Raw genomic sequence first — 72089 nt, forward strand, 5'->3', positions numbered from 1 at the left:
CCAAGGTGCAGTACCTCACATTTATCAGGGTAAAACTCCACCTTGCATTTCTCAGCCCAACTGATCATCAGTATATCGCGCGGTATGCTTTGCCAGTCTCATACGCTATCCATCACTCCACCAACAGAACATAGAAAATCTAGCATTTTACAGGCCCTTCGGCCCACAATGCTGTGCTGTCCATGTAACCTGCTCTAGAAGCTGCCTAGAACTACCCTACCGCAGAGTCCTCTATTTTGCTAAGCTCCAAGTCCCTTAAAAGACCGAATTGTATCCAACTCTACCACTGGAACGACACCCACACAATTGTCACCCTCAGGTTCAGCCAGCTGTGTTAGTCTGGGGAAGACAGTCTCTGGCTCCACCAAGTATGTGGAATGGAGGTGCAAAAATCTCTAGTTTGTGTGGATGCTGGGTGACTGGATCTCCCGTTACAAACCAGTACCACGAAATAACAGAAATAACAGTACCATGAAAGAACAGGCATTGCACCATATGGGAATTAAACCATTAAGCTTCATAATTCTTAATTTGACGAAAGGGTCAGTAAAGAAAACAAAAGGAAAACGGCCCATTGTAATGAAACTGACTAATGTGGACAAGTTGGAGCTCACGGTTTTCCTGCTGTTGGTCCTCCATCAATCTCCCCGGGCTTTCTCAACTCCACTCCATCCTGCTGGCTACAACTTCTCCTTTCAGGCAAATTCTCTCTTCATCTCTCACCGAACAAAAGACTCAGATCACCTTGTTCTCAGGCACACAACAAGAAAAAACACTCCCTCCATTGGATGGTGCATATTCGAAAGCCCCCGTTATCTCTATCTCATGACCCAAACACTGCTGCTACAGAACAACCTCTACATTAGCAGTGAAACCTTTCCCAGGGTATTACATATAGATGTAACATTACCTTATGGCTGTTGATCTTAATTCCACAGTTGATAAAGGCCAACACACCATACGCCTTCTTAACAACATTGTCAGCAGCAGCTTTCAGTGTCCTAGGGACATGGACCCCAAGATCTCACTGATCCTCCGCACTGCCAAGAGTCTTACCATTCATATTATGTTCTGTCTTTAAATTTGACCTACTGATATGAATCATTTCACACTTGTCTGGGCTGAACTCCATTTGCCACTTCTCAGCCCAGATCTGCATCCTGTTGATGTCGAGCTGTAACCTCTGTCAACCCTCCGGACTATCCACAACACCCCCAACCTTTGTGTCATCAACGATCTTACTAACCCATTCTTCCTCTTCCTCATCCAGGTTATTTATAAAAATCACCAAGAGGAGGGGTCCCAGAACAGATCCCTGAAGAACACCACTGGCCACCGTCCTCCATGCAGAATACGAACCATCCACAGCCACCCTTTGCCTACTTTGGTCAAACCAATTCTGGATCCACAAAGCAAGGCCTCTTTGGATCCCATGCTTCATTACTTCGAGTGAGCCTCACATGGGGAACCTGATCAAATGCCTCACTGAAATCCATATACACTACATCGACTGCTCTACCTTCATCAATGTGTTTTGTTACATCTCAAAGAAGTTAATCAGGTTTGTAAGGCTTCACCTGCCCTTGATAAAGCCATGCTGACTATCCCAGATTAGATAATGTCTCCCCAAATGCTCATAAATCCTGCCTCTCAATCTTCTCCAACAACTTGCCCACCACTGAAGTAAGACTTCCTTGTCTATAACTTCCTGGGTTATGTCTACTTCCTTTCTGAACAAGGGAACAATGTTTGCAAGCTTCCAATCCTCCGGTACTTCTTCTGTCCCTATTGATGATGCAAAGATCACCGCCAGAGGCTCAGCAATTTCCTCCCTTGCTTCCCACAGTTGACGTGGGAATATCCCGACTGGTCCTGGTGACTTAACTAACATAATACCTTTCAAAAGCTCCAGCACATCCTCTTTCTTGATGTCTACACACTCAAGCGTTTCAGTCCACTTTAAGTCATTGCCACAGTTGCCAAGGTCCTTTTTACTGGTGAATACTGAAGCAAAGTATTCATTAAGTAGCTCGGCTACCTCCTCTGACTCCATGCAAGTGTTTCCACTCTCACTCCTTATTGGTCCTATTCTCACACGGCTCATCCTCTTGCTCTTCACATGCTTGTAGAAAGCCTTGGAGTTTTCCTCAGTCCTGCTCAGCAAGGCCTTCTGATGGCCCCTTCTAGTTCTCCTAATTTCATTCTTGAGCTCCTTCCCAGCACCCTTGTAATTTTCTAGAGCTCTAACAGTACCTAGTTTCTTGAACCTTTTGTAAGCTTTTCATTTCTTCTCAACTAGTTTTTCCATATTCTTTGTACACCTTGAGTGTTTTACCCTATCATCCTTTCCCCACCTGAATGGAACAAACCTATGCAGAATGCCATGTAAATGTTCCCTGAACATTTGCCACATTTCTACTGTGCATTTCCCTGAGAACATCTGCTCCCAATTTATGTTCCCAAGTTCCTGCATCATATTCCCCCTACCCCAATTAAATCTTTACTGCTCTTATCCCTCTCCGGCGCCATGGTAAAGGAGATGGAGTTGTGATCACGACCTCCAAAATGCTCCCCACTGAGAGATCTGCCACCTGACCAGGTTCATTTCCCAATACTAGATCAAGTGCAGCCTCTCCTCTCGTTGGCATATCTACATATTGCATCAGAAAAAACCTTCCTGTACACACCTAACAAACTCTACCTCATCGAAACCCCTTGCTCTAAGGAGATGCCAGTCAATATTAGGAAAACTGAAATCACACATCACAAAAACCCTATTATTATTGCACCATTACAGGATCTGCTTCCCTATCTGTTCCTGAATGTCTCTGTTACTATTGGATGGTTTATAAAACACACCCGGTAGAGTTATTGTCCTTTTCTTGTTTCTGAGTTCCACCCACACTGAGTTCCACTCAGTGGAGAATCCCTCCATGACTTCCCCCTTTTCTGCAACCATGAAACTATCCCTGATTAGCAGTGCGACTCCCCCAGCTCCCAGCTCTCCCCCAACACCTAAAGCCTGGCACACTCAGAGTCATTGCTGCCCCTGAGACATCCAAGTCTCTGTAATGGCCACAACATCGTAGTTCCACGTACTGATCCACGCTCTAAGTTCATCCCTCTTGGAATCTTGGTATCATCTGCAAATTTACTAAACCAGTACATTTTCATCCATTTCAAACAGCCGAGGTCCCAGCACGGATCTCTGTGTTCCTGCAGAACACTGCTAGTTACAGACCTCCAGCTCAAATAAGTTCCTTCAGCCGCTACCCTCTGTCTTCGACGCGCAGGCGGGTTCTGAATCGAAGCAGGCAATTCGCCTGCATCCTAATCTTCAGGATGCGCCTCCCAGGAGTGACTTTGTCAAACACCTGACCGAAATCCGTGTAGACAACATCCACTGCACTACCCCAATCAACCTCTCTCATCACCTTGTCAAAAATCTCCATCAAGTTTGTAAGGCCTGATCTGCCCCACACAAATCCATGCCGGCTCTCCCTAATTAGGCCATGGGTTTCCAAATGCTCATATATCCTGTCCCTAAGAACTTTCTCCAGCAATTCTCCTACACCTGACCTGAGACTCACCAGTCTACAGTTCCCTTGTGCACTTCTGAAATACAGGTAGACCATTAGCCCCTCACCAGTCCTCCAGGACCTTACCTGTGCCCGGAGAGCTCGCAAAGATACTGGTGAAGGTCCCAGCAATCTCATCTCAATACCCTGGGGTAAATCCCATCTGGCCCAGGGCAACGATCCACCTTAATATTAGGAGGCCCAACACTTCCTCCTCCTTGACTTCTATAAGCCCTAACATATAAATATACACTCAGCACTGGTCTCCTGGTCCTCCATATCCTTTCCTCGGTAAATACAGAAGCAAAGTCCTCATGGGGAACCTCACTAGGTTGTCTGCATCCAGGTAAATGTTCCTTTCTTTACCTCGAGTGGTCCCACCTTCTCCCCAGTTATCCTCCTGCTCTCGATGAATGTATAGAATGCCTTGGGATTCACCTCAATCCTACTTGGCCAGGGCCCCTCCCGGGTTTCCTCATTCCCTTCCTGAGGTCTCTTTCGGCTTGTGTTAAAGGGGGTGTACGGCACACTTGCCTTTATCAGTTGTGGTGTTGAATATAAAAGTGAAAATTGGTGATGCAGCTACGTAAAGCTTTGCTTCATTCACATTTGGAGAGCTCATGGGATTCTGGGAAGGGTTTGGAGAGAGTTAAGAAATTCACCAGGATGCTGCCTTGGATCTGAGGGATTTAGCTGCAGGGAGAGTTGTCCAAGGTTGATTGTTTGTCTTAGAAAATGACGGAGTAAGCTGAGACCAGGAACAGAACAGAGAACGTTAGAAAAGGACAGCAGAGCAACAGGCCCTCGACGTGGTTCCAAACTGATTAATTCAGTAATTAATTAAACTCCGAGTTAAACTGGTTGCTGGGGTGTATGGGAGAGCTGGGACCTCTGGGGAAGGGGCTTGTTGTGTCCCGTCTGGGGCAGCTCACTGACTTTTGTTTCAACCCAGTTAAACGAGGCAACCCAGACAGTGTCTGACGAGATTCCAGATCGCCTCTTTGGTAGGGCTGGCATTTTACATTCTCATCTGAGGATGCTCTCAGATTTTCCTGAAGCTTCTTGTGTCCACATTCAATTGCTCTGATTAGATTGTCCAAGAGTAAGATTCAGTTCAGAGTCCACAAAATGGGAGGAAACTGAGACAACTGGTCCGTCTGCTTCCCCTGTCCTTGATGAGACTGTAGTGTCTTCCGACCAACTTCCCCCTCCTCTTCATCCAAAGATAAATACCCTAGGATCACTATCCTCCTCTCATTCAGTTGACTGCCCATAGGACTTCCATGGAAACCAGTTGTGAGGGTGGGGGGAGTTAGGGAGTGGTTGAGGAAGTGGAGGGAAAGGGAAGTGCAGGGATGGAGGGGAGTGGGAGGGATGGAGTGGAAGTGGAGGGAAGGGGAGGGAGGGAGACAAGAAGAGAGAGGGAGAGGTGGCGGGAGAGGGAAAGAGGGAGGGAGTCAGGGAGAGGAAAGGAGGGGAAGAGGAAGTGAGAGGAAGTGGAGGTGGAGGGAGGGAGTGTAAAGGGGAGGGAGGGAGAGAAGAAGGGGTAGAAGGAGGAGACAGGGTAAGAGGGAAAGAGGGAGAGATGGAAAGAGGGCGAGAGGGAGGGAGATGCGAGAGAGTTGAGTGGGAGGGAGGGGGAAGCGAATATGAGAGTTAGCAGTTTAATTTGGTTATTATAAATTGTCCCGTGATTAGGCTGGGTTAAAACGGGGGACTGCTGGGCAGCGCGGCTCGAAGGACTGGAACGGACTGTTCTGTGACTAAGCTCAGTAAAAAAATAAATAAAATCAAAAATATCTATACATGTGCACATACACACAGAGAGGTTGTCCATTGTGTCCACTATGGGAAGGTTTTTAAAGTGGAAAACCCATGCACTGTGGTATAATATGCAATATAGACAGAGATGTACATACACACACACACACACACACACACACACACACACACACACACACACACACACACACACACACACATATATATAATGTACTGTATGTACAAAACAAATATGCACTGTTACGATACGCATCTGGCAGCAATGAATATAGAATTGAGTCAAGTTTTGTAAACAAATAAACTATTTATTAAACTCTGCTGAACAAAAATGAAAAGTAAAGCAATGACTAACTTAACCGGAAGTGAACTGCTATACAGCAACTTTGGAACAGTTCTTAAAGTGGTAAATGTGAACACAGTCTTAAAGTGGTAAATGCGAAAACAGTCTTAAAAGTGGCAACTACGAAAGTCCAGTGATTTATACAGTCAATTAGGAGAGACTTTCCTGACATAACAAATTCCTCGACCACGTGACATTACTGCTAATCCCAGCCGAATTAAGCCTTGTCTGAAGGATTCATGACGAAGGAAGTAAAAACGGCTGAAAGGAACTGACCTTTATCTTGGTGAATTAACACTGCACAACCCTTTCTACTCTTACAGGCAGGGTCTATCTCAGATGCAGGTCCCTATTTCCTGAACGAAGACTCAATAAGGTCGATCCTGTATTAAACTGCCGAACTTTACTCGAGTTCCTGTACTTTTGTAAAGTCTTCACTCTCCAATACTTAGGCTTTAAAATTAAATCAAAGACACATCAAACAACTGGAAGCAATTGGCAAAAACTGCCGGCACAACGATTCAGTACCTTACAGTAGGAAGTAAATCTCCAGTTTGAAACAAAACTGCGCCTTGAGACAAATATTCAGCATAACAGAGTAACTGACGAATTGCACAATGACTGAACTCAAAAGTCCCCTGTCACAGCAGGCTTTCTCATTTTATATCTGTTGAAACATGTCATCATGTGACCTCACACTGGTGGGAAATTAGATCACCACTCCAACACCAGACCATTACACCGTGCTCACCAGATACTCAATTACATCATGGTCATAAGACAGTCACAGGATACCCACGGGGTATGTAACAACTCACAATTATGGACAAAACAAATGTATATCCTGTGATGTTTCCTCCTGTCTCTGTGGTGCTGAGGGTGATAGATCGCCCCTCGCTGCTGTGCTTCATGTCTGTGAACTTTTCGGCAATTTGTCCTGCTGAAATGATGAACTGATCTGGAGGGTTCCGGGTCATCCGGGTGCTCCGGGGATTTGAATCCAAGGATTCAATCTGTTTTGGAATGCTCGCTTCCATTGTTTGCAAGATACCACCACCCCCCCACCCCCTCTCTCTGTGCCCGTTGGGGGTTGGTCTTTATATTTTAATTGGGTTCTTTCGGGTTCCTTCCTTTGCAGCTTCCTGGAAGCAAACAAATCTCCAGGTTTTATAATTTATACAGCCTTTGATAATAAATGTACTTTGAATCTTTTGAATATATATTTTATTTATGTCATTTTTATCCTATATCCTAATATAAACATTGTGTTATGGACATTGTTTGCCACAAACACTGTACCAGTAAAATTAAAGCAGACGTCGGGAATGCTTTGTAGGCAAAAAAGAGAAACGATCGCTTTGAAAACAAGCCCACGGCCCAGGAAAGGGGAGATGGATTGTGGGGAGTGGGAGCAAAGACAGTGACGCTCTCCCGTGTGGGTCCAGAGTTTGGGAGAAGATCTCCTCACAGAGGTCGACTGCGGGCTGCACAGACTTTTAAAGTAAAATGTCCAAGGTATTGCCTGTCTTCACAAGGGAACTGGGAAGGGGAGGGATTTCAGCAAGTGTTCATGATGGGACTGTCACAGTCTTTGCTCCTTTGTGCCTCACAGTTCCACAGACACCTCTTGCCACCTACAGCAGGAGTTCCTCTGCTCCCAGAGGGACAGAACTCTTTCCCAACAACCAAAGTTCTTGTGCACAACCTCTTCTCCCAACGGTGGACCCCAGCTCAGTCAAACAGGCAAAATCTCGTGACTGATGATTGTCAATATCTACCACACCACCGACCCCCCTCCCACCCCACCCCACTGACTTAATCTTCCCGCTCCACACCGGGACTGTGGGATCAGATGTGTAGAGGGAAATTCTCTCTGTGTCTGACCCTGAGAGTGAGTGGTGAGATGGTGAGCAGGGAGATTAACACTGTATCTGACCCCGGGAGTGTGTGATGGGATGGTGTGGAGGGAGCTTCACTCTGTGTCTGATCCCGGGAGTGAGTGATGGGATGGTGTGGAGGGAGCTTCACTCTGTTTCTGACCCCAGGAGCATGTGATGAGATGGTGCGTAAGGAGCATCACCCTGTGCCTCACCGCAGGAGTGTGTGATGGGACGTCTACTCTTTTCTCTCTCATTCAGAAACTCCTGTGGTTTCTCTTCAATGCTTTGCCGTTGAGTTCAGTTTGAGGAACTGAGCTGATAAACTGGACACCAGGGATTAAAAAGAAGTGATAAAGTAACACTGATGTGATTTTCAGCCTCAGACGGGACCAACTCCACTCTCTGGACTGCTCCCGGACCAGCGTCCTATTCTCCCTTCCCTGCTCTACCGGGGCTGCGGACAGCCCTTCCGTTCGTTTCTGCACAGTTCATCTTCAGGATTGGTTGCTGTGGTCGCAGCAGTTTGGGATCTGAGTCCAACTCTCCCGAGCTGCCCGGGGGGACGGAGTGAGCCAGAGATTCCGGGGAGGCTGAACTTCATCGAGAGGGAGAGCAGACTCCAAGGTGAGTCGGTGGGGGCCCAGGAAGGAATGCTGGAGCTGGGGTCCCTAGGGGCCGGCAGCAGATGATGAATGGTGGGGAGGGAGAGGGTGGGGTGATTTGGGGGAGGTGAGGATGGTGGAGCGCACTGCGTTCATTTCAGTGAGGAGGGAGTGCCGTGCTGAGGGTGAGGAGGTGAGGAGGGAGTGTCACACTGAAGGCCACTTTCTTCCCCTTCCCTGTCCATTTCCCGTCTCTGCTGTGGGGCTGGAGGGGCTGTCAGGGAGGAGAACCAATGCGGTGTGTGAGGGCTGGTGAGGAGTGAGCACCGTGGTGCAGGAGGGGCAGTGAGGGGGGAGATGGGTGTTACTTCCAACCTCTCTCTCTTTTCCCTCCAACCCACCTCTCTCCATCTAGGCCCCTCTCCTTCCCACCCCCTTCAAACCTTCACCCCACCCTTTGTTTTTCCCTCCTCTCCATCTCTTCCCCTGCCCCCTCCACCTTTTGCCACTCACCTTCCCCTCTTTCCCTCCTTATTCTTTCCATCGTTCCTGCATTCAACCCTCCCCCCACTTCACCTCACTTCCTCCATCCCCCTTTCTCTTTGCTTGTCCCTGCCACGTACTGCAACCTCCCTTCCCCACACCCCATTTCTACCCCCTCCCTCCTTCCCTTCACCCTTCCGTCTCCTACGCAATGCTTCCAACTTTCCTCCTCCCCCTCACCATCCCTTCACTCCTCCTCCCCTCCCTTCTCCTCCTGCTCCTCCTCCCATTCCCTCCTCCCCTCCCCTTCCCTCCTCCTCACCCCTTCTCTCCTCCTCCTCTTCTCTCTTCCTTCCCCTCCCTCCTTTTCATCCCCTTCTCTACTATTCCACCCCCTCTTTCTTCCTCCCCCTCCTTCCCTTCCCTATAACTGCCCACCCTATTCACCCTCCCCTTCCCTCCTGTTCACCTACCCTCCCTCCTCCTCATCTTCCATTCCCATCCAATCCTTCTCTTTCCTCCCCTGCTCTTCCTCCCCTCTTTCTTCCTTCACTTCCTCCCTTTCAACCCTGCTTCCTGTACCTCCTCCACTTCCTTGTATCCCCTCCTTCTCCCCTTCCTTTCCCCTCCTTCCCCTCGCTCTTCCTTCTTCTCGTCCCTTCTCTTCTTCCCTCCTCCTCACCCTCCCTCCTCCACACCCTCCCTCCTCCACCCCTTCCCTCCTCCTACCCCAACCTCCTCTTCCCACCTTCTTCTCCCCTCCCCTTTCCTCCTCAACCACTTCCTCTCATGTCTGCCCCATCCCCTCCCCTTTCTCCTCTTACTAATCCTCCTCTTCCTTTCCCCTCCTCCTCCTCATCCCCTCTCCTTCACTCTCCCCTTTCCTCATCCTTCTGTACATCCCATACCCCTCCACTTCCCTCTTCCCCCTCCCCTTCCCACCCCCCCTCAGTCTTCCCTTTCCCTCCCCTCCTCCCGTCACCTTCTCTACTCCCTCCCTCTCCCATTTCTCTTCCCTTCCCTCATCTGTCCTCATTCCTCATCCCCCACCATCTTCTCCATCAAATCTTCTCCTGTCCTCCCTTCTCTGTCTCCTCTGCCCCTCCTTCCACCTTTCAGCACCCAGCATCCTCCCTTTACCCATCCATTTCTCTTCCCTTTGCACCTCCTCACCCCCCGTTTCAGTTCCTCCTCTTCCCCTCCCTTCACACCTTTTTTGCCCTCCATCATCTTCACCAACCTCTCCTCTCTCATGCACCTCTACTTTTGACCCCATCTTCCCTTTTTCCCCCCATCTCACCCTGCCTCACCCATCTCCCTCCTTCCTTCTCCTTGTCCCCTCCCTCCATTCCCAACCTCTCTCACCTCCACAATATCTTCCCCTCCAGGCTCAGCATGATGTATTCTGGAGATGATTACTTCAGCAACATGTCTTCCTTTGGAAACTACTCTGATGAGAACTTACCTGAGGATTCTGGGACCCAACTGCCAGCAGCCTCCACCTTGTCCATCCTTGTCTACGCCCTCACTTTCCTGTTGGGTGTCACTGGCAACGGGGCCGTCATCTGGGTGACAGGCTTCAAGATGAAGCGGAGCGTCAACACGGTGTGGTTCCTGAACCTGGCTGTGGCAGACCTGACCTACTGCCTCAGCCTCCCCTTCCAGATGGCTAACATTGCCATGGGAAAATCCTCGCCTAGAGCCAATGTCCTCTGTAAGCTCCTTCCCTCGGCCATCATCCTCAACATGTACGCCAGCGTCTTCCTATTGACCATGATCAGCATCGACCGCTGTCTGGCCGTCACTAGGCCCGTTTGGTCCCAGACTCACCGGTCCCTGCCTTGGGTTCGTGCGGCCTGCCTTGCGGCCTGGGGCCTCGCCTTCCTCATGTGCCTGCCCACTCTGCTGACACGGAAGATGTACTTCGACCCTGAGTTCAACTTGACTTCCTGCACCTTGAACTACACCGGGACTTATTTTGGAGACCGGACCAGGGAGGTGGTGGAGGTGACACGGGCCCTCTTTGCCTTCATCATCCCCTTCCTCATCATGGCATTCTGCTACCTCCTGATCGGCCAGAAGCTGCAGAGGGGCAAGTTCGCCAAGTCCAGCAAGACCAGGAAGCCTGTCCGCCTCATTGCAGTTGTAGTTGCCGCTTTTTTCCTCTGCTGGCTCCCATACAACATCTGCGGCCTAGCTCAGGCTTTCTCCAAACATCATGTGGCCTGGGTCTGGGATAACTTGTCCATGGGCCTAGTCTCCCTCAACAGTGCCCTGAACCCCATCCTCTATGTCTTTGCCGGCCGCGACTTCCGCCAGGTTTTCCGGCGTTCCCTGTGCACCTCGCTCCGCTTGGCCTTTGCTGAGGAACGGACGGAGTCAATCTGGAGGATGCGCATCAAGACTAGCTCCAGTACGGATGCCAGAGTGTGAGAGCTCTCCCTCTGCCAATGCTGGCTCCTCGCTCCGTCCTGCCATTGATACTCCTTTATCCATCTTCACCTCTGTCACCTACCGCCATTATCACACACATTACCCCTCCACTGTTCTGCCTACCATTGTCCCAATCCTACAAGGCCCACTGTTCAAGGCCTGGTGAACCAAAATCCTCGGCTGATAGCCAACCACTGACCCCCGCCCCCCACCACCGATTTGCCTGTGATCTGTTCAACCCCTGAGCAACTAACTGAATATTTCCCCGCAGTCGCCAGATAGCGTCCTATCATAAAAACTTGCCCCGGCTCAAAGGACCCTCTGTGTGAGTTCAGGCCAAGTTGGTTCACTGCCTGCTGGGCCCGGCTTCTTCATTGCCATGGCGACCAGATACATTATCTCCATCGCGCGGTATTTTTTCACCCTCCACAGGTCACCCCTCAACATTCCCCACTCCAGGGAGAACAGACGCTGCCTCTCTAGTCTCTCCTCATAATCGAAACACTCCATCCTGGGAAACGTCCTGGGGAATCTCCTCTGCACCCTCTCCAGTGCAGGCACCTCCTTCCTGTAGTGTGGAGACCAGAACTGGACACTGTACTCCAGCTGTGAGCTGGACAAAGTTTTGGGCCACGACCCTTCACCAGGACTGTTTATTTGTTAAAAATAAAATTATGAAATAAAATTCTTAATAAAATGAGTAAAAGACATGTTTATTCATCTATGGAAATGAATAAACATGACTGCTTATCTATTTCCATAGTTCCTAGGGTGGTGGGGTGGAGATACATCTCTACGGTTCCCCTTTCCTCCACCAGCCTGCAGGTCACCCTTGGGAAGTTGTAGACCCTCCAGTCAGGGTCACGTGAAACCGTGGGAGCAGGTGGTGGGTGGTCATATGAACAGCCGGTGCAGAACACAAGTCCTGGTTATGTGACCACTGACACAAGTCAGACAATCTCTGAAGAGTATTGAAAATGACCTGGGTCACCCGTCTTGTAAAGACACTGCCCAGAAGAAGGCAATGGCAAACCCCTTCTGTAGGAAAATTGCCAAGAACAATGTTGATCTCAGACCGCGATCGCCTACGCCATACGACGTTGCGCAAAATGTGCAAACAATCGCTCCTCTGAGTCCCTCCAGCGTTTTGTGCGTGTTGCTCTGGAAGAGTTAGCAAGAGCTGCAGAATCTCTTGTGTTTACAACAGCGGTCCCCACCCTGGGGTCCGGGGAGACCCCTTGCATGATTGGACCATGGCACAGAAAAGTGTGGGATCCCCTGGTTTACAAAGACAAACTTGCACAACACCAGGGGAGGGTAGAGATCGATCCGTATGGGGAGGGTGGACCAAACTGGATCGTCTTCTCCAGGGGCTAAGGGGAGACCTGCTGGAAGTTTATAAAATCATGGGGGCATGGATGGGATGGACAGTGATGATTAATTTCTCTTCCTGCCCCCGGAAAGAGGGCTTCATTTCAAGGGGAGAGGAAGGAAAGTTTAAAGGAGACGTGCTGGGTGCCAGAAGTGGGCTGCCATGGGGGGAGGTGGTAGTGGAAGCACCGCCCTGTTTAATTAATGAATTTATTGAGTTACAGCGCAGATTAGACTCTTCCAGTCCTTCGTGCCACAGCGCCCAGCAATCGCCTGATCTAAATCTGCCTAATCCCAGGATAGTTTATAATAGCCAATTATCCTACCAACCGGTATGTCATTGGACTGTGGGATGAAACCGGACCACCTGGAGGAAACACACACGGTCACTGGGTGAATGTACAAACTCCTTACTGGCAGTGGCCGCAATTGAACCCGGGTCTCCCATACTGTGCTAACCGCGACACTAGAGACTTCTACACACTGTGGACTCTTCGTTAGTGCAAGTATCTAATCAGCCAATCATGAGGAAGCAACCCAGCGCATAAAAGCACGCAGACATGGTCAAGAGCTTCAGACCAAACACGGGAATGGGGGAGGAAATGTGATCGAAGTGACTTTGACTGTAGAATGCATTATTGGTGCCAGATGGGGTGGTCTGAGTATCACAGAAACTGCTGATTTCCTGGGATTTTCAGACACAGGGGTCTGTAGAGTTTACAGAGAATGGTGCAAAAACAAATGAAAAACACCCATTGAGTTGTGTGGGCGAAAAAGCCTTGTTAATGAGAGAGATCAGAGGAGAATGGCCAGACTGGCTCAAGCTGTCAGGAAGGTGGCAGTATCTCCAATATCCACTCGTTACAACAGAGACCACAACACGTCAAACCTTGAAGTGGACGGGATAGAGCAGCAGATCACAAGCATACACTCAGTGGCCGGTTTATTCAGTACAGGAGGGACCGAATAAAGTGGCCATTGAGTGCATGTAGACACATGATCGTGCAGGGAATGGTGGGATACGGGTCACGTACAGAAAGGATTCAGCTGAATTCAGCAGTTTGCTCGGCACAGATATCCCTCTACGATGCCTCCCCCTGTTGCCCAAAACCGGTTCTGCAACAGCAGATGTTTAAACTGAAGGTATCTCCACACAGGCTTAACTGTGGATCCCCTGGTCCAATCCTGCAGCCGCTGTGGAGAGAACGACCCTTCAGTGAGGATGAGAGACAAATGTATGCAGGAAAGAACTCAAGCTGGGGTTGAAGGTGGCCAAAAGTCTCCTTGGTGAGCGGGATAAAAGAGAATCCCCAGGTATTGTATTGAACCAGGATCAGAATCAGTGGCAGATGTTGAGAAATTTATTGACTGTGTACAATGCATTGCACTACATAACAATAGAGAAAAAAACTCAATTACAGTAAGTATGTATATATATATATATATATATATATATATATATGGGCCATGTGGCCCATTGAGTCTGTTGTACCTTTACATCGATTATGATCCCTCTCAACACCAGTCTCCTGCTTTCTCCCCATTAACCAATAATTCTCTGATGAATCCAGGATCTATCCACCTCCACTTTAAATATATCCAATGACATGGCCTCCACAGCTGTCTGTGGCAAAGAATTCCAGAGATTCACCACCATCTGGCTAAAGAAATTAATCCTCACCTCCGTTCTAAAGGGATTTCCCTCTATTCTGAGGCTGTGCCCTCTGGTCCCAGACTCCGGCACTATAGGAAACACCCTCGACATGTCCATTCTCTCTAGGCCTTCCAATATTCAAAAGGATTCATTTAAATCACATTTCAACCATCCAGATAAAAATGTTGGCAATATGGGCAGAGAAATGGCAGATGAAGTTTAATCCAGATGAACATGAGGCATTTAAAAAAAAGGATCTAGTGATTTCCCAGTGCATACGATGAATAAACTCTCCTCAGGCTTCCAGCCGGGTTCAGGAATTGGTTTTAACTGATGTTTGGATTGCAAACTCTGGATGAAGACAGGCGTTTAACTTTGCAGGATGAAAAGTTCAGGGAAAGTATCCAGTAAATGGCAGGAATGTAAGGAGCACCGATGAACAATAGGAGGATGTTGTGGTCAAGTTCACAGCTCCCTGAAAGTGGTCACACGAGTAGATAGACTGATAACAGAGAACAGTAGCGCACAGGAATGGGCCATTCGGCCCACAATGTTGTGCTGAACCAGCTAAATCAAACCCCTCCAAATAAACTAATCCCTTTTACCTTCTCCATGTCTATATCCCTCTCTCTCCTCACATCCACGTGCTTATCCAAACGTTTCTTAAAAGCCTCTAATGCATTTGCCATGACCACCATAACAGGCAGCACATTCCGGGCATCAACCACTCCCTGAGTTAAAAAACTTACCCCTCACATCCCCTTTGATCCTACCCCCTCTCACTTTCAATGCATGCCCTCTGGTAGACATTTCTACCCTGGGAAAAAGATACTCCCTGTCTATTCTATCTATGAGTCTCATAATCTTATAAACCTCAATCAAATCTTCCCTGAGCCTCTGCCGCTCCAATGAAAACACTCCACGTTTGTCCAGCTTCTCCCGATAGCACATGCCCTCTAAACCAGGCAGCATCCTGGTAAAGCTCTTCTGCTCCCTCTCCAAAGCTCAACATCCTTTGCCGGGTGACCAGGACTGCATGCATTACTCCAGATGTGGCCTAACCTGACTTTTATAAACTTGTATCACAACCTCTTGAACTCAGTCTGCTGTGAACTAAAAGCAAGCATCCCATAAGCCTTTTTAACCACCCTATTGATCTGTGTGGCCGGTGTCATGGATCTGTGAACCTGGACCCCAAGTTCTCTCTGTTCAGCAAAACGATTAAGAATCTTGCCCTGAATAGTGCACTGTCTTTCTAAATTTGCCCTGCCAAGGTGCAGCACCTCACATTTATCAGGGTAAAACTCCACCTTGCATTTCTCAGCCCAACTGATCATCAGTATATCGCGCGGTATGCTTTGCCAGTCTCATACGCTATCCATCACTCCACCAATAGAACATAGAAAATCTAGCATTTTACAGGCCCTTTGGCCCACAATGCTGTGCTGTCCATGTAACCTGCTCTAGAAGCTGCCTAGAACTTCCCTACCGCAGAGTCCTCTATTTTGCTAAGCTCCAAGTCCCTTAAAAGACCGAATTGTATCCAACTCTACCACTGGAACGACACCCACACAATTGTCACCCTCAGGTTCAGCCGGCTGTGTTAGTCTAGGGAAGACAGTCTCTGGCTCCACCAAGTATGTGGAATGGAGGTGCAAAAATCTCTAGTTTGTGTGGATGCTGGGTGACTGGATCTCCCGTTACAAACCAGTACCACGAAATAACAGAAATAACAGTACCATGAAAGAACAGGCATTGCACCATATGGGAATTAAACCATTAAGCTTCATAATTCTTAATTTGACGAAAGGGTCAGTAAAGAAAACAAAAGGAAAACGGCCCATTTTAATGAAACGGTCTAATGTGGACAAGTTGGAGCTCACGGTTTTCCTGCCGTTGGTCCTCCATCAATTTCCCCGGCCTTTCTTAACTCCAAGTCCACTCCATCCTGCTGGCTACAACTTCTCCTTTCAGGCAAATTCTCTCTTCATCTCTCACCGAACAAAAGACTTGGATCACCTTGTTCTTAGGCGCACAACAAGAAAAAACACTCCCTCCATTGGATGGTGCATATTTGAAAGCCCCCGTTATCTCTATCTCATGACCCAAACACTGCTGCTACAGAAAAACCACTACATTAGCAGTGAAACCTTTCCCAGGGTATTACATATAGATGTAACATTACCTTATGGCTGTTGATCTTAATTCCACAGTTGATGAAGGCCAACACACCATACGCCTTCTTAACAACATTGTCAGCAGCAGCTTTCAGTGTCCTAGGGACATGGACCCCTAGATCTCACTGATCCTCCACACTGCCAAGAGTCTTACCATTCATATTATGTTCTGTCTTTAAATTTGACCTACTGATATGAATCATTTCACACTTGTCTGGGCTGAACTCCATTTGCCACTTCTCAGCCCAGTTCTGCATCCTGTTGATGTCGAGCTGTAACCTCTGTCAACCCTCCGGACTATCCACAACACCCCCAACCTTTGTGTCATCAACAATCTGACTAACCCACGCTTCCTCTTCCTCATCCAGGTCATTTATAAAAATCACCAAGAGGAGGGGTCCCAGAACAGATCCCTGAAGAACACCACTGGCCACCGTCCTCCATGCAGAAGACAAACCATCCACAGCCACCCTTTGCCTACTTTGGTCAAACCAATTCTGGATCCACAAAGCGAGGCCTCTTTGGATCCCATGCTTCATTACTTCCTGAGTGAGCCTCACATGGGGAACCTGATCAAATGCCTCACTGAAATCCATATACACTACATCGACTGCTCTACCTTCATCAATGTGTTTTGTTACATCTCAAAGAAGTTAATCAGGTTTGTAAGGCTTCACCTGCCCTTGATAAAGCCATGCTGACTATCCCAGATGAGATAATGTCTCTCCGAATGCTCATAATTCCTGCCTCTCAATCTTCTCCAACAACTTGCCCACCACTGAAGTAAGACTTCCTTGTCTATAATTTCCTGGGTTATGTCTACTTCCTTTCTGAACAAGGGAACAATGTTTGCAAGCTTCCAATCCTCCGGTACTTCTTCTGTCCCTATTGATGATGCAAAGATCATCGCCAGAGGCTCAGCAATTTCCTCCCTTGCTTCCCACAGTTGACGTGGGAATATCCCGACTGGTCCTGGCCACTTAACTAACATAACACTTTTCAAAAGCTCCAGCACATCCTCTTTCTTGATGTCTACACACTCAAGCGTTTCAGTCCACTTTAAGTCATTGCCACAATTGCCAAGGTCCTTTTTACTGGTGAATACTGAAGCAAAGTATTCATTAAGTAGCTCGGCTACCTCCTCTGACTCCATGCATGTGTTTCCACTCTCACTCCTTATTGGTCCTATTCTCACACGGCTCATCCTCTTGCTCTTCACATGCTTGTAGAAACCCTTGGAGTTTTCCTCAATCCTGCTCAGCAAGGCCTTCTGATGGCCCCTCTAGTTCTCCTAATTTCATTCTTGAGCTCCTTCCCAGCACCCTTGTAATTTTCTAGAGCTCTAACAGTACCTAGTTTCTTGAACCTTTTGTAAGCTTTTCGTTTCTTCTCAACTAGTTTTTCCATATCCTTTGTACACCTTGAGTGTTTTACTCATCATCCTTTCCCCGCCTGAATGGAACAAACCTATGCAGAACGCCATGTAAATGTTCCCTGAACATTTGCCACATTTCTACTGTGCATTTCCCTGAGAACATCTGCTCCCAATTTATGTTCCCAAGTTTCATATTTCCCCCTACCCCAATTAAATCTTTACTGCTCTTATCCCTCTCCGGCGCCATGGTAAAGGAGATGGAGTTGTGATCACGACCTCCAAAATGCTCTCCCACTGAGAGACCTGCCACCTGACCAGGTTCATTTCCCAATACCAGATCAAGTGCAGCCTCTCCTCTCGTTGGCATATCTACATATTGCATCAGAAAAAACCTTCCTGTACATACCTAACAAACTCTACCTCATCGAAACCCCTTGCTCTAAGGAGATGCCAGTCAATATTAGGAAAACTGAAATCACACATCACAACAACCCTATTATTATTGCACCATTACAGAATTTGCTTCCCTATCTGTTCCTGGATGTCTCTGTTACTATTGGACGGTTTATAAAAAACATCCAGCAGAGTTATTGTCCTTTTCTTGTTTCTGAGTTCCACCCACATTGACTCAGTGGAGAATCCCTCCATGACTTCCCCCTTTTCTGCAACCATGAAACTATCCCTGATTAGCAGTGCCACTCCCCCAGCTCCCAGCTCTCCCCCAACATCTAAAGCCTGGCACACTCAGAGTCATTGCTGCCCCTGAGACATCCAAGTCTCTGTAATGGCCGCAACATCGTAGTTCCACGTACTGATCCACACTCTAAGTACATCCTCCTTGGTATCTTGGTATCATCTGCAAATTTACTAACCCAGTACATTTTCATCCAGGTCAAACAGCCGAGGTCCCAGCACGGATCCCTGTGTTCCAACAGAACACTGCTAGTTACAGACCTCCAGCTCAAATAAGTTCCTTCAGCCGCTACCCTCTGTCTTCGATGCGCAGGCGGGTTCTGAATCGAAGCAGGCAATTCGCCTGCATCCTAATCTTCAGGATGCGCCTACCAGGAGTGACTTTGTCAAACACCTGACCAAAATCCGTGTAGACAACATCCACTGCACTACCCCAATCAACCTCTCTCATCACCTTGTCAAAAAACTCTGTCAAGTTGGTAAGGCCTGATCTGCCCCACACAAATCCATGCCGGCTCTCCCTAATTAGGCCATGGGTTTCCAAATGCTCATATATCCTGTCCCTAAGAACTTTCTCCAGCAATTCTCCTACACCCGACCTGAGACTCACCAGTCTACAGTTCCCTTGTGCACTTCTGAAATACAGGTAGACCATTAGCCCCTCGCCAGTCCTCCAGGACCTTACCTGTGCCCGGAGAGCTCGCAAAGATACTGGTGAAGGTCCCAGCAATCTCATCTCAATACCCTGGGGTAAATCCCATCTGGCCCAGGGCAACGATCCACCTTAATATTAGGAGGCCCAACGCTTCCTCCTCCTTGACCTCTATAAGCCCTAACATATAAATATACACTCAGCACTGGTCTCCTGGTCCTCCATATCCTTTCCTCGGTAAATACAGAAGCAAAGTCCTCATGGGGAACCTCACTAGGTTGTCTGCATCCAGGTAAATGTTCCTTTCTTTACCTCGAGTGGTTCCACCTTCTCCCCAGTTATCCTCCTGCTCTCGATGAATGTATAGAATGCCTTGGGATTCACCTCAATCCTACTTGGCCAGGGCCCCTCCCAGGTTTCCTCATTCCCTTCCTGAGGTCTCTTTCGGCTTGTGTTAAAGGGGGTGTACGGCACACTTGCCTTTATCAGTTGTGGTGTTGAATATAAAAGTGAAAATTGGTGATGTGGCTACGTAAAGCTTTGCTTCATTCACATTTGGAGAGCTCACGGGATTCTGGGAAGGGTTTGGAAAGAGTTAAGAAATTCACCAGGATGCTGCCTTGGATCTGAGGGATTTAGCTGCAGGGAGAGTTGTCCAAGGTTGATTGTTTGTCTTAGAAAATGACGGAGTAAGCTGAGACCAGGAACAGAACAGAGAACGTTAGAAAAGGACAGCAGAGCAACAGGCCCTCGACGTGGTTCCAAACTGATTAATACAGTAATTAATTAAACTCCGAGTTAAACTGGTTGCTGGGGTGTATGGGAGAGCTGGGACCTCTGGGGAAGGGGCTTGTTGTGTCCCGTCTGGGGCAGCTCACTGACTTTTGTTCCAACCCAGTTAAACGAGGCAACCCAGACAGTGTCTGACGAGATTCCAGATCGCTTCACCCGAATTGTAAAGTCACTGCCGAGAAGAAGGCAATGGCAAACCATTTCTGTAGAAAAATTTAAGAACAATCAGTCATTGTAACCACAATCGTCCCCGTCATAGGACATGTCACATGATGATGATGATGATGAATCCGCCTCCTCCCTTCTAGGAATAGCTCCACTGGGCTGAGTAGCTATGCAATACTGGAAGGCAAGGAACGGTAAGATCTAAATCAGCTGATTTAATTCCGTGGCCACTTTCAAGGAACTATGTCTTCGGACTCTGTAGAACTCGGTAGGTCAGTCCTGCCCTTAACTGTGCACATACCCCTTACATTTGAGGTTCCAAAAGGCAACAGCTCCTACTTTTTCAGTTTAAACTGCATCTGCCATTGCTCCGCCCATTTTTGGATCAAGCCTTCACTCAGGGAACACTTTATTAGGTAGGTACACCTGTACACTTGCTCATTAATGGAATGGTGAAGCAGGCTTGGTGGCCCTAATGGCCTAATTATAATTCCATGTCTTATGGTATCATGGCCTTATCGAGTCTGTAGATGTCAAAGATTGTACTTTCCAGGACAGCCCAATTCTGTCCCTATGTCTCCTGTTCTAAGTATATCGTTGACAGAGAACAGCCTACAAAATGGACCATCCCCCCATGGAAAAACACTGGTTACAAACCTCCCTCCAGAGAAACCCCTTCACCACTACCCCATGTCGTCAGTGGGCAAGCCAATTCACCAAAGATCCTAGGCACCCTGACAATTGAATGTAACATAGAACAATTTGGAGCAGTGTAACATTGGGGGAAGGTTCTTTCGTAAGTAAAATCGAATGAGTTAGCGCCTTTTACACTGTCCTACCAGACAGTGCCAGTGTCAGACGTAGAGGCCCATCACACACTCCCAAAATCAGGGGTGGAGCGAAGCTCCCTCCGCACCGCCCCATCAGACACGGAGTGAAACTCCCATGAGACCATCCCATCACACACTCCCGGGGTCAGACACAGGGAGAAGCTCCCTCCGCATTGACCCATTGCACACTCCCAGGGTTAGACACAGAGGGAAGCTCCCTCCACACCTTCCCATCACACACTCCCGGGGTCAGACACAGAGTGAAGCTCCCTCCACACCGTCCCATCACACACTCCCGGGGTCAGACACAGAGTGAAGCTCCCTCCACACCGTCCCATCACACACTCCCAGGGTTAGACACAGAGTGAAGCTCCCTCCACACCGACCCATCACACACTCCCGGGGTCAGACACAGAGTGAAGCTCCCTCCACACCGTCCCATCACACACTCCCAGGGTTAGACACAGAGTGAAGCTCCCTCCACACCGTCCCATCACACACTCCCGGGGTCAGACACAGAGTGTTTTCTCTTGGTATCATAACCTAACTTCCTCGAAATGGGTTTTGTCATCTGATATCTCCCTGTGACTGCTTGTGTCCTAGTGGGGGACTACAACCACCCCACCATCCCATCCTTTGGGATTGCAGGTATGTTACCATTGGCTTGTCCTCTTCAACAGCTCCCCTGACCCCCTTGTCTGCATCCTCGCTGGCCGGGACTTGCGCCGGGTCTTCAGGGGCTTCCCGGCCACCTCGTTGCACCAGGTTTTCCCCGAGGAAGGGCCAGAGTTGGGGAATGACGCTCCTGACCCCTCCATCTCCTCCCAGACCAGGCGCTGAAGGACATGTTGGTGATTGACATCCCTTGACGACATGGGAGGGTGGGCTACCTCTTTCCATCAGGGACCTGGAGTGGAGAGTGGTGCACAGAACACCAAGAACATGGAAGAAGGACCAGTATTGTAAGATTGAGGCCCTTTGGCCCACTGTGATTGCGTTGAACAGTCTGACCAATTAAATTAAGCATTGTTGTCCGGACATGGTCCACATCCCTCCATGAGTGTCGAATTATCATAGACTATTATGGTATCTGTTGCCACCACAGCCTATTCCAGGCTTCTATCGGTCTCTGTATGGCAACTTAGTTAATATATCCCAATGCATTGGTGAGACATGAGTTAACTTGTGAGTCCACCTGGTCAAGCACCTCCATTTCATCAGCCAAAGGTGGAATTTCCTGGTGGCCAGCCATTTTGATTTCTGTCCCTATTCCCATTCCAACATGGTTTCCTCTTTTGTCCACCATGAGGGCACCCTCAGGGAGGAGGAACAATACCTCATACTCTGTCTAGGCAGCCTCCTACGTGATGGCATGAACATCGATTTTTCCTTCTGGTAACCTTTCTTCCCTTCCCCTTCTCTCTTCTTCTATTCCCTGCTCTGGTCTCTTACCTCTTCTCCTCACCTCCCCCTGGGTCCCCTCCTTCCTCTCTTCTCCCTCAGTCCTCTCTCCTCTCCTATCAGATTCCTACTTCTCCAGCCCTTTACCTTTCCCACCCATCTGGCTTACCCATCACCTTCGAGCTGGTCCTCCTTCCCCTCTCCCATTTTTTTTATTTTGGTACCTTCCCCTTTCCTTATCAGTCCAGAAGAAGGGTCCTGGCCCAAAACGTTGACTGTTTATTCATTTCCTTTGATGCTGCTGGACCTGCGGAATTGCTTCAGCTCTCCGAGGGTCAGACTCAGAGTGAAGGTTGCTCTGTGCCATCCTATCACCACTACCCTGGATCAGACCCAGAGTGAAGCTCCATCTACACTGTGACTTCACACAATTCTGGGAAAGTCAGATATGGTCTGTTGCTCTCAGCTGTTTTCTCAGTGTGATCTCCTCGCACCATTGACTAAACTTCCTCATATTGAGTGACTTCTCATTTTAAACAGGGTGTGAGTTTTTTCTCATGGGTCTAACTGCTTGCTTAATGTAAGACATGTCATAGGCACCAAACTGAACTTCCCCCAGAAGGTTCGCTGCGTGTCTCGCCCTGGAGCGTCAGACCATCCCAACTGAGTCGCCGCGCAGGTCCTTGTTCAAGATTGATTCCTTCTGGTCGCAAGAGTTTTGGATCTGAATATGACTGCCCAGGAAGCTGAACTGAACCGGAGAGCCCGGGGAAGGTGAGTTACACTTTCAACAGAGAGCAGGATCCAGGGTGGACGTGCATGGGAAAGACAGGGTCTGATCGGAGGCAGTCAGTGCTACTTTCTGTCTGGACGTCCTGCCACACTGAGGATATGCGGGATTGGACTAGAGGCTATGCATTTCAAATGATGGCAGAATATGCAATGGAGATGTGTGTTGTAAGCTTTTGTACAGCGGACACTGGTCGGCTGATACAGTTTCCATGGCTAGTGGGGGAAGCACACATGGTTTAAGATGCTGTTGACTGTCACATGAGCATAAGACTGTAAGATATAGGAGCACAATTAGGCCATTGACTCTGCTCAGCCATTTCATCAAAGCTGATTCAATTTCCCTCTCAGCCCCAGTCCTCTGCCGTTTCCCCTTATCCGTCCATGGTCTGACTAATCAAGAATCAAGCAACCTCTGCTTTAAATATACATAAAGATGACCCCTCCTCCCCCACAGTGGCCTCTGGCAAAGAATTCACAGATTCATCACTCTCTAGCTAAAGAAATTCCTTATCTTCTATTCTGAGGCTGTGCCACCTGGTCTTAGACTCTCCGATATATCCTCTCCACATTCACTCAATGATGCATTCGATGTTTCAATGAGGTCACTCCTTATCCTTCTGAATTTCTTGTGAATTCAGGCCCAGAGCCATCAAACATGCTTCACATGATAAGACTTCTATTCCTAAAACCATTTTCATAAACCTCCTTTGAACACTCCCCAGTTTCAGCACATCCTTTCGAAGAGAAGGGGCCCAAAGGGGCCTCAGCAAGCCGTCTGAAGTCTCAAGTGAGTGTGGTGGGGGTCGGGGGGGATGAATGAATATGGATCCTGTAGCTAGCAGGGAATTAAATCAATTTAGCTTCATGTTGGTCCCAGATATCCTTCCACAAACACAGTAAGCCTAATAAAGAGTCTGAGCCCAAAACATCAATTGCTTATTCCTTTCCGGAGATGCTGTCTGACCTGCTGAGTTCTTCCAGCAGTTTGTGTGTGTCACTGTGGGTTTCTGCAGAACCTCCTGCGCTTATCAGTGTACAATGTCTCCATCTAGTGTCCGAAACTGGCGCTACAGCAGATTGGCTATCAGTACTGTATCAGGAAGGTCTCAAAGCTCTCCGCTTCTTTTTGGCATCCAGACCTAACCAGTTCCCCTCTACCATCACTCTCCTCCATCTAGCGGAATTAGTCCTTACTCTTAATAATTTCTCCTTTGGCTCCTCCCGCTTCCTCCAAACTAAAGGTGTAGCCATGGGCACCGGTATGGGTCCCAGCTATGCCTGCCTTTTTGTTGGCTTCATGGAACAGTCCATGTTCCAAGCCTATACTGGTATCTGTCCCCCACTTTTCCTTCACTACATCGATGACTGCATTGGCACTGCTTCTGTCCTCAAGTTTACCTGGTCCATTTCCGACACCTCCCTCCCCTATCTTGATCTTTCTGTCTCTATCTCTGGTGACAGCTTATCTACCGATGTCTTCTATAAGCCTACAGACTCTCACAGCTACCTGGACTATTCCTCTTCCCATCCTGTCTCTTGCAAAAATGCAACCCACTTCTCGCAATTCCTCTGTCTCTGCCGCATCTGCTCTCAGGTTGAGGCTTTTCATTCTAGGATGAAGGAGATGTCTTCTTTTTTTAAAGAAAGGGGCTTCCCTTCCTCCACCATCAACTCTGCTCTCAAACGCATCTCTCCCATTTCACGCACATTCCCTGCTCTCACCCCATTCCCCTTGTCCTCACCTACCACTCACCAGCCTCCGCGTCCAATGCATAATTCTCTATGTTCCACCACCTCCATCGGGATCCCACCACCAAGCACGTCTTTCCCTCCGCTCCTCTTTCTGCTTTCCGCAAGGATTGCTCCATTCTCGACTCCCTTGTTCATTCGCTCCAGCCATCCCTTCCCACAGATCTCCCTCCTGGCAGTTATCCTTGTAAGTGGAACAAGTGCTACACCTGCCCTTACACTTCCTCCCTCACCACCATTCAGGGCTCCAGACAGTCCTTCCAGGTGAGGTGACACTTCACCTGTGAGTCAGCTGGTGTGGTATACTGCATCCGGTGCTCCCGGTGTGGCCTTTTATATATTGGTGAGACACGACGCAGACTGGGAGACCGTTTCTGGTCTGTCCGCCAGAGAAAGCAGGATCTCCCAGTGACCACATACTTTAATTCCATGTCCCACTCCCATTCTGATATGTCAATCCATGGCCTTCTATTGCATCTGGGTAGCCTCCAACCTGATGGCATGAGCATTGATTTCACTAACTTCTCTTAATTCCCCTCCTCCCTTTTTTACCCCATCCTTTATCTATCTATCTATTGATTTATTTATTTATTATTTTCCTTTTTTTCTTGCTCTCTTTCCCTCCCACAATCACCCCTTGCCTGCTCACCATCTCTCTCTGGTGCTCCCCTCCCCCTTTCTTTCTCCCGAGGCCTCCATCCCATAATCCTTTCCCCTCTCTAGTCTTGGATCCCTTTTGTCAATCAACTTTCCAGCTCTTAGCTTCATCTCTCCCCTCCTGTCTTCTCCTATCATTCCAGATCTACCCATCCCCCTCCCACTTTCAAATCTCTTACTATCTCTTCTTTAAGTTAGTCCTGACAAATGGTCTCGGCCCGAAGTGTCGACAGCGCTTCTTCCTATAGATACTGCCTGGCCTGCTGTGTTCCACCAGCATTTTGCGTGTGTTGCTTGAATTTCCAGCATCTGCAGATTTTGTCGTGTTTGTGTCAGGTTTCATCTCAGTGGCATAAAATTTGTTTTGCGGTAGTTCTGAGGCCTCTGTTGGTCGGGGTGACCATGGATGTTGCGTTCTACCTGTCTGGATACGCACGCCAGGGCAGTACGATAGGGAGAGCACGCTGTTGCCCATGTAGCAGGCTCCCCCTCTCCGCGCATCCAAAGGACCGGCAGAGACCGATACAGTTTGGCACCAGCAGTGTGGAAGGAGTTGCCAATCAGTGTTGAACATTAACAAATAATATAAATTACAATGAGATATATAAAATTAAATGAAGCAAGTAGTGGAAAGAGAAGTGAGGTAGTGTTCATGGTCCGTTCAGAAATCTGATGGCAGAGGGAAAGCTCTCCTTAAAAACTTGGAGCGTGTGTCTTCAGGCTCCCGTAACTGCTCCTTGATGGTAGCAATAAGAGGGCACGTCCTGGTTGATATCGGTCTCTAATGAAGGATGCCTCCTGAACCCTTAACTCCACCTTTCTATTTGATGCCTTCGCCCCCCCCTTCCTTCTCTGTCTGGAAGAAGTGTCTCGGCAGGAAACGTCCACTATCTATTAACATCCATAAACGCTGCCTGTCCTCCCGAGTCCCTCCTGTATTTTTTTTGTCTGTTGCGTTGGAATGGTTGCAGTTGAAATGGCCATCCTGTTCGACACTGACATCCCCTGACGATGTCTGCACCTGGTGTCCGAAACTGGTTCTGCAGCAGCAAATGTTTAAACTGCGGGCATCGTCTGATCCCTGAGACCTGGAGACGTGAAACCCCGACCCCACATTGAGGATGCGAGAGAACCAGAAAACTGTGTTAATGAGGTTTCCAGAGCCTGATTAACCTCAGTCATAAGGGCTCTCACTGGGTATAATCAAAACGCTAAAAGGTCAGACACAGAGCACACACCGGAGGTTCTGCAGATGTTGGAAATCCAGGTTAACACTCGAAAGTGATGCAGGAACCAGGCAGGTCAGACTGCATTATGGAAACCAACAAATAATCAACGTTTCAGACCGAGACCCTTCTCGAGGACGCAGAGTGCAGCTTTCACTAGATTTTCCCATCACAAACTCCATGGGTCAGACACAGAGTGAAGCTCCCTCCACACCGTCTCATCACACACTCCCGGGGTCAGACACAGAGTGAAGCTCCCTCCACACCGTCCCATCACACACTCCCGGGGTCAGACGCAGTGAAGCTCCCTCTATACCGTCCCATCACGCCCTCCCAGGGTCAGACACAGAGTGAAGCTCCCTCCACACCGTCCCATCACACACTCCCGGGGTCAGACACAGAGTGAAGCTCCCTCCACACCGTCCCATCACACACTCCCGGGGTCAGACACAGAGTGAAGCTCCCTCCACACCGTCCCAGCACACAGTCCTGGGGTCAGACACAGAGTGAAGCTCCCTCTACACTGTCCCATCACCTACTCCTGGGGTCAGACACAGAGTGTTTTCTCTTGGTATCATAACCTAACTTCCTCGAAATGGGTTTTGTCATCTGATATCTCCCCGTCACTGCTTGTGTCCTAGTGGGGGCCTACAACAACCCCACCATCCCATCCTTTGGGATTGCAGGTATGTTACCATTGGCTTGTCCTCTTCAACGGTCCCCCGACCCCCTTGTCTGCATCCTCGCTGGCCGGGACTTGCGCTGGGTCTTCAGGGGCTTCCCGGCCACCTCGTTGCACCAGGTTTTCCCCGAGGAAGGGCCAGAGTTGGGGAATGACGCTCCTGACCCCTCCATCTCCTCCCAGACCAGGGGCTGAGGGACATGTTGGTGATCAACATCCCTTGACGACATGGGAGGGTGGGCTACCTCTTTCCATCAGGGACCTGGAGTGGAGAGTGGTGCACAGAACACCAAGAACATGGAAGAAGGACCAGTATGGTGAGAGTGAGGCCCTTTGACCCACTGTGATTGCGTTGTACAGTCTGACCAATTAAATTAAGCATTGTTGTCCGGACATGGTCCACATCCCTCCATGAGTGTCGAATTATCATAGACTATTATGGTATCTGTTGCCACCACACCCTATTCCAGGCTTCTATCGGTCTCTGTATGGCAACCTAGTTAATATATCCCAATGCATTGGTGAGACATGAGTTAACTTGTGAGTCCACCTGGTCAAGCACCTCCATTTCATCAGCCAAAGGTGGAATTTCCTGGTGGCCAGCCATTTTGATTTCTGTCCCCAATCTCATTCCGACATGGTTTCCTCTTTTGTCCTCCATGTGGGCACCCTCAGGGAGGAGGAACAACACCTCATACTCTGTCTAGGCAGCCTCCTACGTGATGGCATGAACATCGATTTTTCCTTCTGATAACCTTTCTTCCCTTCCCCTTCTCTCTTCTTCTATTCCCCACTCTGGTCTCTTACCTCTTCTCCTCACCTCCCCCTGGGTCCCCTCCGTCCTGTCTTCCCCCTCGGTCCTCTCTCCTCTCCTATCGGATTCTTAATTCTCCAGCCCTTTACCTTTCCCACCCATCTGGCTTACCCATCACCTTCGAGCTGGTCCTCCTTCCCCTCTCCCTCTTTTTTATTCTGGCATCTTCCCCTCTCCTTATCAGTCCAGAAGAAGGGTCCTGGCCCAAAACGTTGACTGTTTATTCATTTCCTTTGATGCTGCTGGACCTGCGGAATTGCTTCAGCTCTCCGAGGGTCAGACTCAGAGTGAAGATTGCTCTGTGCCATCCTATCACCGCTACCCTGGATCAGACCCAGAGTGAAGCTCCATCTACACTGTGACTTCACACAATTGTGGGAAAGTCAGATATGGTCTGTTGCTCTCAGCTGTTTTCTCAGTGTGATCTCCTCGCACCATTGACTAAACTTCCTCATATTGTTACGCGCCCCGTAACTGGGTTGTCAAACTAGCAGAAATGGAACACTCATTGGAGTCTGCAATTACTAGAAACTAATAAAGTTTATTAGTAAATTAAGAAATACAGTACACAAAATGCATGGATATAAATGTGACAGGTTAGCAATGATAATATACACATATACACAGAAATACGGGAATAGGAATCCGCCAAGCTCTATCGAAGTCTCCTGTTGTCTCAGCGTTGCCGAGCAGTTCCTGTTCAAAGCAAAATGTCCGTGGCAGTATAACTGCAGACGCCAAAATACTGAGTAGTGTCTCTCTTTCGTTATCTCTCTCTCATTAGCATTTTGAATGGCTCTCCCTTATCTCTCTCTCATTTAGCAGCATCCGTTCTGCAGCTCTGCTTGGCTTCACCCATGACAATACTGAGTAACTTCTCACTTTAAACAGGGTGTGAGTTTCCTCTCAGGGGTCTAACATAAGACGTGTCACAGGCACCAAACTGAATTTCCCCCAGAAGGTTCGCTGCGTGCCTCGCCCTGGAGCGTCGGACAGTCCCAACTTGAGTCGCTGCGCAGGTCCTTGCTCAAGATTCATTTCTTCTGGTCGCAAGAGTTTTGGATCTGAATACGACCGCCCAGGAAGCTGAACTGAACCGGACAGCCCGGGGAAGGTGAGTTAGACTTTCGACGGAGAGCAGGTTCCAGGGCGGACGTGCATGGGAAAGAAACATCAACTGCTTATTCCTTTCCGGAGATGCTGCCTGACCTGCTGAGTTCTTCCAGCAGTTTGTGTGTGTTACTGTGGATTTCTGCAGAACCTCCTGCGCTTATCAGTCTAGTGTCCGAAACTGGCACTACAGCAGATTGGCTATCAATACTGTATCAGGAAGGTCTCAAAGCTCGCTGCTTCTTTTTGGCTTCCAGACCTAACCAGTTCCCCTCTACCATCACTCTCCTCTATCTAGCGGAATTAGTCCTTACTCTTAATAATTTCTCCTTTGGCTCTTCCCGCTTCCTCCAAACTAAAGATGTAGCCATGGGCACCCATATGGGTCCCAGCTATGCCTTCCTTTTTGTTTGCTTCATGGAACAGTCTATGTTCCAAGCATATACTGGTATCCGTCCCCCACTTTTCCTTCACTACATCGATGACTGCATTGGCACTGCTTCTGCCCTCATGTTTAACAGGTCCATTTCCGACACCTCCCTCCCCTATCTTGATCTTTCTGTCTCTATCTCTGGTGACAGCTTATCTACTGATGTCTACTATAAGCCTACGGACTCTCACAGCTATCTGGACTATTCCTCTTCTCATCCTGTCTCTTGCAAAAATGCCACCCACTTCTCACAATTCCTCCATCTCCGCTGCATCTGCTCTCAGGATGAGGCTTTTCATTCCAGGATGAAGGAGATGTCTTCTTTTATTAAAGAAAGGGGCTTCCCTTCCTCCATCATCAACTCTGCTCTCAAACGCATCTCTCCCATTTCACGCACATCTGCTCTCACCCCATTTTCACCCCATTCTCCCCCCATTCCCCTTGTCTGCACCTACCACTCACCAGCCTCCAAGTCCAACATATAGTTCTCCATAATTTCCACCACCTCCAACGGGATCCCACTACCAAGCACATCTTTCCCTCCGCCCCTCTTTCTGCTTTCCGCAGGGATTGCTCCATTCTCGACTCCCTTGTTCATTCGCTCCAGCCATCCCTTCCCACAGATCTCCCTCCTGGCAGTTATCCTTGTAAGTGGAACAAGTGCTACACCTGCCCTTACACTTCCTCCCTCACCACCATTCAGGGCTCCAGACAGTCCTTCCAGGTGAGGTGACACTTCACCTGTGAGTCGGATGGTGGAGTATAGTGCGTCCGGTGCTCCCGGTGTGGCCTTTTATATATTAGTGAGACCCGACACAGACTGGGAGACTGTTTCTGGTCTGTCTGCCAGAGAAAGCAGGATCTCCCAGTCGCGACATATTTTAAATCCACGTCCCATTCCCATTCTGATATGTCAATCCATGGCCTTCTCTACTGTCAAGATGAGACCACACTCAGGTTGGAGGAACAACATCTTATATTGTGTCTGGGTAGCTTCCAACCTGATGGCATGAGCATTGATTACACTAACTTCTGTTAATGCCCCTCCTCCCCTTTTTACCCCATCCTCGATATATTATTTATTTATTTATTATTTCCTTTTTTTCCCTCTCTTTTTCCCTCTCACAGTCAATCCTTGGCTGCTCACCATCTCTCTCTGGTGCTCCCCTCCCCCTTTCTTTCTCCCGAGGCCTCCTGTCAAATGCTCCTTTCCCTTCTCTAGCCTTGGATTCCTTTTGCCAATCAACTTTCCATCTCTTGGCTTCATCCTTCCCCCTCCGGTCTTCTCCTATCATTCCAGATCTCCCCATCCCCCTCCCACTTTCAAATCTCTTACTATCTCTTCTTTAAGTTAGTCCTGACGAAGGGTCTCGGCCTGAAACGTCGACAGTGCTTCTCCCTATAGATGCTGCCTGGCCTGCTGTGTTCTACCAGCATTTTGTGTGTGTTGCTTGAATTTCCAGCATCTGCAGATTTCATTGTGTTTGTATCAGGTTTCATCTCACTAGCATAAAATTTGTTTTGCTGTAGTTCTGAGGCCTCTGTTGGTCGGGGTGACCATGGATGTTGCGTTCTACCTGTCTGGATACGCACGCCAGGGCAGTACGATAGGGAGAGCATGCTGTTGCCCATGTAGCAGGCTCCCCCTCTCTGCACATCCAAGGGTTCCGCAGAGACCGATACAGTTTGGCACCAGCAGTGTCCCAGGAGTTGCCAATCAGTGTTGAACATTAACAAATAATATACATTACAATGAGATATATAAAATTACATGAAGCAAGTAGTGGAAAGAGAAGTGAGGTAGTGTTCATGGTCCGATCAGAAATCTGATGGCAGAGGGGAAGCTCTCCTTAAAAACTTGGAGCGTGTGTCTTCAGGCTCCCGTAACTGCTCCTTGATGGTAGCAATAAGAGGGCACATCTTGGTTGATATCGGTCTCTAATGAAGGATGCCTCCTGAACCCTTAACTCCACCTTTCTATTTGATGCCTTCGCCCCCCCTTCCTTCTCTGTCTGGAAGAAGTGTCTCAGCACGAAACGTCGACTATCTATGAACTTCCATAAACGCTCCCTGTCCTGCTGAGACCCTCCAGTATTTTTTATGTGTTGCGTTGGAATGGTTGCAGTTGAAATGGCCATCCTGTTCGACACCGACATCCCCCGTACAATTTCTCCACCTGGTGTCCGAAACTGGTTCTGCAACGGCAAATGTTTGAATCGCGAGCATCGTCCGATTATCATCCGACGTGAAACCACGACCCCTCATTGAGGACGAGAGAGAACTAGAAAATCTTATTAATTAGTTTTCCAGAACCTGATTAAGCTCAGTCAGAAGGTTTCTCACTGGGTATAATCATAACGCCAAAAGGTCAGACACAGGGCGAACACAAGAGATTCTGCAGATTCTGGAAATCCAGGTTAACACTCGAACGCACGCACGCACGCATACACACACACACACACACACACACACACACACACACACACACACACACACACACACACACACACACACACACACACACACACACACCATGTTGTAGGGTATATTGGTAATATTGGATCTGATATCCGAGTCTGGGAATACAGTGATGTGATGCTGAGAGAGATTGTTGAGTCAGGAACGTAGCCCGTGGCAGGGTTGCCTGGGGACAAGAGTGAGGTGTGAGAGTTGTAGAGGGAACCTGAGGGAGAATTTTTCCTCCAGTGGATTGGTGGTGGGGGGAGGCTGTGTTGTGTTTGGGATCTGGAACTCTCTGTCCTGCCGCTCACCGGTCAACTCTTTTATCCTCTCTCCATCTGCCCGCCCCCCTGACTCCATTCGCTGCCCCGCTCACTTCTTCAATCTCTCCCCCAGCCATGTCGCTCTCCAACGGTCACAACAATCTGGTTGAGCTCGCTGCCACTGGGAGCCACAACATCAGCAAATGCATCTCCGGGGTGATGGAGTGGTCAGCGCACGGGTCCGCGCTCAAGATTGTCTTTGCCCTCATGATCCTGCTGGGTGCCCCCGGCAACGGCGCTGTCATCTGGGTGACAGGCTTCAACATGGAGAGGAACGTGTACACGGTGTGTTTCCTCAACCTGGCGGTGGCGGACCTGACCTACTGCCTCATCTTCCCCACCCTGCTGGCCTACAGCTGCCTGTCCGGTCACTCCTCCAGTAACACATTCTGGAGATTGCTCCGATGGATCTTCAAATTCCACATGTCCACCATTGCTCTGTTGTTGACCCTGATCAGCATCGTGCGGTGCCTGGCCATCACTCGGCCCGTCTGGTTTCAGTACCACAAGGGCCCGGTTTGGGTGCGTGCGGCCTGCTTCGCGGCCTGGAGCCTGGCCTTCTTCCTTTGCCTGCCTGAACTCTTGCATCTCTTCACTGAGTCGTATTCGATGGACGAGCCCTGGGTTGCATTGGAGGTAACTGGGAACATCCTGTCCTTCGGCCCCCCCCTCCTGATCATGGCCGTGTGCTACCTTCTGATTGCCCGGAAGCTGAAGGGGAAAACGTTCCCCAAATCCAGGTACCTCATTCATCTTATCATTACAATGGTCTCTGTTTTTATTGTCTGCTGGCTCCCCATCACTGTTTGCGACACTCTCTGGAAATTATCAATATGCATTCCCCTGCAGTCTTTGTATTACACTTCCTCCTTGGGCTCCTTGAACTGCGTCTTCAACCCCGTCATCTACGTCTTCTCCGGCCGCGACTTCCGCCAGGTCTTCAGGCGTTCCCTGGCCGCCACTCTCCGCCTGGTCTTTACCGAGGAGAAGATGGAATTGGGGACTAATCCTCTCACCCCCACTGTTTCAGCAGAGACAAGAAACTGAGGGACCCTCCGCTCTCACAAGGGCCCTCTGATGACCGAGATGTTGGACATTCAGCAACGGGGGGTGATGGGGGCTGTTCCTAATGGACGTCTCTGAACATAGTTGATCCAACGTCTCCTTAGGCCTAATGATCCAGGAAAGACCCTCTCTAAAGCCTCCAGATGTGCATTATCTCATTTTCCTGAATACCTTTCAAACCTTTCTCAGGTCTCCACTCAGCCACAGTCAGAGAAAACAGCCTAAAATTCCCCAAACTCTCCTTATAGCTCATGCCCTCTAATCCGGGCAGCATCCTGGTGAACCCCTTCTGCACCCTCCCCAAAGCCCCCATACTCTTCCTGTGATAGGATGACCAGAGGTGCTGAATGCCCCCACCCTTCATCTCTAATCCAGGCAATGTCTGGTGAACACCTGCTGCACCCTCCCCAGAGCCCCCACAAATCACTTGTAAAGTGGGGTAAATGGAAACTGTGGTTAAGCAGAAATCATGATGATCATCAGACAGGATTGTAGGTGGGAAATGCTGCTGGAATTAATTCAGTGGTTCAAATGTTGAGTTTAGTATTCGTGAATGCACACAGTCCGCAACCTGAAACTCTGACTCTTCTTAAGATGTCCACAGAAAACAGACAAAATTCCAAAGGAACCAATGACAGAAAATGTTAGAACACCAAAGTCCCTCCCCCTCCCACACACAAGCAGTAGCAAAAGCATCAACCCTCCCGCCTCCCTCTCCCACCGACCTGCTTAATCAAGAGTATCAATCCTGGCCCCCACTCACCACCCAAGCAAGAGCAAAGCTCCTCGACACCATGAACGAGAATCCGCCCAAAACACAGACGACTGCCCATCCCAACACTTCCACATCTCAGACGGGCTCCCTCTCCCAGTAACGAGGGAGTGAAAGGCACCGCTCCTGCCATAGCGCGAGGGGAGGCCAGCGGCTCGCTGCAATCTGCAGCGTACCCTACTGTCTCGATGCCACAGTCCACCGCGGTGCTCCAGCCAGTGACACCAGGAGTGGGTTGACCCACTGGAGATAGGAAGGTTTACGGGATGCAGGGACGTTCCCTCGGATCAAAGCAGAGATGATAGACATCCCAATAAATATCCTGCCTCACATTTCCAAAGAATATAACTACTTTCACATTAAATACATGCCATCTCCTATTAGAAATTTCAACCCTAGGGTATAGATACCGGATAATCCGTGCCTCTCAGAATCTTATAAACCTCTGCCAGGTCTCCCCTCAGCACCTGCTCCAGAAAAAAAACAGCTCAAGTTTGTCCAACCTCTCCTTATAGCCCACGTCTTCATCCTCCCTTTTAATGGGAGCGAGCAGAACTCAACGCAATACTCCCGAGCGGCCTGTGAAAAGTCTTATACAACTGCAACATGACATTTATATTCAATGCCTTGTCCATTGAAGGAAGGCCGGCCGTACGTCTTCATCACCACCATATCTGGGGGCGGCACGGTAGGGTAGTGGTTAGCAAGATGCTTTACTGTACATCTTCATCAGTCCACTGCACAGGCCACTTGGATTCAATTTCCGCCGTCGCCCCCTGTAAGGAGCCTGTACCCACGTGACGGCATGGATTTCCTCCAGTTTTCACCTACAATCCAAAGATGTACTGGTTGGAAGGTTAATTGGTTACTGTAAGATGTCCTGTGATTAGGGAAAGGTTAAATCGGCAGCGTTGTTCAAAGGGCGGAAGTGCCTATTCCCCGCTGTAGCGGAATAAAATTGAAAACAGCTATTGTATAACTGGTAGGCAGGAGCTATAGACTGGGAATCTGTATGTTCCCTATGTACAGTTGTGCAATTATGAGTGCTGTTTTCTCCGCCTTCCGCTCACGGACATGTAAGACATAGTTTCTTTCTGTCCGCCTTTAATCTCTCCCTTTTCCGACAAACTTTGATATTTCGACTTTATTCAGTCGGATCTGCAGAGCATCAGTTATAATTATGGCTACCTTAAGAAGCAACAAAAGGGATCCGGACCCGGGCAACGGAAAACCTAAAAAAGCTGTCGAGTTCTACGGAGGAACCTCCTTGGGTGAAGAGTTTAGAGTCTCAAATCAGCTGTATTGGCACTGAAATAACTCAACTAAAAGATAAATTTCTTCCTTTTGAGGAACAAAATTGACTCTCTGAGCCTCGATCTTAAAGAAGTTAGTCGGAATGCGGCTGAGCTTCCTTCTCGTTTGGTAAAGGCTCAACAACGAACCGTCCATCTGGAAGCAAGGTCGCGTCGGAACAATATCTGAATTGTTGGATTAAAAGAGAAATCAAAATCTGCCGACACTGTATTATTTTGTTAAATTGTTTCAGTCTTTACTTCTGGAGGCTTGGTCGCAACTCCTGGAGATTGAAATGGCTCGCAGAATCGGTGCTTTAAAACTTTTGGACCAAGTTAAAAACAGGCATGTTGTTGTGCATTTTCTCCATTTTAGAGACAAAAACCGCATTATTAAGTTTGCAAGAAAGCAAAGGTTGTTTCAATTTCAAAGTTCAGAGATTCGCTTTTTCGAAGATTTTCCACGCGAAATTGTTAAGAAGCGTGCTGGATTTGCCTCGGCCATGCGATTAGCTTACCAAAAAAAGCTTTTTCCATTACTTCAATATCCAGCTAAATTAAGACTTTTTGTCAAAAATTCTGGGGCTTGTATTTTTGATGACCCAGCCGAAGCATTGCGTTTTATTAACTCTTTCCCTGACGAGTCTGATGACGAGTCTGAAGACTGAAGTTTGAATGATTTACAACTGTTTGATTGTTTCGCGACGCAAGGAGTGAAGAAATTGGAAGATCTGATAATTATAGAAAGTCTTTACCTTAAAATGTATTTTTTTTTCTCTGAAAAAGACTGGTTTGGATGGTTTTAATCTCAGAAGACATAGCAGGAGAACTATATAAAGACTGTAGCTAATTTTAAACTATCTAGAATTTTTTCTCTGCAGCATTTAAAAGAACCAATTGTTTTTTTTTGTTCCATATGCTTTTATAAAGATCTTTTAAGTAATTATCTGGATTTCCTTACGTTTTAAAGGTAGATTGGATAATTTGAAGATGGCGATTGTTTTTCTTTTGTGCAAATATTTCAATAATTGTTTTGGATGTGTTTTTTTCCCTTATCTAATATTAAGAAGGTTACTTTCAAAATTGAAGGTCGTTTTGTTTTACAAAAAAATAAACACTCTTTCTTCCAACTTAATTATATTGAGTTTTATATGTCGACTGTAACGAGTCTTATGTTCGGTAGAAGGAGACAGAGATTACTTTTTTCATTATTTTTATTTAGGTATGTGGAGTTTATTTTCGCTTTCTATGCCTTCTTTGGAGCTTGTGTTGATTGATATCGACTTATTTCCGGGCTTTGTAGTTTGGGCGGGATTTTTTCTTTTTTTTCCTTTTTTTCTCCCCATTATGGAATCCCGGAGAATACGCAAATTATTATTGTTGTCCATCTCCGCCATTTTCGACTACCTTATCCTGACATGAGTCTAACTATTCTTTTTAGATACAAAGTCTCATGATGATAGCTAAACAGTTAAATGTTTTAAGTTGGAATGTCCGTGGTTGGAACCATCCTATTAAGCGTAAGAAAACATTTAAAATTATTAACCGATTCCAAACTGATGTAATCTTTGCTCAAGAGACGCATATCAGGTTATGTGATAAAAATCGAAGTTTTAAATTTTGGAAGGGTTCTCAGTTTCATGCAAACTCTTAGAGTAAAATTAGAGGTGTCTCCATTTTTATTTATTCCAATATTCCTTTTAATTAGGTGGATATTATAGCCGATACTAATGATAGGTTTTTGATTGTTAAAGGAATAATTTATATTAGGAAAACAGTTTTGGTTAATATTTATGGACCAAATGTTGATGATCCCTCATTTCTTAAAGCTGTCTTTGCTCTATTACCTGATTTAAATGAATATGTTATTAATGGGTGGTGATTTTAATACTTGTTTAAATCCTTTAATGGATAAGTTATCATCCAAACATCAACTCCCTAATCGTTTTTAATTGATTATGGCTTAATTGAAAATTGGAGGCATATGCATCCTAGTGATAGAGAATACTCTTTCGTCTCACATGTTCATAATAAATATTCGAGAATCGACTATTTTGTAGTCGATCCTCGACTTCAATTTAATGGTCAGAAATGTGAGTATGATGCGATTGTTATCTTTGATCATGCACCTTTAAACCTAATATTTGAACTGAAAGATGTTGCTTCTATCAGACCATTTTAGCGTTTTCCAGAACATTTGTTATGAAGTTCAGAATTTGTTGAGTTTATTGAAACTCACATAAAAGAGTTTTTTCTCTTTAATAATACAGGAAACGTCTCTAAGTTAGTAATCTGGGATACATTAAAAACTCATTTAAGTGCTCAGATTATTTTGTATATAGCTAAACTGAAGAAACAAACAAGAATGGAATTAGATAAAATCTCTAAACTAATTAAAGACTTAGATAACATCAATGCAACCTCTCCAAATGCTTTTCATTTAAGAGTAGAATTACAAACACAATATAATTTATTATTAACATATCCTCTCTCTTTTAATCTTTTTATTAGTATTAAAAATATTATGAACAAAATACAATTAAAATATTAATAATGGATTACAAACATATAAACTCCCATTACACATGAAGGAATACATAAACAATGAATACAGTATAAGTAAGCTTTCCCAAAACATAAACCATATAGTGTATATATGAACAAGGTAAGTCTAGATATTCCATAAAATATAATATAAAAAAAGAGAAAAAAAATAAATCTATATATGAAAGTTAACTAATCTACTAATCTAATATCTAAGAAAAAAAAACAAAAAAGGAAGAAAAAACTAAAAAAAAAACTAAAAAAAAAGAGTAGAAAAAAAGGGCTGTTCATAATATCTCACAAGCATACATAAACATCAATGTCGTCAACTCCGATCCTCTCAACATACATACCATTAAAGCTGAAAAAACCAATAAGCCTGGCACAGGGCCATTACATCATATGAAAATATTGAATAAATGGTCTCCATATCTTTTCAAATTTAATAGAAGTATCAAATACAGCACTTCTAATTTTTTCTAAATTTAGACATAACATAGTTTGAGAAAGCCAATGAAATACCGTGGGAGGATTAATTTCCTTCCAATTCAACAAAATAGATCTTCTAGCCATCAAAGTGAGAAAAGCAATCATTCGACAGGCGGAAGGAGATAAGTGAAGTGAGCCCATCATCGGTAAACCAAAAATTGCGGTAATAGGATGGGGTTGTAAATCAATGTTCGGTACCGCCGAAATAATATCAAAAATATCTTTCCAATATTTTTCCAAAATCGGACATGACCAAAACATATGAGTTAAAGACGCGATTTCTGATTGACATCTGTCACAAATAGGGTTTATATGAGAATAAAAATGAGCTAATTTATCCTTGGACATATGGGCCCTATGCACAACCTTAAATTGTATTAATGAATGTTTGGCACATATTATTAACATATCCTATTGAAGGATATTTGCTTAAATTGAAAAGTCAGTTTTATATTTTTGGGGATAAAAATAATAAGCTCTTAGCTTCCGAATTGAGAGCAGCTAGAGCTAAAAGACAAATTTTAAAGATTCACAAAAATAATGGAGATATAGCAAGTAACCAAGAAGACATCAATAATATTTTTCAAGATTTTTATTCTGATCTTCATAGATCTCAATTTCCTGCAGATTCCTCCAAAATGAAGGATAATTTTTACATAAGACTAAATTTCCTCAAATTTCTGTTGAAGATCAACAGATGCTTGATGCTCCAATTACTGAGCATGAAATTCAGAAAGCTATTCTATTAATGCAATCAGGTAAAGCTCCTGGACTTGACGGATATTCGGTAAGATTTTACAAAAAATTTGATAAAGATTACTTTATCTGTATCTTTTAGAAATATTCATGAATCCTTTGAGAAGAGTAGTTTACCTTCTTCTTTTTCTGAAACATCTGTTTCCTTAATCCTAATGAAAGATAAAGATCCTACTGAATGTTCATCATATAGACCTAGTTCGCTATTAAATGTGGATGTAAAAATTCTCCCTAAGATAATGGCTAACCGCTTGGATAATATTTAACTAAAGTCATCTCTATGGATCAAACGGGCTTTATTAAAGGCCGTTACTCTTTCTCCAATGTTCGGAGATTGATGAACATTATATATTCACCATTATCTAAGCAATCTCAATGTGTTATCTCTCTCGATGCAGAAAAGGCATTTGATAGAGTTGAGTGGCCATATTTGTTTAAAGTATTATAAAAAATTGGTTTTGGTAATAATTTCAATAGGTGGATTCAAATGATTTATAAGAACCCTATTGCCACGGTTATTACAAATAATTTCAGGTCTTGTTTTTTTCACTTTCGCGTGGTACTAGACAGGGATGTCCATTAAGCCCTTTATTATTTAATCTTGTATTGGAGCCTTTGGCCATAACCCTACGTGAAGCTGAAAATATTCATGGTAGTTCTAAGAATAGAACCATACATAAGTTCTCTCTTTATGCAGATGATCTTTTGGTTTTTATTTCGAGTCCTGAGGAATCAATTCCTAATCTTTTGGAAACACTAAAAGATTTTGGTAAATTTTCAGGATAGAAACTTAACTTGAATAAAAGCGAATTGTTTCTATTAAATGCCCCTGTGTTTATAGATAATGATATTCCATTTTGAATTGTTAATTCCTTTAAATATTTAGCTTTTATAATTACTAAAATATATAAAGATCTTTATAACGCTAACATAGTTCCTTTAATGGACTGTATGAAACAACTATTTTCTAGATGGAATCCACTTACTCTCTCTTTAATAGGTCGTATCCATGCTCTGAAAATGATGATTTAACCTAGATTTTTATATATTTTCCAAAATATACCTATCTTTTTAACTAAAATGTTTCTTGATCAAATTGACTCTCTTATTTCGTCCTTTACTTGGAACAATAAGAGGCCAAGAATTAATAAGTATAATTTACAAAAATCTAAAAAATGATGGTGGACTTGCACTTCCTAATTTAAGACTGTATTAATGGGCTGTTAAAATCATACACAGCTCTCTAAATTTCCAAATTTAAATCTTTACCCTGTTATTAAACTGTCCTTACGGATTTGGTTTCAGTTACGCAATTTTTAAAAATTTTAAACAGTTTAAACTGTCTAGTTCTTTATATCAAAACTTTTTATTTAAACCTTCAATAACCGATCCCATTATTTCTCCTATGTAGAAAAGGGATCCCTTCTTTTATAGATTTATTTTGTGCTGGTCGATTGATGACCTTTGAAGAGTGAATTAACAAACATTCTCTCGCTCATACACACGTTCTGCAATATTTTCAGGTTAGACATTTTTTACAACAATATTTATCTAAGTTTCCATATTCACAAGTATCTGATTTGTTGGATACCATTTTGCAATTGAATTTTTTAGTGAGAGGTTCCACTGGTAGAATTTAAAATTTATTTTTACTACAAAAAGATAACTTTTCATTAAAGATTAAATATGATTGGGAGAGAGAACTTAATATGACCTTTGTTGATGAAGACTGGTTGCGATTTTTGAAAAAGGTAAATTCTCCCTCTATATGTGCCAATTAATGTTTAATTTAGTTTAAAATTGTTCCTCATTATTATTTAACAAAGGAAAAACTATCTAAAATATTTCCTAATATAAACAAGTACTGTGAGAGGTGTAAAACCGAAGTATTTACTTTGTCACAAATGTTCTGGTCATGTTCTTCATTAAAATAGTTTTGGAAATCTTTATTTTCTACAATTTCTAAAGCTCTGAAAATTAATTTACAACCTAATAGATTGACTGTTCTATTTGGAATAGTTCCACATCATATTCCGGGTATTTCATCTTCAGATCAACATGTAATTGCATTCGTTACATTATTGGCAAAAAGGGCTATTTTATTAAAATGGAAAGATACCTCTGTCCCTACATTAATTGAATTGTTTTCTCCAGTAATGTTATGTCTCAGTTTGAAAAAAATTAGAAATAGAACTTTTGATCCCCGATTCAATTTTGAGAGAAGATGGGGCTCTTTTGCCAAATATTATCATTTAATTTGAATTATTTTATATGGGTTCCTTCCAATCTTATTCTACATAAACATGAATTGGCCGTTGATGTTTTTTACATCTATATATATATTGAAAATGGCAAGACGTATTGCTCCGGGGGTTGCTTCCTAATGAGGTTTTCCCCTTTTTATAGTCAGTGGGTTTTTCTTTCTTAGTTAGTTGGGGTTCTCTTTTTTCCCTTCTTTTCTTTATAAATAATATTTTTTATTTTCATATATTACGATCGGCTTTTTTTCTCTTCAGCTTTATTAATTGTACATGTATTAATTTGTTAAAGTTTTGTATCATTTTATAGCTGCAGAAGATTATGTACCAATAAAAAGATTCTAAAAATGATAAAATGAAAAGGAGTGCTGTTATTAACTGCATACTTCCTCCTTACTTTTGATCTCCCTCACGCTTGCCCGAGTTAGAGTTCATCTGTCGTTTCCATGTGCGCATCTGTAACTCATGTAGATTCCGCTTTGAAACCTTCTCCAGCGTCTTCTCCGGACAGGCTGGACTGCAATCAGATCGATTGCGAGAATGTGGCGAGTACGCATGCGTCCGATCGATTGCGCGGTGAATCGATTGGACCGCCTACGTGCGGGAGGCTTCCTCCACTTCCACACGCGGGCGTTCGAGTCCGCATGGTTTCGTTTCGGCGGGGCAGGTTCGTAGCTCCGGCACAGTGAGTTCCTCAGCGTGTAGTGTTACTAACATGACTCAATAAAAATGCTTAATGATATTATTCCGCCGTCGTTCTTGTTCCGCCGGTACGTAACACAAACCAACTGTGAATCCAAACTACCAAGCCACTGTATCTTGTATATTTAATGCGACGTAGAAGGAATTACATCGAACATAGAAGAGTACAGCACAGGAACAGGGTATTCGGCCCTCAATGTTCTGCCGAACAAGCTAAATAGCAAATCCAATACGACCAAGAACTTAACCTCCTACCTTTGCAATATCTATATTCTACCATCTTTTTTAATACCCACCTGCCCATCTAAACGCCTTTTAAAAGCCTCTCATGTATTTGCCTCTAGCAGCATACCAGGCATTGCATTCCAGGCATCCATTACTCTCTGAATAAAGAACTACATCCCCCTGAACATACAGCCTCTCAGCTAGAGTGCATTCCCTTTGGTATTAGACATTTCCACCCTGGGTTACTCTCTGTCCCCTCTACCTATGCCTTTCAGGATCTTATAGACCTTTATCAAATCTCTCCCAGCCTCCGCCGTGTCACTGAAAACAACACACTATAATATTTTGGAATTCATATGGGAAATGAAAAAGCATAAAACTCTTTCTACTCCATCCCTTGACACACACCTAGGATGAGCAACAAAGTGAATGGCCCTCTGCACCGTCTCATCTCACGAACCGGTCATGGTATCAATCAGAAACCGAGCTTAACTTTGCGCGTTACCTCTCAGAAATAAGGGGAGTGCAGTCAGTGGTCACTTCGTTAGGCACCTCCTGTAAGTCTTTGAGTGCATGTCCGGGATCTTCTGCTGCTGTATGTCCGGAAAACAGAGACGGAGGAGGAGGGAAGAGGATGGAGAGAGCGAGAGAGTGAGAGAGGTAGCTGCTTCCTGCACCCATGCAAAGCTTCTCAACTTAATCAAATTTACCTCCAACATCCACACTGCCCTCAAATTAAGCTGGTTCATTTTCGACACCTCTCTCCCCTTTCTTGATTTCACTGTCTCTGTCACTGGAGACAGCTTATCCACTAATATCTACTATAAACCTACTGACTGACACAGCTACCTGGACTATACCTCTTCCCACCCTGTTACTTGTAAAAATATTGTCTCCTCCCAATTCCTCCATCTCCTTCGCACCTGCTCTCAGGATGAGACTTTTCATCCAGAACGAAGGAGATGTCCTCCTTCTTCAACGAAAGAGGCTTCCCTTCCTCCACAGTCAAAGCCACCTCCAAATGCATCTCTTCCATTTCACTTTCAGAGTGATGAAGTGTTAACCAATTTAAAAATTTCATTCCAAGTCTTCGCCGAAATCTGTAAATCTTGTTCCTAGGCGTTTTTAATATTGTCTGAAGGAGCCTCTCTTATTCCCAACAACATACCACAAATATTGGATATTGAGCCGTTATGAAAAGGTTTCAAATTAGGAATTACAGCTCATAAGTTCTTATCAGGACGCATAGGAAATGTATGTAATTGAGATCGCAGAAAGTCTCTAATTTGTAGAAATCGATAAAAGTGGGTTTTTGGTAAGCTATATTTAAGATTTTGTATATTGACTGTCTAGTAATAAAACCTAAAATTTGGTAAGGCTAAACCTCCATTCTTTTTAACTTTTTGAAAATGAACTTTATTTACTCGAGAATGTTTGTTTTACCATATATACGGAGATGGAATTGAATCGAGAGAATCAAAAAAACGACTTGGGAATAAAAACGGGTAAGGCCTGAAAAAGGTATATAGATTTAGGCAGCATATCCATTTTAATAGAGTGAATTGGACCAATCAACGCCAGAGGGAAGGGCGACCAGTTTGACAGTACCCTTTTCACATAATTCAGAAGGGTAAGAAAATTTTCTTTAAGTAGGTGTTTATAATTCTTAGTAATTGTTACAGACAAATAGGTAAAGTGATTTCTTACAAGTTTAAAATGGAGGTTATTATTAATTGATATCAGATTATTGAAGGCGAAAATTAACTCTTATGTTAATTATGTTCATTCGATTTCTATCCTGAAAATTGGCTGAAACGTTAAGAAAGCATAGGAGTAACGAGGTCTCAACATTACAAATAAAAAGCAATAGATCATGAGCATAGAGCGAAGCTTTGTGGGTAGTACCGCTCCTTAAAATACGAGTGATATCACTGGATTCTCTAAAAGCAGTAGCTAAGGGTTCTGAAGCCGGATTAAAGAGCAAAGGGCTGAAAGGACATCCTTGTCTGGTTCCACGTTGGAATTTAAAAGGTTTAGAATTCTGAAAATTAGTAAGAACCCGAGCAGAGGGAGATAAATAAAGGAATTTAATCCATTGAATGAAATCGGGCCCAAAGTTAAAATTTTCTTAGGTTTTAAATAAACATAGTAATTCCGTTCAACCCGAACAAAAGTTTTCTCAGCGTCTGGAGATTTCACGCATTCTGATATCTCCTTAGACGGAGAATACGTAACATTAGTAAACAACGAATATTAAAATGGGAATAGCGATTTTTAATAAATCCAGTTTGATCATCAGATATGATAGACGGTAAAATATTTTCAAGCCTACGAACCAAAACGTTGGATAGAATTTTAGTATCAACTTTAAGTAAAGAAATTGGTCTATATGAAGAGCATTCCGTTGGGTTATTTTTTTTAAAGAATAAGATAAACGGAAACTTCATAAAATGATTGAAGGTCTCATCAGCAAGACCGACGAGTTAGCATACAGGGAGGAGGTGCAGCGGCTAACGGACTGGTGCAGAGCCAACTACCTGTCTCTGAATGTGAACAAAACAAAAGATATGGTTGCTGACTTCAGGAGGGCACGGAGCGTCCACTCCTCGCTGAACATCGACGGCTCCTCGGTAGAGAACGTTAAGAGCACCAAATTGGTGTTCCCATGAAGGAGAATCTCACCTGGTCCCTCAACACCAGCTCCATAGCAAAGAAAGCCCAGCAGCGTCTCTACTTTCTGCGAAGGCTGAGGAAAGTCCATCTCCCACCCCGACGCCCCCATCCTCATCACATTCTACTGGGACTGTATTTAGAGCATCCTGAGGAGCTGCATCACTGCCTGGTTCGCAAATTGCACCGTCTCGGATCGCAAGACCCTGCAACGAATAGTGAGGTCAGCTGAGAAGATCATCGGGGTTTGTCTTCCCCCCATTATGGACATTTGCACCACATGCTGCACCCGCAAAGCAAACTGCATTAGGAGGGAACCCAGACACCCCTCATGCAAACTCTTCTGCCGCCTGCCATGTGGGAAAAGGCACCGAAGCATTCGGGCTCTCACTACCAGACTATGTAACAGTTTCTACCCCCAAGCTATCAGACTCCTCCATACCCAGAACCTGGACTGACACTAATTTACTTCCCTCTACTGTGCCTATTGTCTTGTTTATTATTTATTGTAATGCCTGCACTGTTTTATGCAGTCCTGGTTAGGTTTGTAGTCTAGTGTAGTTCTTTTTTTCTGTGGTGTTTTCACGTAGTTAAGTGCAGTTTTTGTATTGTTTCATGTCCTGAAAAAACGTTGTCTCATTTTTACTATGTACTGTACCAGCAGTTATGGTCGAAATGACAATAAAAAGTGACTTGACTTGACTTATTCCTTAAGCTGTCTAGTCCTTAAATCTAGCATCCAGTTTTTGGCGTAAAATCCGAGTCATATGTACACCATTTAAGAATTACAATATCTCCCTGTAGTTTATATTCTTTTATAATAGTTTTCCATATTATAAGTCCATTTCACCCATGGGTATTTATGTACCTTTGTAAGTTGTTGTCAGCCAAAACTGCCTGTATGGGGATGGAAAGTATCACCTCCTCGATGTTTTTCCATTGAGCGTCATATGATGGGTTGCACCAACATATCACATCTCTCAACTGTGCTGCAAAATAATAAATTCTAAGAGAAAGTAGGTCCCATCCCCCTCTTTTCCTTGGCTATTTGCAAATTTTTGAGACGAACGCTCGGCCTTCTACCTTGCTAAATATGTCTTGATAACATTTTGGTCCATTCGTTGAATTGATTTTGACTAATCACTATTGGTAGGGTCTGAAAGAGATCTGATAGTCTGGGCAGTGTGTTCATAATATACTGTAATATAAAATCCACATTATAATAAGTATTTCTCGAGATAGGTATAGCACCGTCTATTTTTTTGCTTCCCTTTAACTTATCAACACTTTTCCAGTGTTGTGGCTCTTCTGGAGGGGGTGGGGGCTGTCTTCGGAAAACTCACAGTTTCTTCCTGATATCCTTCTCCAGCCCTCCTCCCGCTCTCTGTTTTCTCGATTCTCCCACTATTTCCCAAGCAGATCGGGATAACTGCTCATTCAGGCATCTCCTCGGTTTGATCTCTCTGACTGGCAACTGTCTGGCCATCACGTCTGCTGTTGCCTCTTACACTGTCTGATACAGTTCGATCCCATCTTCATAAAACACTCGCAGTTCAGCAGGGTACGGAGTTTGGAATCTAATCTTACATTGCTTCAATATCCGCTTTACTTCAGAGTATTCTTTACGTTTCCACAGGACCGCCGTGGGGTAATTCGGATCGAAATATATTAATTTCCCATCCAAAAACACCCTCTTCTTTCTCCAAGCCCTTCGTAGAATCTCCGCCTTGGTATTGTATCGAAGGAATCTAATTACTATTGAGCGTGGCTCATCTTCTCTGACTTCAGTAGGCCTCGGGGCGAGCACACGACTTCTTTACCTTACCCATTCTCTGTTATTCTATTACCCGCTCTGGTTTCTTACCTCTTCTCCTCACCTCCCCCTGGGTCACCTCTTTCTCCATTGGTCCACTCTCCTCTCCTATCAGATTCCAAATTCTCCAGCCCTTTACCTTTCCCATCCAGCTGGCTTAACCATCACCTTCGAGCTGGTCCACCTTCCCCTCTCCCTCTTTTTTATTCTGGCACCTTCCCCTTTCCTTATCAGTCCTGAAGAAGGGTCCTGGCCCAAAATGTTGACCGTTTATTCATTTCCTTTGATGCTGCCTGGCCTGCGGAATTTCTTCAGCACTTGGAGGGTCAGACGCAGAGTGAAGGTTGCTCTGTGCCATCCTATCACAGCCTCCCTGGATCAGACCCAGAGTGAAGCTCCATCTACACCGTCACTTGACGCACTTCTGGGGAAGTTAGATTCGTTCTGTTGCTCTCAGCCGAGCGAGACCACTGTTATCTCCTTGCACCATTGATTAAACTTCCTCATATTGAGTGACTTCTCATTTTAAACAGGGTGTGAGTTTCTTCTCGGGGGTCTAACTGCTTGCTTAATATAAGACGTGTCACAGGCACCAAAACAGAACGTTCCCCAGAAGGTTCGCTGCGTGCCTTGTCCTGGAGCGTCGGACAGTCCCAACTTGAGTCGCTGCGCAGGTCCTTGTTCAAGATTCATTCCTTCTGGTTGCAAGAGTTTTGGATCTGAATACGACCGCCCAGGAAGCTGAACTGAGTCGGAGATCCCGGGGAAGGTGAGTTACACTTTCGACAGAGAGCAGGTTGCAGAGTGGACGTGCATTGGGAAAGACAGGGTCTGATCGGAGGCAGTCAGTGCCACTTCGTGTGCGGGTCATGTTGCCCCACTGAGGATGCGCAAGGATTGGACGAGAAGCCATGCATTTCTGATGATGTCAGAATATGCAATGGAGATGTGTGTTATAATAGTTTACACAGCGGACACTAGGTGGCTGCTATGGACTTCCATGGGTATTGGGGGAAGCAAACATGGCAAAGCGGTTTTAGATGCTGTTGATTGACACATGAGCATACGACTGTAAGATATAGGGGCAGAATTAGGCCATTGACTCTGCTCTGCCATTTCATCACAGCTGATCCAATTTCCCTCTCAGCCCCAATCCTCTGCCGTCTCCTCGTATCCATTCATGCTCTGACCAATCAAGAATCAAGCAACCTCTGCTTTAAAAATACATAAAGACGACATCCCACCCCCCACAGTAGCCCGTAGCAAAGAATTCACAGATTCACCACTCTCTAGTTAAAGAAATTCCTCATCATCTAAAAGTGCGACCCTCTATTCTGAGGCTGTGTCCTCTGGTCTTAGACTCTCCGACCATAGGAAATATCCTCTCCACATTCACTCGATCACGCTGTCGATGTTTCAAAGAAACATCCTCATCTTTCTGAATTCTTGATAACTCAGGTTCAGAGCCATCAAACATTCTTCACATGATAAGCGAAGGGGACCCAAAGGGGCCTCACCAAGCCGTGTGAACTCTCAACTGAGTGTGGTGGCGGTGGGGGAGGGGGTGTGTGGAATGAATGAATATGGATCCTGTGTAGCCAGAAGGGAATTAGTTACATTTAGCTCATGTTGGTCCCAAATATCCTTCTGTAAACACGGAAAGCCTAATAAAGTGTCTGAGCCCGTAACGTCATCTGCTTATTCCTTTCCGGAGATGCAGTCTGAGCTGCTGAGTTCTTCCAGCAATTTGTGTGTGTTACTGTGGATTTCTGGTATCTGCAGAATCTCTTGTGCTTATCACTGTAGAATGTCTCCCTCTAATGTCCGAAACTGGCGCTACAGCTGACTGGGTATCAGTATCAGGTTTCATATCACTGGCATAAAATTTGTTGATTTGCAGTAGCTCTGAGGCCTCTGTTGGTTAGGGTCGTCCATGGATGTTGCGTTCTACCTGTCTGGATACACACGCCAGGTCAGTACGATAGGGAGATCACGCTGTTGCCCATGTAGCAGACTCCCCCTCTCCGCGCATCCAAAGGTTCCGCAGAGACCGATACAGTTTGGCACCAGCAGTGTCCCAGGAGTTGCCAATCAGTGTTGAACATTAACAAATAATATAAATTACAATGAGATATATAAAATTAAATGAGGAAAGTAGTGGATAAAGAAGTGAGGTAGTTTTCATAGTCCGGTCAGAAATCTGATGGCCGAGGGGAAGAAGCTCTCCTTAAAAAAACTTGCAGCGTTTGTCTTCAGGCTCCCGTAACTACTCCTTTCTGGTAGCAATAAGATGGCGCGCCCTGGTTGAGGGTGGTCTCTAATGAACGATTGATTGAATTGAAATAAATTGAATTTCGATTTATTGTAATTTAAAAACCACAACTGCAATGCAGTTAAAAAATAAAACAATGTTCCTCCAGAATGATATCACAAAAGCTCACGACAAAACAGGCGACACCACATAACGTTTGGCAATCCCCAAATCCAGAGTCCAGAGAGGCTGCTGCGTATTAATATTGCGCTACCATCTTAGCGCGTATCCTGGAAAGGAGCTCCAAATCCACCAGACAAAACAAGAATACCCAGACAGAGAACTACTCCCCTCCCTCCACCTTTCTAATTTATGGCATCGCTCCCTCCTCAATCCGGAAGAAGTGTCTCGGCACGAAACGTCGCCTATCTATTAACTTCCATAAACTCTGACTGGCCTGCTGACTCCCTCCAGTATCTTCTTGTGTGTTGCTTTGGAATAGTTGCAGTTGAAATGGCCATCCTGTTCGTCACTGACACCCCCCCGACAATGTCTCCACTTGGTGTCAGAAACTGTTTCTGCAGCAGCGAATGTTTAAACCGGGGGCATCGTCCGATCCCTGAGACCTGGAGACGTCAAACCACGATCCCACATTGAGGACGAGGGAGAACCAGAAAACTGTGTTAATGAGTTTTCCAGAGTCTGATTAAGCTCAGTCATAAGGGCTCTCACTGGGTATAATCATAACGCTAAAAGGTCAGACACAGGGCGAGCACAAGAGATTCTGCAGATGTTGGAAATGCAGGTTAACACTCGAAAATGATGCAGGAACACAGCGGTTCAGACCGCATTATGGAAACCAACAAATAATCAACGTTTCGGGCCGAGACCCTTCTCGAGGACGCAGAGTGCATCTTTTACTACATTGTCCCATCACAAACTCCAGAGGTCAGCCAGAGAGTGAAGATCCCTCGATACCGTCCCATCATGCAATCCCGGGGATAAGAGAGTACGAAACTCCCTCCACGTGGTCACATCAAATGCTCATCGGGTCAGACAGAGCGCAGATCCCTCCACACTGACCCATCACACACTCGTGGGGGCAGGAACAGAGTTAAGTTCCATGCACACTGCCCTCCTTCTCCTGGGGACAAACACAGCGTGTAACTACCTCTTATATTGCCTTATCACGCATTCATTGGGCCAGACACAGAATTAATCTTCCTCTTGTTACGGATTCAGCAACAATAAATATATAACTGAGGCAGGGTTTCTTATAACAAATAAAACATTTATTAAACACTGAAAAACAAAGCCCAAAAGTAAACAAACGACTAACGCAACTTAAACAATTTTAAGCGGCAGCTTAAACAGTTCTTAAAGGGATAAAGCGAAAACAGTTCTTAATGCGATGTTGCAAAAATAGTTCTTCAAAGTAGTACTGCAAAAGTTCAAAATGCTTATAGTCCATTAAAGGAGAGACTTTTTAGACAATTTAAATTCTCTTTCACGTCGTGTTTTTGGGGTTCCCAGTCGAACTATACCTTTCCCGGAGAATTTACGAAGATGAAAATGAAACGGCCTAAGTGCACTGACCTTTCCTTGACGAAACTGTGCACCAAACCCTTTCTGCTCTTATCGCAGGGGCTAATACTCATGACAGCATTCCATCAAACGCTCCTGGTGTCAGACAAAGAGAGAAGCAACCTCCGCATTGCCCCTTCACACACTCTGAGGGTCACTCAGAGTGAAGCCCCCTCTACACCATTCCATCATACACTCCCATGGTTAGGCACAGCCAACGAATTCCTTCCGACTGAGAGTCAAACAAGGTCGAAGCTGTTTCACCTTCGAAATCGACCTTCCTCGATCTTTTAGCTCCCGAACTCCGATCTTCACGCTTTACTGATTTTTAACTGGCATATTGTAACGAAACTGCTGGCAATGACCTTTTAAACTTTAGGCAGAAAATAAAACTCCTCGTTTCAACGAAACTGAATCATAATATTGGACCACGCAGTAGCATGGAGTCAAAATAGCAAATCCAGCCACGAACTGCACCTCCTCACAGGGAGGGGTCCTCCTTTTATACCCTGTTGAAAAAACTGTCACATGACCTCTACTGGCGGAAAATGACGTCACTCCACCATCATAAGACCATTACCTGAGGTCCAGTATGGCTTCAGCACCACTGTCACGTGACACGTACAGGATACCCACGGATACGTAACACACCACACCATGACCAAACGCTCACATGTTTAGACACAGAAAGAAGCTGAGTGTCCCATCAGGCACTCCTGGAGTCAGACACAGAGTTAAGCTCCTTCCCGTCTGCTATTGCATTCCGTGAGGTCTGGGGATAAGGGAAACTTAGGGGTAAAAGGGGAAGCCATGCCTGAGACTTACACACCTACTCCCAGAGACACACTCTAACACACGCGCGTACACGGGGTCAGAGGCAAAATGAGGTGTTCTCTACACCGTGTTATCAAACCCTTCCGGAGTCCAGATGCAGGAAATTGCTTGCATTGCACACCCCATCCAACACTCTCGGGACCAGACTATGAGGTCCCCCACGCCATCGCCACACCCTGACGAAGTGTGAAGCTCCCTCCACAGCTTCGCAATGCTCTCTCCCAGGGTCAAGCGCAAAGTGAAGCTCCCTCTACAACTACATGGTTTGACACAGAATGTCATTTTCATCCCACAAGTAAAAGAAGCATCGCAAGTTCTAAATTAATTTTGACTGCTGATGACTCATGACAGCATTCCATCAAACGCTCCTGGTGTTAGACACAGAGAGAAGCAACCTCCGCATTGCCCCTTCACACACTCCGAGGGTCAGTCAGAGTGAAGCCCCCTCTACACCATCCCATCACACACTCCCATGGTTAGACCCAGAGGCAAGCACACTCTTCACCTTCCCATCACACACTCCCTGGGTCAGACTCAGAGTGAAGCTCCCTCCACACCGTCCCCTCGCACACTCCCAGGTTCAGACACGTTCAGCTCCCACATGCCGTCCCGTCATTAATTGCCAGGTTCTGACGCAGAGCGCAAATGCACAGCATTCATCACACACTCGCATGGTCTGCAGCTGCGCGAAACTTCCTCCGACCCATAACGGGCTCACAGGGTCCTTGTTAAAACTCAGAACTTTATTACTTATGCCACCTCTGAAACATAAAGGAAGCAGGTTGCTTTTCTTTGCTGTGTGCGTTCAATGTTATCTCCTTGTGTTATTGAGAAACCACCATTAACTGAGCTTTGTCGTCTTCTGGCTTTCCAGAACTCTTAAACCCATCCCACCCATTGGGCGGGCAGTACGTCACCGTTAGCTTGGCCTTCTTCATAAGTGCCGTCAAACCCCTTCTCTACGACTCCACCGGCCACAACTTCCTGCAGGTGCGGATGTTTCAGTTTCCGCACACTTTGCAAAATATATGAGTGAGGTTTGGTAACTTGTGGATTGCTATGGTGGTGAAATTGCATTGCCCTCACCCTGACCTTCTGATTCATGTGGACAAACAAATTCGGAATCTAACCTTGGGCAAATTGCACCTTGATGCGCTGTAAACCAAATTTCAGCGGTGTAATATTTTAGAACTTCAACCTGTCACAGAACGTTCATTTGAAGGAAAATAAGTGCAAGAGTTTGGAACAGGATGGAGCTCCCGCCACACTGTCCACACACACTGCATTGGTCAAACACAGAGTGAAGCGCCCACCACACTGTATCAGTTGCTGCAGGGGTCAGATACAGAGTGGAGCTCCATCGAAACTGTCCTTTAAACACTCCAGGAGTCAAACACAGAGCACGTTGCCTTCCCAATGTCCGAACTTTCTCTCTGTCTCTCCCTCCCTCCCTCTCTCTCTCTATCACACAAACACACACACCCGGAGTCAGAGCCAAAATTAGGTGCTTTCAACATACACTGTGCCTTCACATTCTTCCGGAGTCAAGGCGCAGGAATTTGCCCACATTGCACGGTTGCATCCGACACTTCCGGGACCAGACTATGAAATTCCCCAAGCCGTCGCCGCACCCTCCCGCAACCAGACGCAGAGTGAAGCTCCCTCCATACTGTCGCAATGCTCTCTCCCAGGGTCAGGAGCAAAATGAAGCTCCCTCTACTCCGTGATATCGATCACTCCTAGGGTGAGACACCGAGTGAAGCTCGCTGAAAACCGTATCATCACACCCTCCCAGGGTCAGACACAGAGGAATGCTCCCTCTATACCGTCCCATCACACATTCCTAGTCAGACACAGTGTGAATCTCCCTCACCACCATCCCATCACACACTTCCAGGGTCAGACACAGAGTGAATCTCCCTCAACACCATCCCATCACACACTCCGGGGGTCAGATACAGAGTGAATCTCCCTCCACACCGTCCCATCACGTACTCCCAGGTCAGACACAGAGTGAAGCTCCCTCTTCACCGCACCATCACTCACTCCTGAGGTCCGACACAGAGTGAAGCTCTCTCCACCCTGTCCTGTCACACACTCATGGGTGTCAGTCACACAGACAAGCTCTCTCTACATTGTCCCATCACACATCCCGAGGTCAGATACAAAGTGAAGCTCCCTCGACACTATCCCATCACACACTCCCAGGGTCAGACACAGACTGTATTGTCAAATTACACACTCCTGGGGCACGGAATAGACAGAGATATTCATATTCTGTTACTTCTCATAAATAAGGGAAGTATTTGTTTTTCTCTGTTGAGTGAAGTCATTATTTTCTCTTGGTGTCATAACCCAACTTCCTCGAAATGGGTTTTGTCATCTGATATCTCCCTGTGACTGCTTGTGTCCTAGTGGGGGCCTACAACCACCACACCATCCCATCCTTTGGGATTGCAGGTATGTTACCATTGGCTTGGCCTCCTTCAACAGCTCCCCCGACCCCCTTGTTTGGATCTTTGTTGGGCACGGCTTGCGCCGGGTCTTCAGGGGCTTCCCAGCCACCTCGCTGCACCAGGTTTTCCCCGAGGAAGGGCCAGAGCTGGGGAATGACACTCCTGACCCCTCCACCTCCTCCAAGACTAGGGGCTGAGGGACATCCTGGTGATCGACATCCCTTGACGACATGGGAAGGTGGGCTACCTCCTTCCATCAGGGACCTGGAGTGGAGAGCGGTGCACAGAACACCAAGAACATGGAAGAAGGACCAGTATGGTGAGAGTGAGGCCCTTTGACCCACTGTGATTGCGTTGTACAGTCTGACCAATTAAATTAAGCATTTTTGTCCGCACATGGTCCACATCCCTCCATGAGTGTCGAATTATCGTAGACCATTATGATCTCTGTTGCCACCACAATCTTTTCTAGGCTATTACCGGTCTCTGTATGGAAACGTAGTTAATATATCCTAATGCGGCTTCCTTTGCGTTGGTGGGACATAACCTAAATTGTGAGTCCATTCCATCAGCCAAAGGCGGTATTTTCTGGTGGCCGCCCATTTTGATTTCTGTCCCCATTCCCATTCCGACATGCCAGTCCATGGTTTCCTCTTTTGCCCACCACGAGGCCACTCTCACTGTGGAGGAACAACACCTTATACTCTGTCCAGGTAGCCTCCAGCCTAATGTCATGTACATCGATTTTTCCTTCTTTTTTTTGTAGTCTATGTTTTATTCAAGTTCATCATCAAACAAACATTTCCATAAGATGTATTTCAAATACTGTATATGTATATATATGTCATATAGTCATATATGCCACAAATCTCCACATAATATTTATCTGCGGTATACACTTGTAGATAAGAGAGGAAAGAAAGAAGAAGTGAAAGGAGAAAGCTATGTACAAGTAGGGTGTGATCTTTTTTTTACAACATATTCATTGATTTCTCAGGATAAAATCATGCCTATGAGGTATTATGTAGTTAAACCATTTTGCCAGTATGAATCAAATTGTTCCAACTTATGATTAACATATGCTGTTATCTTCTCTAGTTTGTAAATGTCCATTGTAATTTCTTTCCATTCATTTAAGGTTGGGCTCTCCTGTGATAACCATTTCCTAGAAAGAGTCTTTTTTCCAGCCACCAGTATTATATCCATTAAATATTTATCTCTTTTCAACGATTATTGAGGTATATACCCAAAATATATGGTCTTACTTTGTAAGGGTATTTCGCATTGTGTATCCCTCTCCAATAGTCTTTGATAACGGGGCATTCACAGAAAATATGATAATGGTTTGCATTTTGATTTCCCCAAATTCTCCAGCAAACAGGAGGTTACTATCATAATGGCATTTCTGAGAGGTTGTAATAAAATATCTTATCAAGTTTTTCCATCTGAACTATTTTCCAACAATAGTATTTATGCACCGTTGTAGTTTGTTGTCGGCCAAAGTTGCCTTCATGGGGATGGAAAGTATCCTCTTCTCCATGTTTTACCGTTGAGCATCATATGATGGGTCGCACCAAATTATCACAGCTCTCAACTGTGCTTCAAATTAATAATCTATAAGAGAAGGTAGGCCCCATCCTCCCTTTTCCATGGCTAATTGCAAAGTTTTGAGACGAACTCTGGGCCTTCTACCTTGTCAATTATACCTTGATAACCATTTGTACCATTCATTGAATTGATTTTGATTAATCTCTATTGGTAGGGACTGAACGAGATGTAATGGTCTGGGCAGTGTATTCATAATATACTGCAATATAAAGTCCACATTATAACAAGAATTTCTCGAGAAATGTATAGCACCGTCTATTTTTGCTTCCGTTTAGCTTATCAACACTTTTCTAGTCATTCAGATATTATGGCTCTTCTGGAGGGGGTGAGGGCTGTCTTCGGAAAGCTCCCAGTCTCTTCCTGATGTACTTCTCTCACCCTCCTCCCGTCGCCTGCTTTCTCGATTCTCTGTCTATTTCCCAAGCAGATCGGAATAACTGCCCAGCCAGGCTTTCCCTCGGTTTGTTCACGCTGACGGCAAGCCTCTGGCCTTCATGTCTGTAGTCGCCTTTTCCACTGTCTGATAGAGTTGGATCCCATTTTCATAAAACACTCGTAGTTTAGCAGGGTAAGGAGTTTCGAATCCAATGTTTCTTTGCTTCAATATTCGCTTTACTTTAGAGTATTCTTGACGTTTCTGCAGAACCGCCGGGCGGTAATCTTGATCGAAATATACTAATTTCCCGTCCAAAAACACCCTTCTCATTCCCCAAGCCCTTCGTAGAATCTTGGCATTGTATCGATGGTATTTAATTACTGTTAATCGTGGCTTATCTTCCTTGACTCCAGTAGGCCCCGGGGCGAGCGCACGATGCACCCTGTCAGTTTCAAGCGCCATTGTCGAAGGAATCGCTAGCACTCTCGCAGCAACTTTCCTACAAAGCCCATCGTAGACAAACCCTCCGCTCCTTCGGGAACATTGTATATCCTGATATTTTTTCTGCAGTGATCTTCCCTCCTGGTCAAGCAGTTTGCTTTCTTTAAGATTTAATATTTTTATCCTCTTACTTAGTATGCGTCCCACGTTTTGCACGCGATCTTCCACCTTCTGAATTCGTGTCTCTGCCACTGTGTTTTTTGATTGACGTCGGCGACCTCTGGCTTGATACCATTTCGTTGCTATTTTATATTTTTTTGGAATTCCCGCATCTGTTCCAGAATTTTTATCATATTTGCCGCTTCGCCTGAACCAGGCCCGTCCTCAGCCTCGCTACCACTGGTTCGGGTACAAGACCCGCTCACTGCGCCCCTGTCCTCCATAGGCTCCGCAGTGATGCGTTTTGTTTATCTCCATTCTTTTTCCCCTTTCTTGCCCCCCTTATCATTTCAGATATTTTCGAAAGATCTTATATTTGATGGATTAACAGCACTAAATATGCTTTTTTTCCGGAGGAGCTATTGACTTAAGCTGACATTCTGCACGATGACGTCACCGGAACCGCCTCGATTCTTCCTTCTGGTAACTTTTTTACATTCGCCCTTCTCTCTTCTTCTATTCCCCGCCCTGGTCTCTTACCTCTTCCCCTCACCTCCCCCTGGGTCACATCCTTCTTCTCCTTCTCCCTCGGTCCACTCTGCTCTCCTATCAGATTCCTAATTCTTCAGCCCTTTACCTTTCCCACCCATCTGGCTTACCCATCACCTTTCATCTAGTCCTCCATCCCCTCTCCCACTTTTTTATTCTGGCACCTTCCCCTTTCCTTATCAGTCCTGAAGTAGGGTCCTGGCCCAAAATGTGGACTGTTTATTCATTTCCTGTGATGCTGCCTAACCTGCGGAATTGCTCCAGCACTCCGAGGGTCAGACTCAGATTGAAGGTTGCTCTGTGCCATCCTATCACCGCTACCCTGGATCAGCGTCGGAGCGGAGCTCCATCTACACTGTGACTTCACGCAGTTCTGGAGAAGTAAGTTAAGTTCTATTGCTCTCAGCCGAGCAGGTCCACTGTTATCTCCTTGCACCATTGATTAAACTTCCTCATATTGAGTGACTTGTCATTTTAGAAGGATGTGAGACTCCTCTGAGGGGGAGTAACTGATTGCTTAATATAAGACGTGTTACAGCCATCAAACAGAACTTTCCACCGAATGTTCGCTGCATGTCTCGCCCTGGAGCGACGGACAGTCCCAACTTGAGTCGCTGCGCAGGTCCTTGCTCAAGATTCATTCCTTCTGTTCGCAAGAGTTTTGGATCTCAATACGACTGCCCAGAAATCTGAACTGAGACGGAGAGCCCGGGGAAGGTGAGTTGCTCTTTCAACGGAGAACAGGTTCCAGGGTGGACGTACATGGGGAAGACAAGGTTTGATCGGAGGCAGTCAGTGCAAATTTGAGTGGGGACGTCCTGCCACACTGAGGATGTGCAGGATTGGACTAGAGGCCATGCATTTCAGATGATGACAGAATATGCAATGGAGATGCGTGTTGTAAGTGTTTGCACAGTGGAAACTGGGTGCTTGATATGGACTTCCATGGTTAGTGGGAGAAGCACTCATGGTTTAAGATGCTGTTGATTGACACATGAGCATATAAGACTGTAAGATATAGGAGCAGAATTAGGCCACTGACTCTGCTCTGCCATTTCATCATAGCTGATCCAATTTCCCTTTCAGCCTCAATCCTCTGCCGTCTCCTCGTATCCATTCATGCTCTGACCAATCAAGAATCAAGCGACCTCTGCTTTAAAAATACATAAAGACGACCCCCCCATAGTAGCCTCTGGCAACTAATTCACAGATTCACCACACTCTAGCTAAAGAAATTCCTTATCCTCTATTCTGAGGCTGTGCCATATGGTCTTAGACTCTCCGACCACATGAAATATCCTCTCCACGTTCACTCGATCACGCATTCGATGTTTCAATGAGGTCACCCCTCATCCTTCTGAATTTCTTGTGAATTTAGGCCGAGGGCCATCAAACACTCTTCACATGATGTCTTCTAATTCTAAAACAATTTTCGTAAACCTCCTTAGAGTCGTCTCCAGTTTCAGCACATTTCTTCGAAGAGGAGGGTCCCAAAGGGGCCTCAGCAAGACGTCTGAAATCTCAATTGAGTTTGGTGGGGGTGGGGGGGGGGGGGTGGGATGAATGAATATGGATCCTGTAGCTAGCAGGGAATTAACTCAATTTAGCTTCATGTTGGTCCCAGATATCCTTCCACAAACACAGTAAGCCTAATAAAGAGTCTGAGCCCAAAACATCAATTGCTTATTCCTTTCCGGAGATGCTGTCTGACCTGCTGAGGTCTTCCAGCAGCTTGTGTGTGTTACTGTGGATTTCTGCAGAACCTCCTGCACTTATCAGTGTACCATGGCTCCATCTAGTGTCCGAAACTAGCGCTACAACAGATTGGCTATCAGTACTGTATCAGGAAGGTCTCAAAGCTCTCCGCTTCTTTTTGGCTTCCAGACCTAACCAGTTCCCCTCTACCATCACTCTCCTCCATCTAGCTGAATTAGTCCTTACTCTTAATGATTTCTCCTTTGGCTCCTCCCGATTCCTCCAAACTAAAGGTGTAGCCATGGGCACCCGTAGGGGTCCCAGCTATGCCTGCCTTTTTGTTGGCTTGATGGAACAGTCCATGTTCCAAGCATATACTGGTATTCGTCCCCCACTTTTCCTTCGCTACATCGATGACTGCATTGGCACTGCTTCTGTCCTCAAGTTTACCTGGTCCATTTCCGACACCTCCCTTCCCTATCTTGATCTTTCTGTCTCTATCTCTGGTGACAGCTTATCTACCGATGTCTTCTATAAGCCTACAGACTCTCACAGCTACCTGGACTATTCCTCTTCCCATCCTGTCTCTTGCAAAAATGCCACCCACTTCTCGCAATTCCTCTGTCTCAGCCGCATCTGCTCTCAGGTTGAGGCTTTTCATTCCAGGATGAAGGAGATGTCTTCTTTTTTTAAACAAAGGGCCTTCCCTTCCTCCATCATCAACTCTGCTCTCAAACGCATCTCTCCCATTTCCCGCACATCTGCTCTCACCCCATCCTCCCGCCACCCCACTCGGGATAGGGTTCCCCTTGTCCTCACCACCCCACCAGCCTCCGGGTCCAACATATAGTTCTCCATAACTTCCGCCACCTCCAACGGGATCCCACCACCAAGCACATCTTTCTCTCCGCCCCTCTTTCTGCTTTCCGTAGGGATCGCTCCCTACTCGACTCCCTTGTTCACTCGTCCCCCCCCCCCCATCCCTTCCCACCGATCTCCCTCCTGGCACTTATCCTTGTAAACGGAACAAGTGCTACACCTGCCCTTACACTTCCTCCCTCACCACCATTCAGGGCCCCATAATGTCCTTCAGGTGAGGTGACACTTCACCTGTGAGTCGGCTGGTGTGGTATACTGCGCCCGGTGTTCCAGGCGTGGCCTTCTATATATTGGTGAGATCCGACGCAGACTGGGAGACCGCTTCGGGTCTGTCCGCCAGAGAAAGCAGGATCTCCCAGCGGCCACAAATTTTAATTCCGCGTCCCATTCCCATTCTGATATGTCATGATGAAGCCACACTCAGGTTGGAGAAACAACACCTTATATTGCGTCTGGGTAGCCTCCAACCTGATGGCATGAGCATTGATTTCTCTAACTTCTGTTAATTCCCCTCCTCCCCTTTTTATCCCATCCTCTCTATCTATCTATCTATCTATCTATCTATCTATCTATCTATCTATCTATCTATCTATCTATCTATCTATCTATCTATCTATCTATCTATCTATCTATCTATCTATCTATCTATCTATCTATCTACTTATTATTTCCCATTTTTTCTCTCTCTCTTTCCCTCTCACAGTCAATCCTTGGCTGCTCACCATGTCTCCCTGGTGCTCCCCTCCCCCTTTCTTTCTCCTTAGGCCTCCCGTCCCATGATCCTTTCCCTTCTCTAGCCTTGGATCCCTTTTGCCAATCAACTTTTCAGCTCTTAGCTTCATCCCTCCCCCTCCTGTCTTCTCCTATCATTCCAGATCTCCCCCACACCCGCCCACTTTCAAATCTCTTACTATCTCTTCTTTCAGTTAGTTCTGACGAAGGGCCTCGGACCGAAACGTCGACAGCGCTTCTCCCTATAGATGCTGCCTGGTCTGCTGCGTACCACCAGCATTTTGCGTGTGTTGCTTGAATTTCCAGCATCTGCAGATTTCGTCGTGTTTGTATCAGGTTTCATCTCAGTGGCATAAAATTTGTTTTGCGGTAGCTCTGAGGCCTCTGTTGGTCGGGTTGACCATGGATGTTGCGTTCTACCTGTCTGGATACACACGCCAGGGCAGTACGATAGGGAGAGCACGCTATTGCCCATGTAGCAGGCTCCCCCTCTCCACCCATCCAAAGGACCGGCAGAGACCGATACAGTTTGGCACCAGCAGTGTGGAAGGAGTTGCCAATCAGTGTTGACCATTAAGAAATAATATAAATTACAATGAGATATATAAAATTAAATGAAGCAAGTAGTGGTAAGAGAAGTGAGGTAGTGTTCATGGTCCGTTCAGAAATCTGTTGGCAGAGGGAAAGCTCTCCTTAAAACTTGGAGCGTGTGTCTTCAGGCTCCCGTAAGTACTCCTTGATGGTAGCAATAAGAGGGCACGTCCTGGTTGATGGCGATGTCTAATGAAGGATGCCTCCTACACCTGTCCCTCCGCCTTCCTGTTTGATGCCATTGCCCCTCATTCCTTCTCAGTCCCGAAGGAGTGTCTCAGCACGAAACGTCCACTATCTATTAACATCCATAAACGCTGCCTGTCCTCCCGAGTCCCTCCTGTATTTTTTTGTCTGTTGCGTTGGAATGGTTGCAGTTGAAATGGCCATCCTGTTTGCCACCGACATCCCCTGACGATGTCTCCACCTGGTGTCTGAAACTGGTTCTGCAGCAGCAAATGTTTAAACTGCGGGCATCGTCCGATCCCTGAGACCTGGAGACGTGAAACCACGATCCCACATTGAGGACGCGAGAGAACCAGAAAACTGTGTTAATGAGGTTTCCAGAGTCCGATTAAGCTCAGTCATAAGGTTTCTCACTGGGTATAATCATAACGCCAAAAGGTCAGACACAGGGCGAACACAAGAGGTTCTGCAGATGTTGGAAATCCAGGTTAACACTCGAAAATGATGCAGCAACTCAGCAGTTAAGATCGCATTATGGAAACCAACAAATAATCAACGTTTCGGGCCGAGACCCTTCTCGAGGACGCAGAGTGCAGCTTTCATGCATCGTCGCATTACACATTCCACGGATCAGACACAGAGTGAATATCCCTCCATCCCGTCCCATCAGACACTCCCGGGGCCAGACACAGAGTTAAGCTCCTTCCAGTCTGCTATTACATTCCGTGAGGTCTAGGGATAAGGGAAACTTTGGGGTATAAGGGGAAGACAAGCCTGAGACACACACACCCACTTCCAGAGACAGACATACACCCCCCCACCACACACACACACACACACACACACACACACACACACACACACACACACACACACACACACACACACACACACCATGTTGTAGGGAGTATTGGTAATATTGGATCTGATATCCGAGTCTGGGAGTACAATGATGTAATGCTGAGAGAGATTGCTGAGTCAGGAACGTACCCCGTGGCAGGGTTGCCTAACGCCAGGGGACAATGGTGAGGTGTGATAGTTGTAGAGGAAACCTGAGGGAGAATTTTTCCTCCATTGGATTGGTGGTGGGGGGTGGGGGGTGTTGTGTTTGGGATCTGGAACTCTCTGTCCTGCCGCTCACCGGTCAACTCTTTTATCCTCTCTCCATCTGCCCACCCCCCTGTCTCCATTCGCTGCCCCGCTCACTTCTTCAATCTCTCCCCCAGCCATGTCGCTCTCCAACGGTCACAACAATCTGGTTGAGCTCGCTGCCACTGGGAGCCACAACATCAGCAACTGCAGTTCCGGAGGGACGGAATGGTCAGCGCCCGGTGCCGCTCTCAAGATGGTCTTCGCTCTCATCGTCCTGCTGGGTGCCCCCGGCAACGGCGCCGTCATCTGGGTGACAGGCTTCAACATGGAGAGGAACGTGTACACGGTGTGTTTCCTCAACCTGGCGATGGCGGACCTGACTTACTGCCTCACCCTCCCCACCCTGCTGGCCTACAGCTGCCTGCCCGGTCCCTCTGTCAGTGTAACATTCTGGAGATTGCTCCGATGGATCTTCAAATTCCACATGTCCACCGTTGCTCTGTTGTTGACCCTGATCAGCATCGTGCGGTGCCTGGCCATCACTCGGCCCGTCTGGTTTCGGTACCACAAGGGCCCGGTTTGGGTGCGTGCGGCCTGCTTCGCGGCCTGGAGCCTGGCCTTCCTCTTTTGCCTGCCTGAACTCTTGCATCTCTTCACTGAGTCGTATTCGACGGACCAGACCTGGGTTGCGTTGGAGGTAACTGGGAACGTCCTGTCCTTCGGCCCCCCCCTCCTGATCATGGCCGTGTGCTACCTTCTGATTGTCCGGAAGCTGAAGGGGAAAACGTTCCCCAAATCCAGGTACCTCATTCATCTCACCATTACAATGGTCTCTGTTTTTATTGTCTGCTGGCTCCCCATCACTGTTTGCGACACTCTCTGGAAATTATCAATAAGCATTCCCCTGCAGTCTTTGTATTACACTTCCTCCTTGGGCTCCTTGAACTGCGTCTTCAACCCAGTCATCTACGCCTTCTTCGGCCGCGACTTCCGCCAGGTCTTCAGGCGTTCCCTGGCCGCCACTCTCCGCCTGGTCTTTACCGAGGAGAAGATGGAATTGGGGACTAATCCTCTCACCCCCACTGTTTCAGCAGAGACAAGAAACTGAGGGACCCTCCGCTCTCACAAGGGCCCTCTGATGACCGAGATGTTGGACATTCAGCAACGGGGGGTGATGGGGGCTGTTCCTAATGGACGTCTCTGAACATAGTTGATCCAACGTCTCCTTAGGCCTAATGATCCAGGAAAGACCCTCTCTAAAGCCTCCAGATGTGCATTATCTCATTTTCCTGAATACCTTTCAAACCTTTCTCAGGTCTCCACTCAGCCACAGTCAGAGAAAACAGCCTAAAATTCCCCAAACTCTCCTTATAGCTCATGCCCTCTAATCCGGACAGCATCCTGGTGAACCCCTTCTGCACCCTCCCCAAAGCCCCCATACTCTTCCTGTGACAGGATGACCAGAGGTGCTGAATGCCTCCCCCCATCTCTAATCCAGGCAATGTCTGGTGAACACCTGCTGCACCCTCCCCAGAGCCCCCACAAATCACTTGTAAAGTGGGGTAAACGGAAACGAGTGTTAAACAGAAATCATGATGATCATCAGACAGGATTGTAGGCGGGAAATACTGCTGGAATTAATTCAGTGATTCAAATGTTGAGTTTAGTATTAGTGAATGCACACAGTCCGCAACCTGAAACTCTGACTCTTCTTAAGATGTCCACAGAAAACAGACAAAATTCCAAAGGAACCAATGACAGAAAATGTTACAACACCAAAGCCCCCTCCCCCTCCCACACACAAGCAGTAGCAAAAGCATTAACCCTCCCGCCTCCCTCTCCCACCGACCTGCTTAATCAAGAGTATCAATCCTGGCCCCCACTCACCACCCAAGCAAGAGCAAAGCTCCTCGACACCATGATCGAGAGTCCGCCCAAAACACAGACGACTGCCCATCCCAACACTTCCACATCTCAGACGGGCTCCCTCTCCCAGTAACGAGGGAGTGAAAGGCACCGCTCCTGCCATAGCGCGAGGGGAGGCCAGTGGCTCGCTGCAATCTGCAGCATACCCCACTGTCTCGATGCCACAATACCCCGCGGTGCTCCAGCCAGTGACACCGGGAGTGGGTTGACCCACCGGAGATAGGAAGGTTTACGGGATGCAGGGACGTTCCCTCGGATCAAAGCGGAGATGATAGACATCCCAATAAATATCCTGCCTCATATTTCCAAAGAATTTAACTACTTTCACATTAAATACATGCCATCTCCTATTAGAAATTTCAACCCTAGGGTAAAGACACCGGATAATCCATGCCTCTCAGAATCTTATAAACCTCTGCCAGGTCTCCCCTCAGCACCTGCTCCAGAAACAAAACAGCTCAAGTTTGTCCAGCCTCTCCTTATAGCCCACGGCTTCATCCTCCCTTTTAATGGGAGCGAGCAGAACTCAACGCAATACTCCCGAGCGGCCTGTGAAAAGTCTTATACAACTGCAACATGACATTTATATTCAATGCCTTGTCCATTGAAGGAAGGCCGGCCGTACGTCTTCATCACCACCATATCTGGGGACGGCACGGTAGGGTAGTGGTTAGCAAAATGCTTTACTGTACGTCTTCATCAGTCCACTGCACAGGCCACTTGGATTCAATTTCCACCGTCGCCCCCTGTAAGGAGCCTGTACCCACGTGACAGTGTGGATTTCCTCCAGTTTCCACCCACAATCCAAAGATGTACTGGTTGGAAGGTTAATTGGTTATTGTAAAATGTCCTGTGATTAGGGAAAGGTTAAATCGGCAGCGTAGTTCAAAGGGTGGAAGTGCCTATTCCCCGCTGTAGTGGAATAAAATTTAAAACAACTATTGTATAACTGCCAGGCAGGAACTATAGACTGGGAATCTGTAAGTTCCCTATGTACAGTTGTGCAAATATGAGTGCTGTTTTCTCCGCCTTCCGCTCACGGACATGTAAGTCATAGTTTCTTTCTGTCCACCTTTAATCTCTACCTTTTCCGACTTAAACTTTGAAATTTCGTCTTTATTTAGTCGGATCTGTAGAGCATCAGTTACAATTATGGCTACCTTAAGAAGCAACAAAAGGAATCTGGACTCAGGCAACGGAAAACCTAAGAAAACTGACGAGTTCTCGGAGGAACCCCCTTGTGTGAAGAGTTTAGAGTCTCAAATCAGCTGTATCGGCACTGAAATAACTCAACTAAAAGATAAATTTCTTCCATTTGAGGAAAAAAATTGACTCTCTGAGCCTCGATCTTAAAGAAGTTAGTCGAAATGCGGCTGAGCTTTCTTCTCATTTGGTAAAGGCTCAACAACAAATTGTCGTTCTGGAAGCAAGGTCGCGTCGGAACAATATCCGAATTGTTGGATTAAAAGAGAAATCAGAATCTGCCGACACTGTATTATTTTGTTAAATTGTTTCAGTCTTTACTTCTGGAGGCTTGTTCGCAACTCCTGGAGATTGAAATGGCTCACAGAATCAGCATTTGCCTCGGCCATGCGATTAGCTTACCAAAAAATGCTTTTTCCATCACTTCAATATGCAGATAAATTAAGGGTTTTTGTCAAAAATCCTGGGGCTCGTATTTTTGATGACCCAGCCGCAGCATTGCGTTTTATTAACTCTTTGTCTGATGAGACTGATGACGAGTCTGAAGCCTAAAGTTTGAATGATTTACAACTATTTGACTGTTTCGCGATGTAAGGAGTGATGAAACTGGAAGATTTGATGGTTATAGAAAGTCTTTACCTTAAAATCTATTTTTTCGCTCTGAAAAAGACTGGTTTGGATGGTTGTAACCTCAGAATACATAGCGAGAGAACTGTATAAAGACTGTAGCTAATTTTGAAACATCTAGAATTTTTTCTCTGCTGCATTTAAATGAACTAATTGTTTCTTTTTGGTTCCGTATGCTTTTATAAAGATCTTTTAAGTAATTATCTGGATTTCCTTACGTTTTAAATATAGATTGGATAATTTGAAGATGGCAATTGTTTTTCTTTTGTGCAAATATTTCAAGAATTGTTTTGGATGTGTTTTTTTTTACCTTATCTAATATTAAGAAGGTAACTTTCAAAATTGAAGGTCGTTTTGTTTTACAAAAAAAAAACACTGTTCCTCCCAACTTAATATTGAGCTATATGTCGACTGTAACGAGTTTTATGCTCGGTAGAGGGAGACAGAGATTACTTTTTTCATTATTTTTATTTAGGTATGTGGAGTTTATTTTCGCTTTCTATGCCTTCTTTGGGGCTTGCGTTGATTGATATCGACTTATTTCCGGGCTTTGTAGTTTGGGTGGGACTTTTTCTTTTTTCCCTTTTTATTATCCCCATTATGGAATCCCGGAGAATACGCAAATTATTATTGTTGTCCCTCTGCTCCATTTTCGACTGCCTTACCCTGAAATGCATCTAACTATTCTTTTTAGATACAAATTCTCTTGATGATATTTAAACAGTTAAATGTGTTAAGTTGGGACGTCCGTGGTTGGAACCATCCTATTAAGCATAAGAAAACATTTAAAATTATTAACCGATTCCAACCTGACATGATCTTTGCTCAAGAGACGCATATCAGGTTATGTGATAAAAATCGAAGTTTTAAATTTTGGAAGGATTCTCAGTTCCATGCAAACTCTCAGAGTAAAATTAGGGGTGTCTCTATTTTTATTTATTCCAATATTTCCTTTAATGAGGAGGGTATTATAGCCGATACCAATGATAGATTTTTGATTGTTAAAGGAATAATTTATAATAGGAAAACGGTTTTGGTTAATATCTATGGACCAAATGTTGATGATCCCTCATTTTTTAAGGCTGTCTTTGCTGTATTACCTGATTTAAATGAATATATGTTATTAATGGGTGGTGATTTTAGTACTTGTTTAAATCCTTTAATGGATACGTCATTATCCAAACATCAACTCCCTAATCGTTCTGCATCACTTATTCATTCCTTTTTAATTGATTATGGCTTAATTGAAATTTGGAAGCATATGCATCCCAGTGATAGAGAATACTCTTTCGTCTCACATGTTCATAATAAATATTCGAGAATCGACTATTTTATAGTCGATCTTCGACTTCTATTTAATGTTCAGAACTGTGAGTGTGATGCGATTGTTATCTTTGATCATGCTCATTTAAACCTAAAATTTGAACTGAAAGATGTTGCTTCTACCAGACCATTTTGGCGTTTTTCAGAACATTTGTTACAAAGTTCAGGATTTGTTGAGTTTATTGAAACTCAGATAAAAGAGTTTTTTCTCTTTAATAATACAGGAAACGTCTCTAAGTTAGTAATCTGGGATACATTAAAAACTCATTTACGTGGTCAGATTATTTCGTATATAGCTAAACTGAAGAAACAAACAAGAATGGAATTAGATAAAATCTCTAAACAAATTAAAGAATTAGATAACATCAATGCAATCTCTCCAAGTGTTTCTTCATTTAAGAGTAGAATTACAATCAGAATATAATTTATTATTAACATATCCTATTGAAGGATATTTGCTTAAATTGAAAAGTCAGTTTTATATTTTTGGGGATAAAAATAATAAGCTCTTAGCTTCCCAATTAAGAGGAGCTAGAGCTAAAAGACAAATTTTAAAGATTCGCAAAAATAATGTAGAGATAGCAAGTAACCAAGAAGACATCAATAATATTTTTCAAGATTTTTATTCTGATCTTTATAGATCTCAATTTTCTGCAGATTCCGCCAAAATGAAGGCTTTTTTTTACATAACACTAAATTTCCTCAAGTTTCCGTTGAAGATCAACAGACGCTTGATGCTCTAATTATTGAGCATGTAATTCAGAAAGCTATTCTATTAATGCAATCAGGTAAAGCTCTTGGATTTGATGGTTATTCAGTAGGATTTTAAAAAAAATTGAAAGTTTACTTTCTCCGTATCTTTTAGAAATATTTCATGAATCCTTTGAGAAGAATAGTTTACCTTCTTTTTCTGAAACATCTATTTCCTTAATCCTAATGGAAGATAAAGATCCTACTGAATGTTCATCATATAGACCTATTTCGCTATTAAATGTGGATGCAAAAATTCTCTCTAAGATAATGGCTAACCACTTGTAAAATAGTTCAACTGAAAGCAACTCTATGGATCAAACGGACTTTATCAAAGGCCGTTACTCTTTCTCCAATGTTCGGAGATTGATGAACATTATATATTCATCATTATCTAAGCAACCCCAATGTGTTATCTCTCTCGACGCAGAAAAGGCATTTGATAGAGTTGGGTGGCCATATTTGTTTAAAATATTCGAAAAATTTGGTTTTTGTAATAATTTCAATAGGTGGATTCAAATGATTTATAAGAATCCTATTGCCACGGTTATTACTAATAATTTCAGGTCCAGTTTTTTTTCACTTTCACGTGGTACTAGACAGGGATGTCCATTAAGCCCTTTATTATTTAATCTTGTATTGGAACCTTTGGCCATAACACCACGTGAAGCTGAAAATATTCATGGTAGTTCTATGAATGGAACCAAACATAAGATCACTTTTAATGCAGATGATCTTTTGGTTTTTATTTCGAATCCTGAGGAATCAATTCCTAATCTTTTGGAAACACTAGAAGATTTTGGTAAATTTTCAGGATATAAACTTAACTTCAATAAAAGCTAATTGTTTCCATTAAATGCCCCTGTTTTTATAGATAATGATATTCCATTTAGAATTGCTAATTCTTTTAAATATTTAGGTATTATAATTACTAAATCATATAAAGATATTTATAAAGCTAACATATTTCCTTTAATGGACTGTATGAAACAACTATTTTCTAGATGGAATCCACTTACTCTCTCTTTAATAGGTCGTATCCATGCTGTGAAAAAGATGATTTTACCTAGATTTTTACATATTTTCCAAAATATACCTATCCTTTTAACTAAATTTTTTTGGATCAAATTGACTCTCTTATTTCGTCCTTTACTTGGAAGAATAAGAGGCCAAGAATTAATAAGTATCATTTACAAAAAAAGATGGTGGACTTGCACTTCCTAATTTAAGATTCTATTATTGGGCTGTTAATATCAGACAGTTATGTTTTTGGCTATACTGGCTCGATAAGAGCCAAAAACCAGTTTGGGTTGATTTGTAATTAAAAGCTGTTAAACATGTTCATTTAACCTCAATATTAGGAGCTCCATTACCTTTACAGTTCTCTAAAATTCCAAATTTAAATCTTTACCCTGTTATTAAACAGTCATTACGGATTTGGTTTCAGTTTCGCAAATTTTAAAATTTTAAACAATTTAAACTGTCTAATTTTTTATATCGGATCTTTTATTTAATCCTTCAATAACCGATCCCATTTTTCTCTTATGGAGAAATAAAGAGATCCATTCTTTTATAGATTTATTTTGTGATCGTTGATTGATGACTTTTGAAGAGTGAATTAACAAATATTCTCTCGCTCATACACACGTTCTGCAATATCTTCAGATTAGACATTTTTTTACAACAATATTTATCTAAGTTTCCATATTCACAAGAATCTGATTTGTCGGATGCCATTTTTAAATCGAATACTTTAGTGAGAGATTTCATTGGTAGAATTTACAATTTATTTAACTACAAAAAGAGCACCTTTCATTAAAGATTAAACAAGATTGGGAGATTAATATGACCTTTGTTGATGAAGATTGGTTGTGAGTTTTGAAAAAGGTAAATTCTTCTTCTATATGTGCCAATCACTGTTTAATTCAGTTTAAAATTGTCCATCTTTATTATTTAACAAAGGAGAGACTATCTAAAATATTTCCTAGTATAGACAAGTACTGCGATAGGTGTAAAGCTGAAGTAGCTACTTTGTCACATATGTTCTTGTCATGTTCTTCATTAAAATCGTTTTGGAAATCTTTCTTTTCTACAATTTCTAAAGCACTGAAAATTAATTTACAACCTAATAGATTGACTGTTCTATTTGGAATAGTTCCACATCATATTCAGGGTATTTCATCTTAAGATCAACATGTAATTGCATTCGTTACATTATTGGCAAAAAGGGGTATTTTATTAAAATGGAAAGGTACCTCTGTCCCTACATTAATCGAATGTTTGGAAAAAATTAGAAATAGAACTTTTGATCCCCGATTCGATTTTGAGAGAAGATGGGGCTCTTTTGCCAAATATTATCATTTAATTTGAATTTTTTTTATGGTTTCCTTCCAATCGTATTCTATATAAACATGAATTGGCCGTTGATTTTTTAAAATATATATTGATGATGGCAAGACGTATTGCTCCGGGGTTTGTTTCGCAATGGGTTTTTCCCCTTTTTTGCAGTCAGTGGGTTTTACTTTCTTAGTTAGTTGGGTTTCTCTTTTTTCCTTCTTTTCTTTATATATATATATATATATATAAAATTTTCATATATTACGATCAGCTTTTTCACCCTCCAGCTTTATTAAATCAAAAACGACCAAAAACGTAACCCTCCTACCTATACACTGTCTCCGGCACAGTGAGTTGCTCAGCGTGTAGTGTTACTAACATGACTCAATAAAAATGCTTAATGATAATACTCCGCCGTCGTTCTTGCTCCGCCGGTACGTAACACAAACCAACTCTGAATCCAAACTACCAAGCCACTGTATCTTGTATATTTAATGCGACGTAGAAGGAATTACATCGAACATAGAAGAGTACAGCACAGGAACAGGGTATTCGGCCCTCAATGTTCTGCCGAGCAAGCTAAATAACAAATCCAATATGACCAAGAACTTAACCTCCTACCTTTGCAATATCTATATTCTAACATCTTTTTAATATCCACGTGTCTATCCAAACGCCTTTTGAAAGCCTCTCATGTATTTGCCTCTACCAGCATACCAGGCATTGCATTCCAGGCATCCATTACTCTCTGAATAAAGAACTACATCCCCTTGAACATACAACCTCTCACCTACAGTGCATTCCCTTTGGTATTAGACATTTCCACCCTGGGTTACTCTCTGACCCCTCTACCTATGCCTGTCATAATCTTATAGGCCTTTATCAAATCTCCCCCAGCCTCCGCCGTTCCACTGAAAACAACACACTATAATATTTTGGAATTCAAATGGTAAATGAAAAAGCATAAAACTCTTTCTACTCCATCCCTTGACACACACCCAGGATGAACCACAAAGTGAATGGCCCTCTGCACCGTCTCATCTCACGAACCCGTCAGGGTATCAATCAGACATCGAGCTTAACTTTGCGCGTTACTTCTCAGAAATAAGGGGAGTGCAGTCAGTGGTCGCTTCGTTAGGCACCTCCTGTAAGTCTTTGAGTGCATGTCCGGGATCTTCTGCTGCTGTATATCCGGAAAACAGAGACGGAGGAGGAGGGAAGAGGATGGAGAAAGCGAGAGAGTGAAAGAGGTAGCTGCTTCCTGCACCCATGCAGAGCTTCTCAACTTAATCAAATTTACCTCCAACCTCCACCCTGCCCTCCAATTTAACTGGTTCCTTTTCAACATCTTTCTTGATTTCGCTGTCTCTGTCACTGGAGACAGCTTATCCACTGATATCTATTATAAACCGACTGACTGACGCAGCTACTTGGACTATACCTCTTCCCACCC

At 45.2% G+C, this 72089-nt stretch overlaps 3 protein-coding genes across 3 annotated transcripts; all 3 read left to right on the forward strand.

The window, feature by feature from the left end:
• The first annotated feature begins 7998 nt into the window (after window positions 1–7998).
• On the forward strand, window positions 7999–21647 carry LOC140715743 (C3a anaphylatoxin chemotactic receptor-like). The gene is made up of 6 exons (XM_073028113.1): window positions 7999–8204; window positions 10054–11092; window positions 12773–12801; window positions 18646–18702; window positions 20121–20171; window positions 21488–21647. The coding sequence occupies exons 2-6, from the start codon at window positions 10061–10063 to the stop codon at window positions 21645–21647; spliced, it is 1329 nt and encodes a 442-aa protein (XP_072884214.1). The 5' UTR covers window positions 7999–8204; window positions 10054–10060.
• A 10879-nt stretch (window positions 21648–32526) lies between these two features.
• On the forward strand, window positions 32527–33498 carry LOC140715744 (C5a anaphylatoxin chemotactic receptor 1-like). The gene has a single exon (XM_073028114.1). It carries the CDS (start codon window positions 32527–32529, stop codon window positions 33496–33498), a length of 972 nt encoding a protein of 323 aa, XP_072884215.1.
• A 29108-nt stretch (window positions 33499–62606) lies between these two features.
• Window positions 62607–63578, forward strand: LOC140715745 (C5a anaphylatoxin chemotactic receptor 1-like). Its single transcript, XM_073028115.1, has one exon. It carries the CDS (start codon window positions 62607–62609, stop codon window positions 63576–63578), a length of 972 nt encoding a protein of 323 aa, XP_072884216.1.
• The last annotated feature ends 8511 nt before the right edge of the window (window positions 63579–72089 follow it).

This window comes from Hemitrygon akajei, chromosome 24 (genome assembly GCF_048418815.1).
Source record: "Hemitrygon akajei chromosome 24, sHemAka1.3, whole genome shotgun sequence".
NCBI classification, from domain to species: domain Eukaryota; kingdom Metazoa; phylum Chordata; class Chondrichthyes; order Myliobatiformes; family Dasyatidae; genus Hemitrygon; species Hemitrygon akajei.

What these genes read in the sequence shown, in the direction of transcription:
- LOC140715743 (XM_073028113.1), top strand. Translation starts at nt 10,061, where the DNA reads ATGATGTATTCTGGAGATGATTACTTCAGCAACATGTCTTCCTTTGGA. An exon ending in GCCAATTATCCTACCAACCG is followed by an intron (nt 12,802 to 18,645) that starts GTATGTCATTGG and finishes AGCTCAAATAAG; the next exon opens with TTCCTTCAGCCGCTACCCTC. An exon ending in ATACTGGAAGGCAAGGAACG is followed by an intron (nt 20,172 to 21,487) that starts GTAAGATCTAAA and finishes CCTCTTCAACAG; the next exon opens with CTCCCCTGACCCCCTTGTCT.
- LOC140715744 (XM_073028114.1), top strand. Translation starts at nt 32,527, where the DNA reads ATGTCGCTCTCCAACGGTCACAACAATCTGGTTGAGCTCGCTGCCACT.
- LOC140715745 (XM_073028115.1), top strand. Translation starts at nt 62,607, where the DNA reads ATGTCGCTCTCCAACGGTCACAACAATCTGGTTGAGCTCGCTGCCACT.